The sequence below is a fragment of the Mauremys mutica genome, chromosome 13 (assembly GCF_020497125.1).
Source record: "Mauremys mutica isolate MM-2020 ecotype Southern chromosome 13, ASM2049712v1, whole genome shotgun sequence".
Taxonomy (NCBI): Eukaryota; Metazoa; Chordata; order Testudines; family Geoemydidae; genus Mauremys; species Mauremys mutica.
The window spans coordinates 53,005,313-53,077,401 of record NC_059084.1 but is presented as its reverse complement, the minus strand read 5'-3'; the positions used below and the strand labels follow the sequence as shown (position 1 = coordinate 53,077,401).

Sequence of the window (72,089 nt, the reverse complement as noted above, 5' to 3'; positions counted from 1 at the left end):
GACTGGCTATGGCAGAGTTACAACCACTAACACTCCTCATAATTTACACTAAGCACGTTTTCAATGGGGAACTCTAGTGAGAATATCTTTTTTTCTTAAGGAGAAATGAAACACTTTCCCTAAAGTCCTGTAACTAAGGAATGGCTTCTAGGAATAAGCCAATATTTGAAATAAACTCTTCTGGAGATAAGGAAATACAGATATTAACAGATTTTTAAGGTCAATGGGAAGAATTATGCCCATTCATTTTTACCTCCTGCATAACAAGAGCCAGAGAATTTCTCCCAATGACTCCTGCACCAGACCCATAATTTATGATTGTCCTAGAGAAACGTGAGATATAAACTCATGTGAAAATAAACGTTCCCCCTCCAGAGAAATATCTGAATGGCTCATGGAGGATAGGTCCATCAATGGCTAGTAGCCAGGATGGTCAGGGATGCAAACCCATACTCTGGGCGTCCCCAAGCCTCTAACTGCCAGATGCTGGGACCGGATGACAGGGGATGGATCACTGGGTGATCGCCCTGTTTTGTTCAGTCCCCGTGAAGAACCTGGCATTGGACACTGTTAGAGAATAGAACGCTGGGCTTTATGAACCATTGGTCTGACCCAGTATGGCCGTTTTGTTTTCTTGCTCGTTCTTCAAATTTGCCTGTAGGATTTACTATGTCCAAGAGGGGGCGCCTGACTTTCTGGAAATTACATTTCACATTGTCTGTTATATATTTAAGGTGTAATTGAACCAGACACTCCCTGGATAGCATTTCTTTTGTGACTCTCATGTCACGAAGAGGAGAAGGAAGGAATGGGGGAATTCAAAGAGAGGGGACTTTTACAGCAGACACATTCTTTTAATACACACACCAGAAGGAAGAATTATTTAATAATTCCATAAAGAGCTTAGCAAAAAAATAGGAGAATTTGAAGCTGCAAAATGGTCTTTTGCCTTGCTCTATAGATCTGCCTTCTACTTGTGAAGTCAGGTCAAAGACATGTTAATTTGTATTGAATTTGTTGCATTTCTTAAGAGCTACAGAAGGCCTGTTATAACAAGCTAGGATTTTCAAAGAAGTCTAGGGGAATTAGGCATCCAATTTCCTAACAATCTTTTGAATAGCCCACACAAGTTTTAAAAAAATATAGATTCTCTGAACTAGAGAACTTTATGGTTTTATGCTTTCCTTTCGAGGTACTTTGCTTTAAAATGGAAACCAGTTTCTACATAAGATCACTGAAGACTTTTGTGTAAAACTATGAACGCATACATATAGTTTCATTACTGTTTATTTTTCTTTTGACAAGACGTTCAAAGTAATTCTGTGTTTCAGTCTTCTGCAGAAATGCAAATCTCAGAGGGGCAACCCACTACTTTGCAGTGTAATTTCACATCCGCTTTCAGCAGCTCAAATCTCTTCTGGTTTCATCAGTATCCGAACCAACCATCCCAGCATATATTGACAGCATAGCAGTCTCCACCTGAGAAGAACATCTTCATTTCTGGAAACTTTTCAGGAGTTTTTTTCGACACTAATAAGGCAGTTCCCTTGAAGATCGAGGCTGTGTCTCTGCAAGACAGAGCCATGTATCAGTGTGCTCTGAGACCCACCCTGGGGCAGAGCGGCATCTCCGGCGGTCCAGGAAGTGATCGAGGTGCTCACACACACCCAGGGTGGCAGAGGCTGTTTTTCTACCTGACCCTTTTTTATGGCCCGTTTCTGCCAAGTTCAGTTCCTTCTGTTCGTCCCATCTCTGGGAGGATCTTTCCGTTTCTACCCCTGTGTAGTGTTATACCCACCATGCTGTGCAAACCAAGCCCGATGCGTTATTATCTCCGTTATATTTATAAAAGCAGCAAAGAGTCCTGTGGCACCTTATAGACTAACAGGAGTTTTGGAGCATGAGCTTTCGTGGGTGAATACCCACTTCATCGGATGCGAATTAATATATGCATGACTTTGTAAACTTTATATAAAATATTTCTTCTCTGTAAAATAAACCAGCTAACAAGCAAAATTTGGAAAATTGTACCAGGATTTCCTGCAGCTGGCAAGGTGCTGGAAAAGACACCGGGCGAGGTTCTGATCTCTGTCTCATCACCTCAACTCTGGTCTAACTCTGTCGGGTCAGGTTCTTAGCTGCTGTGAAGCGTTTTAGCTCCGCTGAAATCAGCATCCATCCCTCCAGTTCTCTCATTTTGTCTTTCTGTTTCCCCAGCTTCTTATTCAAGCACATGCCTCATCGGGGAATCACAGAGCCCAATAAGTCCATTTCAATGTTTAAGCATTTTATCTGTTGCATAGAGATAGTCACAGCTACAACCAAACCTTCTTGAAAGCTGGGGTGGGTAGAAGAGCCAGGAAACAGACTCTTTCACAGAGAAATCAGAAGCAAACACCACTCCCCTTCCCTCATTTACTCGGGGCTTGGGCATTGGGTTCAGATCCGCCCCCCTCGACTTTTCAGGGAGAAATCTTGGTCGGTTTAGAACATTCAGCCAACGATCCTGTTGCTTCCTTGTTGTGTTTTACCTGCCTCTTTCTGACTCTAAAAGCAGAGTCTGCTAAACAATGACTATGTGTTTTGTTCTAAACCTTTTTATATTCATTCTTTATCCAGGTAATTGAGCTGTTAGCTTTGTTCATGCAGCCTGGCTCGCTGCTAATTAAACCCTCTCTCTCTCCTCCCAAACCCAGAACCAATCCACCAGCTTTATCCACTTCTCTGCAGCACTTTCTCCTTTTCAGTCTATCCGCTGTTTTATATATGTCCCTCACTGTCTGCCTGTTTGCAGTCCCCTTTTCCCCTTCCACGCTCCCTCTCTCGGTTCCGCACTCCGCTTGTCTGGAACTGGTACATCGTATTCATTTATTTCTTGTCTCAGGTGCTGCGCTGGGTGATTCGGTCCAGTCAGAGGAACCCCAAGTGTCTGGAGTAGAAGGAGGCTCGGTGACACTCAGCTGTTCCTACAATACCACCGATTCTACCGGCGTCTATCTCTACTGGTACCGATAGTCTCCTACCCGAGCCCCGCAGCACATTCTGCGGAGAGGGACGAAGCTGTACTCTGCTAATAGAGATACTGCGGATTTCGCCCAGCAGAGGTTTTCTTCCCAGGCTGATGAGAGCTCCACAGGTCTGAACATCACAGCCCTGGAGCTGGCGGACACAGGGGTGTATCCCTGCGCCCTGCAGCAGGCACAGTGACGGAGCCACGGAGCAGAGCTGTACAAAAACCCTCCCTTCCTTCCCATTCACCGGCCCTGCACTGGAGAGAGACCAGAGACAGGCGTCCCCAAAGCCCCGCGGTCTCCCCACAGTCAGAGGTACACATACAGCTCTGCTCTGGGTGACAGGCAGTTACAGGCAGGGGCTGTCCCAGCCCCCAATTCTTCCTCACTGACAGGAAGGCTTCAGGCTGAGGAATACGGTTAAATTGTTTCACCCATAGAGACCTGGGCAAATGATTAGAGGTAAGATTGTAAAGGTATTTAAGTGACTCCTGTGATTTGCAAACATACCTAGGTGCCTAACACCCATTGAAATCAACGAGACTGAGACACCTATTTGCTTTTGAAAATCCCACAAGGTGCCTAAATATCTTTAAGATCTTCCCCCTAGTGGAGTGGCTTCCAATCTTTCTAGACTACTGCAACCCTTTCAGGAGTCTCATTCGTCCTATGTAGCCCCAAGTTTCAATTCACTTAAAAAAAACTTGCTTACCGAAATAAATAAATAAATAAATAAATAAAACCTAAAAACACAAAGGTGCCACAGCCACACTATTACTGAAAATTGCTTCACTTTCTCTTTTTGTCTGTACAAAGTTTTAGTTTGTACTGACTTCGCTAGTGCTTTTGATGTAAACTGTTGTAAAACTAGGCAAATGTCTAGATGAGTTGATGTACCCCTTGAAGATCTCTGCACCTCTGGTTGAGACCCACTGCCCTAGTGGGATTTTTAAAAGCACCTAGGGCAGATTTTTTAAAAGTATGTAAGCACGTTAAGAAACAGACACTTGCTATCTACGTCTTCAGGCATGCAAAATGCCACTACAAATCTGCTCTTAGTTTAGTGGGATTTTGAAGAGTACCTAACTACCTTAGGTGTCTAACTCCCCTTGGCTTTCATTGGAGTGCCTAAGTGCTATAGTGATCCATAACAATATCTTATTTATCAACACCCATCTCAAAGGGTCTCTCTCTGCTTGAGCTAAACACCGCACATCTACACATACAGATTTTAAGGGCGGAAGCAGGGCCGGCTCTAGACCCCAGTGCAGCAAGCGCGTGGGGCGGCCCTTTCCCGGGGGGGCGGCAGGCTGGGCGGCGGACCTGCCGCAGTCATGCCTGCGGGAGGTCCAGCCGAGCCGCGCGACCAGCGGACCCTCTGCAGTCATGCCCACGGGAGGTCCGCTGCTCCCGCGGCTCCGGGGCGCCTCCCGGGCATGACTGCTTGGGGCGGCCAAAAACGTAGAGCCGCCCCTGGGCGGAAGGGAGCACTGTGACCATGTAGTCTGGTCTCTTGTAAAACACAGGCGAGAGAATGTCACCAACATTCCTACCTGAAGCCCATGCTTTGCGGTTGATCTAGTGAAACATGAGAAATTCCATTTAAAAATAAGACTTTGTGGTCTCAAAAAGATCTCTGAAATGGTTTTCTTGCTGGCTTTGGGTATTTTCTTGCATGGTGTCTTACATCCACTAGTGGGCGCCCCTGACTCACACATGGTGACATTTCACGTGTTTAGATATTTCTTTCTGTAACAATATCTGAGTCAGAACCTGATTGACAGAAATTATCTTGTGACTTCAGCGTCATACAACGAATAGGGAATAGAGGAGGTGGCCTCAGAAAGAGCAGATCTAACGTTTAAAGCCGGAATTAACATTTAATAAAAACGAAGAGGCTGAATTTTATAATTAACCAAAGACTCCTGGGGATGGAGGTGGGGATAAATATATACTACAAAAATGCTTTACTGCTGGGCTCTACGGCTCTATCTTCTGCTTGTTTACTCAGATGAGAAATGTTTACTTGGACTGAATTTAGTATATATGTTACTTAAAAGCTACAGAATTCCTATTATTACAGTATAGGATTTCAAAAGACCTTAAAAGTGTTGGGGCCCCAGCTTCCTTATGGTTACACAATACTTATTAACAACACAGAATATTTTAACCTGAACAACAAACTTCATGCAATTTTTCTGGAGGAAAACTTTATCTTCGTGGAAAACAAAGTTTGGTTTCATAATAGAAGCCAGTTCGTATATAAACTAGTACTGAAATTACAGACATTAGAAATAAAAAGGAAAAGGAAAGTTGTTTAATGACCGTTTATTCCCTTTACAGGTTTTGTTGAAGGTGATTCTGTGTTTCAGTCTCCTCTGGAGGTGACAGTCTCAGAGGGTCACGATGTATTATTACAGTGCAATTTCACCACAGATTTCACCAGACCGAATCTCTTCTGGTACTGCCAATATCCGAAGCAATCACCCCAGCATATACTGACAGCCTATAAATCAGCTGTTGAGAAGAACACGTTCACCTCTGGAAAATTCTCAACCGTTTTGTTAGACCATAATAAGACGGTTCCCTTGAAGATCGAGGCGGTGTCCTTTCAAGACAGAGCCCTGTATCACTGTGCTCTGGAGCAGAGCTGCGTCTTCGAAGATACAAGAAGTAATCGAGGTGATCACACACAGTGATGGCGGTAGAGAGTCTTCTTTCTATCTGACCGTTTTTTATAACACATCTCTGCTAAAGTTAGTTCCTTCTGCTCCTCCCAGTTCTGGGATGAAGTTTCTATTCCCGTGTAAAAACAAGGAGTCTGGTGGCACCTTATTAGGCTGTGGCTACACTTAGCACTTCAAAGCACTGCCGCGGCAGCGCTTTGAAGCGCTAAGTGTAGTCAAAGCGCCAGCGCTGGGAGAGAGCTCTCCCAGCACGGTCCCGTACTCCACCTCCCTGTGGGGAATAACGGACAGCGCTGGGAGCCGCGCTCCCAGCGCTGGGGCTTTGACCACACTGGTGCTTTGCAGCGCCGCAATTTGCAGCGCTGGAGAGGGTGTGTTTTCACACCCTGCTGCAGCACTGCAAATTTGTAAGTGTGGCCACTTGGCTGCACTTGAGAGTTACAGCACTGTTGGTGGCTTTATAGCACTGTAACTCACTCCGCGTCCACACTGGCAAGGCACATACAGCGCTGTATCTCCATGGCTACAGCGCAGCTTGTACTCCACCTCCCAGAGAGGAATAAAGATTATAGCGCTGCTGCTGCAATGCTGGGGTGCCAGTGTAAACAGGGAATAATCTTAGTACGCTCTGTCTGATCTCGGGAAGCTTCCCATAATCCTTTTAAGTGAAGGTTCCACTCTTTGTTTTGTTGTGAACTCGGGGCTCCCGGAGCTGCTTATCCAAAAAAAAAATCACAGCTCTTGTTTGCTGTGAATGAGCAGAGGCGGGGGGCTCCCTTTGGAATCCCCACAGCTAGTGTTTGCTTGAGGAGAGAAGCAACGCAGGGGGCGGGAGGGAGAGGGGGGTTCCCTTTCTTCGAGGCTGCTTATCTGGTCTGTGAGGAAAAAAACAGCTGCTGTTTGCTTTCAGTGAATGACAGAGGTGGGGGAGGGTGTTGGAACTTGCAAGGCAGGGAGCTGACAGTGTCATATCCAAAAATCCACTCTCTCTCTCCCCCACGCTCCCTGTCACACTCCATCCCACCCCCTTTTGAAAAGCATGTTGCAGCCACTTGAATGCTGGGATAGCTGCCCATAATGCACCGCTCCCAATGCCGCTGCAGATGCTGCAAATATGGCCAGGACAGTGCGCTGGTAGCTGTCAGTGTGGACAGACTGCAGCACTTTCCCTACTCAGCTCTAGGAAGACAGGTTTAACTCCCAGCGCTGTACAGCTGCAAGTGTAGCCAAGGGCTTGTCTACACTGGCACTTTACAGCACTGCAACTTTCTTGCTCAGGGGTGTGAAAAAAACACAGGGCCATCCAGAGGATTCAGGGGGTCTGGGGTCTTTGGCTGCCAAATTGCCACAGAAGACCGGGCACTTTGGCTGCGGGTACCGGGGCAAAAGGACCCCCTGCCGTGGGTCTTCGGGGCACTTTGATGTCAGGTCCCATAGCGGAAGGACCCCCCACCACCGAATTGCCGCCAAAGACCTGGAGCCGAAGAAGCTCCAGGGGCACGTGCCCCATGAGAGTTTTCCGGAGCCCCCGGAGTGAGCAAATTGCCCCACTTTCCCCGCCTTTGGGCGGCCCTGAAAACATCCCAATAATTGCTGCAAAGTGGCAGTGTAGATAACGCAGAAGCGCTGGTAGCTATTCCACTTGCGGAGGTATTTTTTTTATATTGCTGGGAGAGCTCTCTCCCAGCGCTATGCCGAGACTACACAGCTAGTGAAGACGTGCCCTTAGATGTCTAGTTCTCCTCCTTGCTCCTTGGAAAAAAATCTCAGATTTCATTCTACTGAAAAAAATACTATCTAGTTACAGGTCCCCCTCCCCAGTAACTGCTGAGCACCGCAAGATATTTATCCTCATAATCCCCCTGGGAGGTGGAAAAATATTACAATCCGTATTTTACATGCAGGAAAACTGAGGCACAGAACTCGCTTGTCCCAGGGCAAACAGGGAGTCGGTGGCAGCGGTGGGAACTGAAGCCAGGTGTCCTCAGTCTACAACAGAAACTGTTTTACAAACCCTCCTTCTTCCCTGACGCGCCCGGTGATTTCAACTGCAGCCTAACCTGAACACAGCTTGATTCCCGTGTTTGTTACCACCAGCCAGCCAAACTCCTCCCTCTTCCACTCGGCGGGTTTCTGATTAACCTTCCCCCTCGGAGCTGCCCTCACGGGACGTGAAGGTTAGATTGATTTTGTCCCAGCAGCTGTACCTGGGAAGTAGAAATTCGGTGGCTGTACAGAAGGAGACACCATGGAGACGCGCGTTATTCTCTGTTTTTGGATAGTGAATCTCCTAGGTACCCGGACTCGAATTTTCAGAGAATTCTACAGGAATTACACACTCATTGCACAGTAAATTGGAAGCATAACCCTAACCCGTGCAGCATAGATTTCCTTAACCTTAGCACTTACCCTAAACGTTCAGGTTTTTCTCCATGGTCGCCCCTAACTCTTTAATTCCTTTGGCATTGTTTGGCGCATAACGCCCTTACCTTCCTTCGAAATTCCCCACCCTCAAACTGCCGCGCACCTAGAACCGCTTCCATGGGGCAAGTGCAATTGAAGGGTGTCCCTGAGCTTGATTGTCTTGTTGCAGGTGCTGCGCTGGGCGACTCGGTCCGATCCAAGGAACCCGCAGTGTCTGGGGCAGTAGGAGAGACTGTGACACTCAGCTGTTCCTACAATAGCAGTGACGTTGTCGGCGTCTCTCTCTTTTGGTACCGCCGGTTTCCCTACCAAGCCCCTCAGTACATTCTCCGGAGAGGAACAAAAGCATACAGCGCTTACAGCGATACTGCAGATTTCGCCCAGGAGAGGTTTTCCTTTAAGGCTGATGACAACTCCACCGTTCTGAACATCACAGCCCTGGAGCTGGCGGACACCGCGGTGTATCTCTGCGCCTTGCAGCGCGCACAGTGACAGAGCCACGGAGCAGAGATGTACAAAAACCCTCCGAGCTCTGCTGCAGTGGCTGTTACAGACATTAAACGTACAGCAACGGCTTGGAAGCGAGGACTGACGCTGCTTAAAAATACAACTGCCCGTAAAAGTTAAATGTGTATTTAAAGAGCTAATTTAGACATCGCTCTTGGATAATATAATGGGCATGATCGTTATTTAGGGAACTATTAACACCTCTTTGCCTAGTTTAGGAGATGATTTGTATCGGTGTCGTGTGTGTGCGTCTGTGGGGGGAGGGGGAATAATTTGCAATAAAAGAAGGGTTACAATTATGGGTAAAATAGAGACAACATGAACTACTGTTGGGAAAACAAACTGAGATAAAATGTGAATGAAAATTTCATTGAAAAACGAACAATAGACTTTTAAAATACTCGTTATCTTAACTGTATATTCTCCCTATGGTGAAATGGGAGTAAAATATGCAAGTTGAAATACAGGGAAATAGTTAGAAATACCCATTTTTGAGTGATGGAGTCCAGCTGCAGTTACCAACTCACCAGTGTTCCAATCAATACTCCTATTTTATAGACATTTACATTTGGGGCGGATTTGTTGGGGAAAACTATTTAATTGCCACAAACCTTTGATAAGAATATATGATGAGAGCCCTGAACTGTAAGGTTGTTCTACCTGCTAAAATTATGACAAAGCATCGCCACCTGCCGGTGGAATATATACACACAGTTTGTCATTTGAAACCCTTCCAAGCTGATCTTCGGTTTAATCTTCAGGATGCCAGCAAAAAAAAAATATTTCAAGAGTTATAGCTGGGCATTTCAAAGGAGGCTAGCAGAGAGGGGCGTCTCATCCCGTTACATTTTCTGGTGATAACCCCAGACATTATTACTGGCAAACATATTAATGCCCCATACCAAAGATATCTGAATGCGTCAAAAGATCTGAAAATTCCCTAAAGAAACTGGAAACCCGCACCCCCATTTTACAGCAAGGGAAACTGAGGAATAAATTATCCATCGTCACACACTCAGCGTATGTGGCAGAGCAGGTTTCTGAGTCCCAGAGCAGACCCTTGTTCACAAGTCCATCCCCCTCCCTTTAACAGCATTAATATCTCAGTATGTTCTGGTCAGCCTGCAACTGTGTTTCCTGGATCTGTGATAAGTTCCCCGAACTCCTCCCTCTTCCTCTCCGTTGGTTACACAGTTGTAGCTGCCCTCACAGAAGTGAAATTTATATTCCTCTCAGGCAGCAGTATCTGAGAGTTTGAAACTTGGTGGATAGAGAAGATATTATGGAGACGTGTTTTACTCTCAGCATTTGGATATTCAACCTCCTAGGTAACTGGGATGGGATTTCAAAGGAAACTAGACAATCAGTTCCCATTTTACCCTAAACCTAACCCTCTACTTAACCCTTACCCTGAATTATAACCGAAACGCGAATGCTACAACCTGACAGTTCACCCTCACCACAACCCTAAACCCTTGTTCATACCCTCGCCTTAATCCTAACGATAAACCTCAACCCTTCCCCTTCTCATAACATTAATGCCTGTTGCGTTTGGCGCCTAAATCCCTTGGACTGCTTTCAAATTCCCTAAAGTGCAATACAGGGGGAATAATTTCCACGTCTCAACTACAGGTGAAACGTCCATGAATCTGTTTGTCTTTTTTTGCAGGTGCTGCGCTGGGAGACTCGGTTCAGTCCAATGAACCCGAAGTGTCTGGATCAGTTGGAGGTTCTGTGTCACTCAGCTGTTCTTACACCACCAGCGCTGCCTATGCCTATCTTTTCTGGTACCGCCAGTATCCTAACCAAGCCCCGCAGTACATTCTCTGGAAGGGAGCGAAGTCCGCCAGCGGTAGCAGCCACACTGAAGATTTCGCCCAGCAGAGGTTTTCGTCCCAGGCCGAGGACAGCTCCACAGTTCTGAGCATCACCTCCCTGGAGCCGGCAGACACAGCGGTGTATCTCTGCGCCCTGCAGAGAGCACCGTGACAGAGCCACATAGCAGAGCCGTACAAAAACCCTCCAGTCCCAGCTGCAGATGATGTTATTGTGAACATTGAGGTTGGAAGCGGAGCCCTGGCTCGGATGTGGTGCTGTCAGATGACTCCTTCCTAATCTCTCCAAAGCGCCAAATTCTTATTCAAACAGCTGCATTAAAACAGTGGCTTCCATGTGAGGAGAGACTAATAAGACCGGGCTTTTTCCGCTTGGGAAAAAAAAAAGATTAAGGTGATGTGATAGAGGTGTATAAAATCTCGACGGGTGCGGATAAAGTCAACAGGGAAGTGTTATTTATTCTTCCCTTAACACAAGAACCAGGGGTCACCCAATGAAATCAATAGGCAGCAGATGTAAAACCAACAAAAGGAAATATTTCGCCCTGCAGTTAGCATGTGGAACTCTTAATGTCAGATGATGTTGTGAAGGTCACCACTATAGCGGGGTTCAAAAAGGCACTAGATAAATTCATGGAGGACAGGTCCATCAATGGCTATTAGCCAGGATGGGCAGGGGTGGTGTCCCTAGCCTGTTTGCTAAACGTTGGGAATGAGAGACAGGGAATGGATCACTTCGTGATTACCTGTTCTGTTCATTCCAACTGGGGCACATGGCATTTGCCACTGTCAGAAGACAGGATACTGGGCTAGATGGATCTTTGGTCTGACGACATTGTGGCCATCCCTATGTTCTTATGGTTCTCAACCTTTCCAAACTATTCTTACTCCTTTCAGGAGCCTGATTTGTCTTGCGTACTCCAAGTTATACCTCACTTAAAAACTTCTTTCTAACAAAATCAGACTTAAAAACAGAAGTTTTACAGTCCACTGTTACTGAAAATTTTCTTTTTATTTTTACCATTAATTATAAAATCAATCAGCTGGAAATATGGCACTTACATGTCAGTGTATAGAATACAGAGCAGAATAAACAAGTAATTGTCTATATGAAATTTTAGTTTGTACTGACTTCCCTAGTTCTTTTTACTGTAGCCTGCTGTAAAACGAAGCCAATATCTAGATGAGATGATGTACACCCAGGAAGACCTCTGCATATTCACAGGGGTACTCCTACCCCTGGTTGAGAACCACTGCACTGAAATATCACCACTGGAGAATATAAATGGCAGCGGTCTAGTCAAAAAACTTATTTAAAGTATTTTCTCACCCTCTATTGCGGTTCTTAGTAATACCATACATCATGTAAAAACGCGAACTTGTTGCAAAATGGAGGTTAAAAGTGATGGGTAAAATAGCTCTTTGTAAATGAGAGTAATGTAAAGAAATCATTGGCTCCCAGTGTTCCAGAACTAAATCACTGTTCAAGCATCAGGTAAGGTTCTGCTTTGACGTAATTTGTTAGAAAAACCTTATTCCCTCGCATATCTTTTCAATAATTCATATTAAAACAATGCCTTCCAGGTATACTGTGAAAGCAGCTGAATGGTCAGTTGAAAAGTGTGAATACTTATTGTCGTTCGAAATGCCTTTATGCTTAATTTCATAATTTCTATCGAGTGGAGCAACAAAGGCTGAAGACGAAAAAGCCAAATAAATAAATAATTATTTCAAGAATGATGTCCGAAACTTTCAAAGAAGACAGAGAGTTAGATGTCTAGTTTCACTGCTCCTTGAACAATCTCAGATTTCATTCAACCGAAAAAAATACTATATAATAATATGATCCTCTCCCAGTAACCGCTAATCACCCCAAGATATTTATCCTCATAGTCACCTTGGGAGGTGGAGAAATATAACAATATATATATTACATGTAGGGAAACTGAGGCACAGAGACATTAACTGGCTTGCTCCAGGGCAAACAGGCAGTCGGTGGCAGAGAGGAGAACTGAAGCCGGGTGTAATCAGACTAACTGACTCACAAACCCTCCTTCTTCCCTGAACCGCCCCGCGATTTCCGCTGCAGACTAACCTGGACACAGCTTGTTTCCTTTGTCTGTTAGTAGCCCGCCAAACTCCTCCCTCTTCCACTCGGCGGGTTTCTGATTAACCTTCCCCAGTCGGAGCTGCCTTCAGGGAACGTGAAGTTAAGATTTATTTTGCCGCGGCAGCAATATCCGGGACTTGGTAGAAAATTGGTGGTTGCAGGAGACAGCATGGAGACGCCGGTTATTCTTGGTTTTTGGATAGTGAATCTCCTAGGTAACGGGGCTCGAATTTTCAGAGAATTCTACGGGATTAAACATTCTTTGCGCATTAAAACCGAAGCACGATCCTAATCTGTCCAGCACAGATTCCCCTAACCTTCGCCCTTGTCCTAAATGCTAAGCCTTTCCTCCTTTGTCACCCCTACCCTTAATTCCTTCGGCGTTGTTGGGCGCATAACGCCCTTACCTTCCTTCGAAATTCCCCACCCTCAAACTGCCGCGCACCTGGAACCGCTTCCATGGGGCAAGTGCAATTGAAGGGTGTCCCTGAGCTTGATTGTCTTGTTTCAGGTGCTGCCCTGGGCGACTCGGTCTGATCCAAGGAACCCGACGTGTCTGGGGCAGTAGGAGAGACTGTGGCACTCAGCTGTTCCTACAATACCGACAGTGACACTGCCGGCGTCTCTCTCTTTTGGTGCGGCCGGTTTCCTAACCGAGCCCCTCAGTACATTCCCCGGAGAGGAACAAACACACAGCGCTTACAGGGATACCGCTGATTTCCCCCAGGAGAGGTTTCCTCTCAGGCCGCCGAGAGTGCTACAGAATTGAACCTCACAGCCCTGGAGCTGGCAGACACCTCGGTGTATCTCTGCGCCCTGCAGCGCGCACAGGGCGAGAATCTCTTAGCAGAGCTGTCCAAAAACCCTCCCAGCTTTGCTGCAGGGGCTGTTACAGACATTAAAACGGTCAGCAGCGCCTCGAAAGAGAGTATTTGTATTGCAAAGATACAACTCCCCTTAACAGTTGTACGTTTATTTTAAGAGCTAATTTAAACATCGCCCTTGGATAATATAATAGGCCTGACCTTTAACTAGGAAATTATTAACGCGCCTTTGCCTAGTTTAGGAGATGGTTTATATGGTTCTCTGCTTGTTGGGGGGAGAGATAGCTCGGTGGTTTGTGTGGTGTCCCCCCCTAACCCCAGGGTTGTGAGCTCAATCCTTTGAGGGAGCCACTTTGAGGAGTGGCCCGGCTTTGAGCAGGGCTTTGGGCTAGATGACCTCCTGAGGCCCCTTCCAACCCCGATATTCTATAGCAGTGTCTGTGGGGAAATTATCTGCAGTGAAATAAGGGATAACAATTGTTGTGTATTTGGTTGTCATGGGTTTTGTTACTATGGCAACTGAGTTAGACTATTAAGGGATAGCTCAGCCAGTTTCAACCGGCTGAGTGAGCGCTCTGTTTCTGTAAATAAAATGGAGGTTTTGGTTAGCTGTCTGCTCTCTGGCCTCAAGTGATTGCTTCCTACACCGGCTGCCCCTAGGACATAACACTGGCGACGAGGATGGGATCCTGGTGCTGCTCCAGTAACAGAAGGAAGATGAAACAGTTGTACAATTTGTAGCCATTTTTAAAAAGCTAGCAGAACACTGTGAATTTAAAGAGATGTTAAATGATGCCCTGCGTGACAGGTTAGTGTGTGGCCTCTGCAGTGAAGCTATACGGAAGCGCCTACTGACAGAGGCTCAGCTTACATTACAGAAGGCCTCCTCATCGTCTGGATCTTTAGTTAGGGCGAACCCACGGTTATGGGGCAAAATAATCCCCAGGGTTTAGCCGGGAATGGAGGCAGTCTACCCTCCTTCTCTAGTTTAGTGTGTGTTTTATTTAGGGGATGTTCTTATTAGGGGGGGAGGAATATGTTGTGTATTTGGTTGTCATGGGTTTTGTTACTATGGCAACTGAGTTAGACTATTAAGGGATAGCTCAGCCGGTTTCAACCGGCTGAGTGAGCTCTCTGTTTCTGTAAATAAAATGGAGGTTTTGGTTAGCTGTCTGCTCTCTGGCCTCAAGTGATTGCTTCCTACACCGGCTGCCCCTAGGACATAACAACAATTTCCATAAAATAAAGACAAAATGAACTACTGTTGGAAATACAAATAAAGAGATAAAAAGTGAATTAAACATTTCATTGAAAGGGGACAATAGACTGTTAAAAAACTCGTTATGTTAACGTATACCGGCTGTTGGCTGAAATGGGGGTAACATATGCAAGTTGAAATATGGGGTAATAGAAATACCCATTTTGGGGGTAGCAGGATACAGCTGCAGTTATCAGCTCCCCAGGGGTCACACCAAGACCCCGCTTGTATAGACATTTACATTTTGGGCGGATTTGTCTGGAAACTATTTAATTGCAATACAATTTTCCCAAGGATATATATTGAGAGCCCTGAACTCTAAGCTTGCTGTAGGTGATACAATCATGACAAAGCATCGCTATCTGCTGATGGAAAATATAAATACAGTTTGTCATAAGAAACCTTTCCGTGCTAGACTACAGATGTTCACTTAAATTCAGGTTGTGGGCAAAGGCAGCAAAGGAAAGACGAAAATAATTTAAATAATTATTTTAAGAGTTCTGGCTGGGCAATTCAAAGGATGAAAGGACGTTAACAGAGTGGGGGGGCGCCTCATCCGATTACATTTTTTTTGTGATAACTCCGGACATTACTGCTGGTGAACACATTCATCCCCTATCCCAATGATACCTGAGTGTGTCATGAAATACCAACAGTCCCTATATGAGTTAGAATAAACCCCTCTCTTTTTAACAGCTAGGGAAACTGAGTCATGGAGGATTTCCCATCGTCATACACAGGGTCTGCGGTAGAGCAGCTCTCTGAATCCCAGAGCAGACCCTTGTCCACAAGGCCACCCCCTCCCCTTAACAGCACGAATATGTCAGCTGCAGGCTGACCTCAACCCACTGCATCTGCGGTGAGTTCCCCGAACTCCTCCCTCTTCCTCTCCGTTGGTTTCTAATGGATTTCCGCAGTTGTAGCTGCCTTCACACAGACGTGAAGTTTATGTTCCTCTGAGGCAGTGGCAGTAGCTGGGAGTCTGAAACTTGATCGGTATAGATAGAAGATACTATGGAGACGTGTTTTATTCTCAGCATTTGGATATTCAGTCTCCTAGGTAACTGGGCTGGGATTTCAAAGAAGCCTAAGGGAACTGGATACTCAATTCCCATTGAACCATGAACCGATCCCTACACTTAAGCGTTACCCTAGACTGTAACCAACACGCGAATGCTACACCCTGACCCTCACCATAACCCTGAACCCTTATTCTTACCCGCTCCTTAATCCTAACGGTAAACGCGAATCCTGCCTCTGCTCATAACAGTCATTCCTATGGAGGCAGGCGCCTAAGACCTCTCTGAAATTCTCTTAAACTGCAGTACAGGGGGAATCATTTCCACATCTCAATTACAGGTGAAACGTCCATGAATCGGTTTGTCTCTTTTGCAGGCTCTGCGCTGGGAGACTCGGTTCAGTCCAACGAACCCGAAGTGTCTGGATCAGTTGGAGGCGCTGTGACACTCAGGTGTTCTTACACCACCAGCAATACCTATGTCTATCTCTATTGGTACCGTCAGTATCCGAACCAAGCCCCGCAGTACATTCTCAATATAGGAGCGAAATCCTACAGCGGTAGCAGCCACACTGCAGATTTCGCCCAGAAGAGGTTTTCGTCCCAGGCTACTGACACCTCCACAGTTCTGAGCATCACAGCCCTGGAGCTGGCAGACAGCGCGGTGTATCTCTGCGCCCTGCGTCTGGCACAGTGACAGAGCCCCATAGCAGAGCCGTACAAAAACCCTCCCTTCCCAGCTGCAGATAATGTTGTGCACATTGAGGTTATAAGCGGAGCCCCTCAGGAGTTCTGCTGCACTGTTAAAAACACATATTCTGGCTCGGATGTGGTGCTGTCAGATGACTTCCTCTTCAAAGCGCCAAATTCTTATTCAAAACAGCTGCATTAAAACGGGGGCTTCCATGTGAGGAGAGATAAATAAAACTGGGACTTTTCAACTTGGAAAATAGACGACTACGGGGGGATATGATAGAAGTCTATACAATCAGACTGGTGTGGATAAAGTAAATAGAGAAGTGTAATTTATTCTTCTCCTAACACAAGAACTAGGCATCACCGAATGAAATAAATAGGCAGCAGGTTTAAAACAAACAAAAGGAAATATTTCTTCACACAATGCACAGTCAAAACCTGTGGAACTGTTTGTCAGAGGATGTGGTGAAAGCCAAGACTTGCATCCGACGAAGTGGGGATTCACCCACGAAAGCTCATGCTCCAAAACGTCTGTTAGTCTATAAGGTGCCACAAGACTCTTTTCTGCTTACAATAAATAATGTAAATATGCTAATTCGTTGCAAAATGGAGATTAAAATGCTCGGTAAAATAATTGTAATAAAATAGCTCTTTGTAAATGCCTGTAAGGGAAATAAATTATTGGCTGCTAATGTTCTAGAACTAAGTCACTGTTCAAGCATCAGGCAAGGTTCTGTTTTTATGTCATTTGTTAGAAAATCCTTATTCCCTCGCATTTCTTTTCAATAATGCATATCATTAAAATAATGCCTTCCAGGTATATTGTGTAAGCAGCTGCATGCTCTGTTGAAAAGTGTGACTACTTATTCTTTTGAAATCGCTCTGTGTACCCTTCATTTTAATTTCTGGCGAGGGGGAAATAAAATATAATTATTTCAAATTGTTTGTCTGAAAACTGAAAGGAGACTAAGAGAGTTAGATGTCTAGCTCTCCTTCCTCCGTGGACAAGGTCAAATTTCATTGAATTGCAAAAAAATCGAGGTGGTTATATGAGCCAGGAACTACTGAACATCGCAAGATATTGATCTTCATAATCCCCCTCGGAGGTGGAGGAATATTACAATCTCCATTTTACAGATAGGAAAATTGAGGCATAGAGCGATTAACTGCCTCCTCTAAGGGCAAACAGGGAGGCAGGGCGGAGTTGGGAAGCGAACTCAGATGTCCTCAGTCCCTAGCTAGAAACTGACTCACAAACCCAACTTCTTCCTTGAACCACCCCGCGATTTCAGCTGTAGACTAACCTGTACACAGCTTGTTTCCCGTGTCTGTTACAGGGCCGGCTCCAGACCCCAGCGCGCCAAGCAGGCGCGCCGGCCTGCGGCGGCAACGCTGGTCCGGCGGCTCGGACGGAGTTCCCGCAGGCATGCCTGCGGATGCTCCACCGGAGCCGCGGGACCAGCTCACCCGCCGCAGACACTTCTGCCCCGGCCGCGGGACCGGGGAAGGGCGGCGAGCGCACCGCCCTGCTTGGGGCGGTGTAATTTCTAGAGCCGCCCCTGGTCTGTTACGAGCCCCCCAGCCTCCTCCCTCTTCCACTCGGCGAGTTTCAGATTAACCTTCCCCAGTAGGAGCTGCCTTCAGGGATGTGAAGGTTAGATTGTGTCGCAGCAGCAATACGAGAATAGAAGTTTGGTGGCTGTACAGAAGGAGACACCATGGAGAGGCGGGTTATTTTCGGGTTTTGGATAGTGAATCTCCTAGGTAACAGTTTGCGAATTTTCCGAGGATTCTACGGGAATTAGACACTCATTGCGCATTAAACCAGCAGCATAATCTTAAACCGCGCATCATAGATTAGATTACCCTAACATTAACCCTTACCTTAAACCTTTTCTCCATTGTCACCCGTAACCCCACCCTTAATTCCTCTGTAGTTAGGTGCATAATTCCCTTAAATTTATTTGAATTCGCTCCTTAAACTGCCCTGCACTTGTAACCGTTTCTATGGGTCAAGTGCAATTGAAAGTGTGTCCCTGAGCTTGATGGTCTTGTTGCAGGTGCTGCGCTGGGCGACTGGGTCGGTCCGGTCCAAGGTACTCGAAGTGTCTGGGTCAGTAGGGGAGACTGTAACATCCCTACAATACCAGTGACACTGCTGGCGTCTCTCTCTTTTGGTACCGCCGGTTTCCTAACCGAGCCCCTCAGTACGTTCCCCGGAGAGGGACAAGACACACAGCGTTTACAGCGGTACCGCTGATTTCGCCCACGAGAGGTTTTCCTCCCAGGCTGAGGAGCGCTCCACACTTGTGAACATCACAGCGCTGGAGCTGGCGGACACCGTGGTGTATTACTGCGCCCTGCAGCGCGCACAGTGACAGAGCCACGGAGCAGAGCTGCACAAAACCCTCCCTTCCCTTCCTCACAGCGGAAAGTGTTGCAGACATGACAGAGGGGGGCAGTGCTCTGAAGGAGACTGTTTACGCTGTTTTAAAATGCGCCTTATTGGTCTTAAAAGTCGTTTCTTCAGATACGGCAGGGGCACAGATTGCCCAGATGTGGTACAAATGTGGGTTAAAAGTCTGACACTTATAATACTGTTAATATTACCCCAAAGAGGTAAAAACAAGAGTAAAAATGTGAACCATGGGGAACATGAATAGACCTGCTGGGGGGGAGAGGGGGAGGACTTCGTTGAGTGAATTCAGTATTGAAATCTAAGACAAACATGCATTTTTTGCTGATTTCCTGGGAGTCTCTCTTTCCGGTGCATCGTTTTTTAGAAGGCCCGCACGATTAAAGCAATGCTCTGTACGGTGAGTGGTGAACTCATGGAAAAGCAGCGTCACACACTGGTAAAAATTATAAACACAAGTTGATTTTTGAAAACTCTTCCCTGTTGTGTTCTATTTTAGGTTTTAAATCAGTGACAGCAAAGAGAGCGGACGAAAGAAAAAAAATACAGTAATTCTGCCAAGAATTTCAGCTGGGATTTCCAAGGCCCAGGTACCTCTGAATTCATCCTGTTCAAATCCCACTCTATCTGTTTAATGATTTTTTCTATGGAATTTTCTGTGGAATTTTCTACAGTTGCATATAAGCTCCTGAAAACTGATTATCTTCAGAAATCACATGTGATTTAGTGATATTATTTCCCCTTCTCCCCGGGTCAATGTAAGTGAGGAGTTAAAATTACTTGTCAAGGGTTAGCAAGATAATCTAGTTAGGGAATCTGAAGTGAACCCAGGTGTCCCGAGTTTAAATCCAGGGACATTCACATCTAGGTTAATTTTTCCGTCAAGGTAGGTTGCCATTCCCACACCTGCTTCAACAGGAGGTTCACCGACACTGGGAACACGCTGAGTTCAGGTCGGGAGTTCCCCAAACTCCTCCTATTTCCTCTAAAGTCTGGTGTTTTACTACAGTTTCCCAAATGTAGCTGCCTTCGGAGACGTTCAGTTCAGATTTCTCAGACTTCAGAGGCGGTCAAAAAAGCAAACAGGATGTTAGGAATAATTAAAAAGGGGATAGATAATAAGACTAAGAATATATTATTGCCCTTATATAAATCCATGGTACGCCCACATCTCAAATACTGTGTACAGATGTGGTCTCCTCACCTTAAAAAAAGATATACTGGCACTAGAAAAGGTTCAGAAAAGAGCAACTAAAATGATTAGGGGGTTGGAGAAGGTCCCATATGAGGAAAGATTAAAAGAGGCTAGGACTCTTCAGCTTGGAGACAAGGAGACTAAGGGGGGGGATATGATAGAGGTCTATAAAATCATGAGCGACGCAGAGAAAGTGGATAAGGAAAAGTTATTTACTTATTCCCATAATACAAGAACTAAGGGTCACCAAATGAAATTAATAGGCAGCGGGTTTAAAACAAATAAAAGGAAGTTCTTCTTCACACAGCGCACAGTCAACCTGTGGAACTCCTTACCTGAGGAGGTTGTGAAGGCTAGGACTATAACAGCGTTTAAAAGAGAACTGGATAAATTCATGAAGGTTAAGTCCATAAATGGCTATTAGCCAGGATGGGTAAGAATGGTGTCCCTAGCCTCTGTTTGTCAGAGGATGGAGATGGAAGGCAGGAGAGAGATCACTTGATCATTGCCTGTTGGGTTCACTCCCTCTGGGGCACCTGGCATTGGTCACTGTCGGTAGACAGATACTGGGCTAGATGGACCTTTGGTCTGACCCAGTACGGCCGTTCTTATGTTCTCTTCTCAGCAACATCGGAGAGCCTCAAACTTGGTGGCTGTGGGAGACATGATGGGGACATGTTTTATCCTTAGCATTTGGCTAATTAGCCACCTAGGTGAATAGACAGAGATTTTCAAAGGAGTGTGGGGAAGTTAGACGCCCATTGAAACACAACTTTTACATTTTCCTTTCTCAGAGACCTATAAACCCTACCCCATTCCATGAATCCCAACCCTAAGGTTTAACTTAAGCCATAACATTATCCTTATGCTCAACTGAACCCTGAAACATAACCGAACCGTATCCTGTATTCCATTGGGTTTGGGTGCCTAGCTCCGTTAGAATTCCCCACCTCCAACTGCAATGCATCCAGGAAGGTCTCTATGTCCAGGGCCGGCTCCAGGGTTTTAGCCACCCCAAGCAGCCCCGCCCCACCCCCCAAAAGCATCAATCGCGATCTGTGGCACATCGGCGGGAGGTCCTTCGCTCGGAGCTGGAGTGAGGGACCCCCGCCGAATTTCCGCCAAAGATCCTGAGGAGCAGCCCCTCTCCGGTGTGGCCACCCCAAGCACTTGCTTGCTAAGCTGGTGCCTGGAACCGGCCCTGTCTATGTCTCAAGTGCAGTTGAAATTAGACCCTTCAATGTGATGGTCTTGTTGCAGCTGCAGGTGCTGAGTGACTCAGTCCAGTCCAAGGAAACCCAGGTGTCTGGAGCTGTTCTTACACTACTAGCTGTACTGGGTCTGTCTATCTCCACTGGTACCACCAGTATCCAAATAAAGGCCTGTAGTACATTCTCTGGAGAGGAGCCACGGATGCCAGATCTGTCAGTGACACCGTAGATTTCGCCCAGGAGAGGTTTTCTTCCCAGGTTGATGACAGCTTCACAGCCCTGGAGGTGGCAGACGGAGTGGTATATTATTGCGCCCTGGGTCTGGCACAGTGACAGAGCCACATAGTGGAGACGTGCAAAAACTCTCCTGTCCTTGCTGCAGCTGAGGTTAGGAGCCCCCTGAAGCGGAAAGCAGCTTCCCTCTCAGAACATGTCACAACATCACAGCAGAGGCTTTTGGGAAGGGATTGTATTGGTTTGGTGTGACTCCAAAAAACAACAACAACCAAACCCTCAAACTGAAACCCTTAATCCTAGATTATAAAGCCAATAAGGGACCACACTGATCACCTAGATCCACTTCTCTCCCCCACTCCTGATCAGGTGCTTCAGTTCACTGCCTACACTGGGATACCCCCAGCAAGCCAGACTGCCCAAGAGGCCAGCTTCCTGTGCCTTGCTTTCTCTCCAGAGGAATGAACAGTGTCATTGACATCGTTACAAGTTACCAGACAGCTGTTTCTAAGACAGCACATGTATTTTTAGGGTGAAACCATTACAGGAAAAAGCCCATTAGAACAACCAAATAACCCACCCACATGCTAAAAGGCTTTTCAGGAGTCACCCCTGATTCCAACCTAGGTATCAGAACTGGGTTTTCCCACGTGGGGCATAACTGCCTCTGAACTCTGATCCAGAACTAGAACAAGTCTTTCCTTTATATAATTTGGGCCTTTAGTCTTACCCACATGTAATAGCTGATAAGAACGGCCATCCTGGCTCAGAGCAAAGGTCCATCTAGCCCAGTGTTCTGTCTTCTGGCAGCGGCCAGTGCCAGGTGCCCCAGAGAGAATGAACAGGACAGGTAATCATCCAGTGATCCCTCCCCAGCTGCCCATTCCCAGTTTATGACAGACAGAAGCTCGGAACAACATCCCTGCCCATCCTTCCTGGCTAATAGCTCACCAGAGACAGGCCTACTCCTCAGGCTATAGCTTCAAACGGCTGGGTTTCTGCTGAAGAATTTGCATTCACCTCTCCCTAGATGTTGCCCAGGAAAACACTCAACATATTTTTTGTTCCCAAAGTCCTTTTTGCTCCTGCACTTTTTTCAATATAGACCTTTGAATGCCAAGGTCACACATCACATCTCTCCCCTAGAGAGGTTACATACAATACTGGCCCACAATAAAGCATAAAATTTGCATTTAATACAATGGACCCCCCCACAGATACTTAAACTTAATGCACCACGGTTTTCAAGGATATTGAAGGAATTTGCCATATCTGTCACAACACATACCATGTGACTTCCCTGAATTAATTCCTGTTTGTGCAACAACACAGCTTTTCAGGGGAGAAAAATCCCACCTTGATTTAAAAGTTGCAACACTTCCTAAATCGCTCCAGTGGCTAATTGACCTCAATATTGAAAAATATAATTTAGGCAACCTTCTGTCTCTGCGCCATCTGGTGGTAAGAAGTGTAAATACGCATTGTAATTTGAAATCCTTCCATACACCCTTATTTTCAGTTTTTATTCGGCAGCCAAAAAAAGCAATTTAAAACAATTCTTCCAAGAATTTTTGCTGTGAATCTCAAAAGAGGCTAAGGGGGTTAGACTCGAAAATCCCATTAAATTTCTCCTTTGAAAATCCCAGACTGCATTCCTACTAAAGCTGTGTGAGTACTAATGGGATCCCAATTACAATATAATTGGAGTGACTGGAGATATTTATACTCACAAATCCAAAATGAGTTAGAGAAGTATGAGGATGACCACCCAGAGAAACTGAGGCACAGAGCTATTAAGTGACTTGTTTAAGATCACACAGGGAATCTGTGGCACAGCCAGGAACCAAGTCTCCCACCAGCGTTAACCACAAACCCAACCTTCCCTCGCTAGCTCGTCGTCAGCTACAGACCAACCTGAACCCAGCGTGTTTCAAGTCCCGAACCCCTCCCTCTTCCTTTGGGCTGGTTTCTGATGAACCTTCCCCACCTGCAGCCGCTTTCAGAGGCGTGAAGTTAATTTTCCTGTGAGCAGCAGCAACTGCTGAGAACGTCAGATTCGGTCGCTAGAAAAAAACCCATGGAGTCGCGTTTCATTATCAGCATTGGGCTGTTGATTCACCTAGGTAAGCAGCCTGGGGGTCTTCAGAGCATCCTAAGGACACCAGGCACCCAACTCTCACTATAATTCTAAAACTTTTCCTAACCCAAACACTAGCTCTAAACCGCTACCCTACCACTGAACTGTATCCCTCACACTATCCTTAATTCACCTGGTGCTAGGCGCCTAAACCCCTTAGTCGCCTCTGAACTGCCCGCCTAAAGTGCAGCACACCTGAAACCCTTTCCCTGGCTCAAGTGCAATTAACTTGCTGTACTTGGGTTTAAATCTTGTGTTGCAGGTGCAGCGCTGGATGACTCGGTCCACTCCAAGGACCCCCAAGTGTCCGGAATAGAAGGAGGCTCTGTGACCCTCAGCTGCTCTTACACTACCAGCTATACCGGTTCCCTCTCTCTCTACTGGTACCTCCAGTATCCCAGCCAAGCCCCGCAGTACATTCTCCAGAAAGGCGCTAAGGGAAGCAGGTACCAACATACCGCAGGTTTCGCCCGGCAGAGGTTTTCTTCCCAGGCTGATGACAGCTCCACAGTTCTGGACATCACAGCCCTGGAGCTGGCAGACACCGCGGTGTATCTCTGCGCCCTGCAGCGGGCACAGTGACAGAGCCACATGGCAGAGCTGTACAAAAACCCTCCCAGCCTTGCTGCAGCTGAGGTGAGGCACACACACACTGAGGCTGGAAATAGGGGCCCTTGGCAGATTTGTTATCCTGTTAAGAAACTCATAATTAGGAATAGTTTTGGTGGTGTCAAGGTATTCCTTCCGATTCCTCCCAAAAGCAATTTACTGTGCAAACATACGTACATAAGAATGGCCATCCTGGGTAAGAGAAAAGGTCCATCTAGCCCAGTATCCTGCCTTCCAACAGTGGCCAATGCAATGAACCAGGCCGGCTCCAGGCACCAGCTAAGGAAGCAGGTACTTTGGGCGGCCAATACAAAGGGGCGGCACTCTGGCCACTATTGGGGCTGCCCATACGGGCCTTCCGCGGGAATTGTGCGGCAGGTCACTCAGTCCCTCTCTTCCTCTTCGAGCTGCCGCCAAAGTGTCGCTGAAGAGGAAGAGTGGGAGTGAAGGACCCGCTGCCTAAGAATGGAGCAGTGCAACTGAGCTGCCGCCGTAGTGCCGTGGATCCACTTTTTTTTCCTGCTTGGGGCAGGAGAAAACCTCGAGCCAGCCCTGGAATGAAGAGAATAGGGAATCGTCCAGTGATCAATTCCCTGTCACCCATTCCCAGCTGCTGGCAAGCAGACGCTAGGGACACCATCACTGTCCAGTCTGGATATTTGCCATTGATGGACCTGTCCTCCATGAATTTATCTAGTTCATTTTTGAACCCTGTTATAGTCTTTGCCTTCACAATATCCTTTGGCAAGGAGTTCCACAGGTTGACTGCGGGTTGTGTGAATAAATACTTCATTTTTTTTTAAATCTGCTACCTATTGATTTCATTTCTTGACCCCCTAGTTCGTGTGTTATGAGGAGTAGATAACACTTCTTTATTTACTTTCTCAACTCCAGTCATGATTTTATAGACTTCTGCCAGTTTTACAGAGCTATAAATAGTTGCATTATAATATCGCCCTTAGAGAATATAAACGGGATGAAAATAGCCAGGGAATTTGTTTCTGTGTTTACACTAGTCTAGTTATAAAAAAAACAGGCAATGTAAAAAAATTCCAGTTGTCACAAACTATGTGTTAAAATTTGGGTGGGATATTTTAATAAAATATTCTCAGTTTTGAATGGGTATAGTGCGGTTAAGTTACATGTCCCAACTGTCACAGAGTCAGATCACTATTAAAACATAAAACAAATCTTGTATGCTGGAGTGGTTTCTTAGAGTTCTATTGTTCCTTTGTTTTACTTTTAAATAATGTGCAGGATTAAAGCAATTATCTCTATGTATATTTGGGGAAAACAGAGATTTGATCATTGAGAACTATTTGGCAAAATGTATTTTAACAAGGAGGAGAGAGGAAGGGAGGGAGAGAGAGAGAGAGACCTGCTCACAGTTATAGAAAAAGACAAACTAATATTAAAATAATTGTTGTAAAAATGTGGCAGGAATCTAAGTGAGTTAGGCATCCAACTCTCATTGAACTTATGTTTTGAAAATTCCAGATTTCATTGTTAAAAATCTACTTACTTGTATGGTTCTTCTTCAGAATGATACCAGAGCGCTTCAAGATATCTATCCTCACAATGCCCCAGTGAGGGGGAGAAACATGTCCATCTCTCTTGTACGGGTAGGGAAGGGGAGTCACAGAGATATTAACTGGCTTGCCCAAGGTCAGAGACGGGGGTCTGTAGCAGACCTGGGAACCGGTGCCAGGTCGCCTGAGTCCCAGCCCAGAGCCGTAACCACCAATGTCACCATGTTGACAGCTGCAGACTGAGCAGAACTCACCACATTTCCTGTGTCTGTTACGAGTTTCCCAACCCCCGTCCCGGCTCCACTAGGTCGGATGCTGATGAACCTTCCTCAGCTGTAGCTGACTGCAGAGCCCTGAAGTTTAAGATTCTTCTTAGCAGCGATATCTGGAGTGTCTCATTTAGTCACAACAGGGAAAAAATCATGGAGACGTATTATATATTCAGCATTTGGCTAATTAATCACCTAGGTAAACAGGCTGGGGTTTCTGAGGGTCTAAGGAAGTTAAAATTCCCACTACCATTCAACCTTATCTGGAACCCTGACTCTCCACATGACCCTAAACTCCAAAGCTAACCCTAAACCGAATGGCAATGCCAAACCCTTACCTCTAGTCCAGCCCTAGATCTAATGTAATGGCCCTCGGGTGCCTAAACCTTTAACGCTCTTTGAAATTGCCAGTCTCACACGGCAATGCCCCTGAAGCCGCCTCTGTGGGTCAGGTACAGGTCAAATTATGTCCTCCAACTGGATTGTTTTGTTGCAGGTGCTGCGCTGGGGGACTCAGTCCAGTCCAGGGAACCCCACCTCTCTGGAAGAGAAGGAGACGCTGTGACCCTCACTTGTTCCTATGATACCAGCTCTACCGGCTACGTCTATCTCTACTGGTACCATCAATTTCCCAACCAAGCCCCGCAGTACATTCTCCGGAGAGGAGTGAAGCAAGCCAGAGGTCAGAGCCATACTGCAGATTTTGCCCAGGAGAGGTTTTCTTCCCAGGCTACTGAGAGCTCCACAGTTCTGAGCATCACCTCCCTGGAGCTTGCAGACACCGCCGTGTATCTCTGCGCCCTGCGTCTGGCACAGTGACAGAGCCACATAGGACAGCTGTACAAAAACCCTCCTCTCCCTGATGCATTCGATTTTCAGAGATTAATGCTGACTACAAGAATATACGTTGAGAGTCCCAAGCTGATGAGCTCCACAGTTCTGAACATCACAGCCCTGGAGCTGGCAGACACAGCGGTGTATCACTGCATCCTGCAGAAAGCACAGTGACAGAGCCACGGAGCAGAGCTGTACAAAAGCCTCCTTTCCTTGCTGCAAACAGAAGTGAAAAACACTGAGGTGGGAATCAGCGCCCCTCGGGGGACTTGATACGCTGTTAGGCCTGGTCTACACTACGCTTTTATACCGAATTTAGCAGCGTTAAACCGAATTAACCCTGCACCCATCCACACAACGAAGCCCTTTATTTCGATATAGAGGGCTCTTAAAACTGATTTCTGTACTCCTCCCCGATGAGGGAAGTAGCACTGAAATTGGTATTGCCATTTCGAATTAGGGTTAGTGTGGCCACAATTCAATGGTATTGGCCTCTGGGAGCTATCCCACAGTGCACCATTGTGACTGCTCTGGACAGCAATCTGAACTCAGACGCACTGGCCAGGTAGACAGGAAAAGCCCTGCAAACTTTTGAATTTCATTTCCTGTTTGGCCAGCGTGGAGAGCTGATCAGCACAGGTGACCACACAGAGCTCATCAGGTAACAATGCAGTCTCCTGAGAATCGAAAAAGAGCTCCAGCATGGACTGCACAGGAGGTACTGATCACTGTATGGGGAGAGGATTCCGTGCTAACAGGACTCCGTTCCAAAAGACGAAATGAAAAAAAATTTGAAAAAATTTCCAAGGCCATGATGGAGAGAGGCCACACCAGGGACTCAGTACAGTGCTGTGTGAAAGTTAAGGAGCTCAGACAAGCCTACCAGAAAACCAAAGAAGCAAACAGAAGGTCCGGGGTAGGGCCAAAAACGTGCTGCTTCTACGCTGAGCTGCATGCAGTTCTCGGGGGGTCCACCACCACTACCCCACCCCTGTCCGTGGATTCCGAGGTGGGGGTGGTAATCGCAGCCATGGGTGAGGATTCTGCGGACGGGGAAGATGAGGAGGAGGAAGAGGAGGAGGAGCTTGCAGTGAGCACACAGCACTCAGTTCTCCCCAACAGCCAGGAGCTTTTTCTCACCCAGACGGAATTACCCTCCCAGCCCTCCCAAGGCAGTATCCCAGACAATGAATCCATGGAAGGGACCTCTGGTGAGTGTACCTTCGTAAATATAAAACATGGTTTAAAAGCAAGCGTTTTTTAATGATTCATTTGCCCTGAGGACTTGGGATGCATTCACGGCCAGTACAGTTACTGGAAAAGTCTGTTAACATGTCTGGGGATGGAGCAGAAATCCTCCAGGGACATCTCCATGAAGCTCTCCTGGAGGTACTCCAAAAGCCTTTGCAGAAGGTTTCTGGGCAGGGCAGCCTTATTCCATCCTCCATGGTAGGACACTTGACCACGCCATGCATGTAGCAAGTAATCGGGTAACATTGCATGACAAAGCCTAGCTGTGTATGGTCCCGGTGTTTGCTGGCATTCAAGCAACATCCGTTCTTTATCTCGCTGTGTTATCCTCAGGAGAGTGATATCGTTCATGGTAACCTGGTTGAAATTCAGGAATTTAATTCAGGGGACAGAGATGGCGATTCCTACTGGGCTGTTTGTCTGTGGCTTAAAATAAATCCTTCCCTGCAGGTAGCCAAGCAGGGGGAACGGGGTGGGGGGGGGTGATTGGCGCTGAGCTTTTTCGCGTTTGGCTAGCAGGGATCTTCCTTGCTACCAGCCACACGGTGGGGTGGGGGGAAAGGGGGTGTTTAGCAGTGATCTTCCATGACACCAGCCACGCGGTGGGGAGAGGGGTAAAGCGATCATCCCAGATAATTGGTTGGGGAGGGGTGGTTTCTGCTGCTGCACGTTAACAGGAAAGAAGCAGCACTCAACGGGCTTTGCTTGCTATTTGGGAAAGGAGGTCAATGGGTATAACCATTGTTCTGTAAAACGTATCTTTTTAAATACTTCTCTCCCTTTTTTCCCTCCCTCATGCAGCTGCAAATTTTTCAAGCCTCCCTACTCCATCCCGAAAGCTAGGTCAGATAAGGTGGTGGAAAAAAAAGACGCAAGACGAAATGTTCTTGGAAATCATGGAAGTGACCCGCAATTAAAGAGCTCATCTGAATGAGTGGAAGGACGTGGTATCAAAGTACAGGAAAGATGCCAGTGACCGTGAGGACAGGAGGGACCAATGTGAGGACAGAAGGGATGAACGTGAGGAGAGGAGAGATGCTCGAGATGAGAGGTGGTGGCAGGAAGATCAGCGGTGGCGGGATGCAACTCTGGGGCTGCTGCGTGATCAAACTGAAATGCTCCAGCGTATGGTGGAGCTTCAAGAATGGCAGCAAGATCTTAGAGTGCCGCTGCAGCCCCTGTATAACCACTCTCTCCCCTCACCATGTTCCTTAGCCTCCTCACCCACCAGACGAGTAAGAACGCGTGGGGGGAGGATCCGTGCACCCGCCCACTCCACCCCAGTGGACAGCCCAACCAAAAGGCTGTCATTACTTTGAATTTTTTTTAGTGGGCTTTTCCTTCCCTCCTATCCTCCTCCCAAACCCCACCCGGGCTACTTTGTCAGTTCTCTCCCTCTTTTTATAATGAATTAATAAAGAATACATGATTTTTAAATGAGAGTGACTTTATTTCCTTAGAAAGTAAGCTGTGTTCGAAGGGGGTGGGTGGCTTACAGGGAATGAGTCAATCAAGGGGGGGTGGGTTTCATCAAGGAGAAAGAAACACAACAGTCACACTGTACCCTGGCCAGTGATGAAAATGGTTTTCAAAGCTTCTCTGATGAGCACTGCTACCTGGTGTGCTCTTCTAATTGCCCTGGTGTCTGGCTGTGCGTAATCAGTGGCCAGGTGTTTTGCCTCAGTCTCCCACCCCGCCATAAAGGTTTCCCCCTTACTCTCACAGAGATTGTTGAGCACACAGCAAGCAGCAATAACAATGGGGACATTGGTTTGGCTGAGGTCTGAGTGAGTCAGTAATGTGCGCCAGCGTCCCTTTAAATGGCCAAAGGCACATTCTACCACCATTCTGCACTTGCTCAGCCTGTAGTTGAACAGCTCCTGACTACTGTCCAGGCTGCCTGTGTACGGCTTCATGAGCCATGGCATTAAGGGGTAGGCTGGGTCCCCGAGGATTACTACAAGCATTTCAACATCCCCAACTGTTATTTTCTGGTCTGGGAAGTAATTCCCTTGCTGCAGCCGTTTAAACAGAGTAGTGTTCCGGAAGACGCGAGCATCATGAACCCTTCCTGGCCATCCCACATGGATGTTAGTGAAACGTCCCTTGTGATCTACCAGTGCTTGCAGCACCATGGAAAAGTACCCCTTGCGGTTTATGTATTGGGTGCCCTGGTGCTCCGGTGCCAAGACAGGGATATGGGTTCCATCTACCGCCCCACCATAGTTAGGGAATCCCATTGCAGCAAAGCCATCCACTATGACCTGCACATTTCCCAGAGTCATAACCTTTCATAGCAGCAGCTTAATGATTGCTTTGGCTACTTGCATCACAGCAGCCCCCACAGTAGATTTGCCCACTCCAAATTGATTCCCGACTGACCGGTAGCTGTCTGGCGTTGCAAGCTTCCAGAGGGCTATTGCCACTCGCTTCTCAGCTGTGAGGGCTGCTCTCCTCTTGGTATTCTGGCGTTTCAGGGCAGGGGAAAGCAAGTCACAAAGTTCCATGAAAGTGCCCTTATGCATGCGAAAGTTTCGCAGCCACTGGGAATCGTCCCACACCGGCAAAACTGTGCGGTCCCACCAGTCTGTGCTTGTTTCCCAGGCCCAAAATTGGCGTTCAATGGCTAGAACCTGCCCCATTACCAGCAGGATCTCCAAAGCGCAGGGGCCCGCAGTTTGAGAGAATTCTGTGTCCATGTCCTCATCACTCTCGTCGCCGCTCTGCTGTAGCTGCCTCCTCCTCACCTGGTTTTGCAGGTCCCGGTTCAGCATAGACTGCACGACAATGCGCGAGGTGTTTACAATGTCCATGATTGCTGTCTTGAGCTGAGCAGGGTCCATGCCTGCCGTGGAATGCCGTCTGCACAGTTCACCCAGGAAAAAAGGCACGAAACAGTTGTCTGCTGCTGCTTTCATGGAGGGAGGAGGGAGGCTGTACCCAGAAGCACCAACGACAATGTTTTTTGCCCCATCAGGCACTGAGATCTCAACCCAGCATTCCAATGGGCGGGGGAGACTGTGGGAACTATGGGATAGCTACGGGATAGCTATCCACAGTGCAACACTCTGGAAATCAACGCTAGCCTTAGTACATGGATGCACACTGCCGAATTAATGTGCTTAGTGTGGCTGCATGCACTCGACTTTATACAATCTGTTTTAAAAAAACGGTTTCTGTAAAATCAGAATAATCCCATAGTGTAGACATACCCTTAGAGAGCTGAATGTTCATTTCAAGTTACTCCTCCCAGACCTCAAATCCTTATTCAAACAGCTCCATTAAAATATCACCCTTGTAGAATACACAGTGCATTGTCTATGTCATGAAACATCGTAGGAATATTTTCTCAATATATACTAGGGCAGTTTATAAGAAATCCTATAGGTGAAAACCTCAAATTATTGACATATGTGGAAGAAAACTATGGCAGTAAAAATATACCTTTTTGTGGTTGGGGAAAGAGTGATTTAACTATGGGTTTCAAATGGACCAGAGTCTAATTTCTATTCAAACATCAAATTAAATTATATTTATGTGTGATTAGTTAGATAACTTCCAGAATCTTTGGTCTCTGGAAGAGAGTCATGGAGACGTGTTTTCTTCCCTTTGTTTGGCTGTTTAAGCAGCTAGGTAAAAAAGCTGAATGTTCAATATTTTTCTGAGAAATTTAGGAGCCCAACTCCCATTGCTCCCGAACCCTAAAAAAACCCTACCTCCTAACCCTCAGTCATCACCCCAAACCGCACTGCAGCCCTAACCTTAGCCCTGAAATTGAGCCTTACTCAATTAGGCACGTAAATGGCTTACGCATGTTTGAAATTCTGCGTCTTAGACCTCAATGCATTTAGAACCGGTTCAGTGAGTCAAGGGCAGTTGAAATGAGTTCTGGGATTTGAATATCTTTTGGCAGGTGCTGGTTTGGCTGACTCAGTCCGGTCCAAGGATCTCGGATGCCAGGAGAAGAAGGAGACACTGTGACACTCGTATGCTTGTGCAATACCAGCTATACTGACTTCTGTCTTTACTGGCACCATCGGTATCTGAACCACACCCGGCAGTGCATGCTCCGGAGAGGTGCGAAGTGGTGTGGGTTAAATCAGCTATCCATGGGGACAACTGGGATTTAAAATGGAGGTCAATGGATTTAGGAATTTAAAAAATTCTATTTGAAAATTTTAGTAATTATGGCTAATAAATTTATATGAATGTATGAGCCTCTCTAGCAATCATATCTTAGCTCCATCATTAAAAGCAGGTGAGGCAGAAATGCCATATTATTATCCAGATGGGGAGAGAAGCACAAACATATTGGCTGACTTGCCTGAGGTCACCCAGGGTGTAGCTGGGACTGGGACCATGGAATCCTGATCCTATATTAACCCCATCACTCCCACGAGCCTCACGACTCCAGCTGCAGCCCAGCCCCTGAACCACAGCGTGTGACTCGGGTCAGGAACCAGTTGCTCAAACTCCTCCCTCTCAGCTGGTTTGTGACTGTCCTTCAGCGAAGTGAAATTTTCCTCTTTGCAGCAGCAGCAGCGGAGGGGGTCAGACTGGGTCGCTCTAGGTCTAGGACAAGCCGTGGAGATGTGTTTTCTACTCACCCCTTCGGTGTTGACTCGTCTAGGTAATTGGGTGGTGATTTTCCAAGAAGTTTGAGAGCGTTTAAGACTCTTAAATTTCATTCAACATTATCCCTACCGGTAACCCCAGACCAAATGGTAGCCCTAAATCAAACCCTGACATTGATCACACATATAACACTCACCCTAATTCAATTCCTGTTGAGCACCTAAATCTTTGTATGTCTACACTACGAAAATAGGTCGATTTAATATGTTGATTTTTTAGAAATCGATTTGATACAGTCGATTGTGTGTGTCCCCACTTAAGACCTTTAAGACCATTAAGTCAGTTGAGTGCATGCACAGTACCGAGGCTAGCGTCGACTTTTGGAGCGTTGCACTGTGGGTAGCTATCCCACAGTTCCCGCAGTCTCTGCCGCCCATTGGAATTCTGGGTTGCGCTCCCAGTGCCTGATGGGGCAAAAACGTTGTCGCAGGTGGTTCTGGGTACATGTTGTCAGGCCTCCCCTGCTCCCTCCCTCCATGAAAGCAACGGGAAACATTTCTTGCCTTTTTTCCTCAGTTACTAGTGCAGAAGACAACATATCACGGCAAGCATGGAGCCTGCTCAGCTCACTGTCACCGTACGTCTCCTGGGTGCTGCTGACAGACCCAGTACTGCAGTGCAAAGGCAGCAGCTCCTTGCCTTTGCAAGTTAGCAAAGATGGTTAGTAGCCATATTGTACCATCTGCTGTTGTCTCCTGATTCCTCCTGGCCAGCCTTGGTAAGACATGGTTGCTCCTAGCTGGTCTCAGTGAGGTCAGTCAGGGGCACCTGGACATAAATGGGAGTGACTCCAGGTCATTCTCTTCTTTAAGTTTTGTCTAATGAAGATTCAGTCCTGCCTGGAATATCAGGAAAGCCTATCAAAGAACCAGAGAGGAAAACAACCACTCCGGGTGAGAGCCCCAGACATCCCGCTTCTATGATGAGCTGCGTGCCATTCTAGGGTGTTCCCCTACAACTACCCCACCCCTGTGCTTCCCTCCTCTCCCACCCATCCCAGGCTACCTTGGCAGTTATCCCCCCATTTGTGTGATGAAGCAATAAAGAATGCATGAATTTGAAACAACACTGACTTTATTGCCTCTGCAAGCGGAGATCACAGGGAGGAGGGGAGGGCAGTTGGCTTACAGGGAAGTAGAGTGAACCATTCTGCATTTGCTCAGCCTATAGTTGGACTGCTCCTTACTACTGTCCAGGCTTCATGAGCCATGGGAGCAAGGGATAGGCTGGGGTAGGTGCGACCGTGTGGTGCTGCCGACTGGGAGAGCAGCCTGAGGCAGAAGCCTCCAGCTGGCATCATATTCCAGGCAGGACTGAATCTCCATGAGATGAAACTTAAAGAAGAGTATGACCTGGAGTCATTCCCATTTTTGTCCAGGCGCCCCCGACCGAGCTCATCAAGGCTAGTCAGGAGCACCCATGTCTCCACAAGCACCCCCGACAGACCTCACCAAAGTCGGCCAGGAGCACCCATGGGACGATGATGATGCTTAGCAGTCATATTGTACCATCTGCCATCCACAGGGAAAGGCAAGGAGATGCTGCTGTGTAGCACTGCAGTACCACGTCTGCCAGCAGCAACCAGGAGACATACAGTGACAGTGAACTGAGCGGGCTCCGTGTTGCCATGGTATATCATCTGCACTGATAACCCAGGAAAAAAGGCGAGAAATGTCTTTTTCCCGTTGCTTTCATGAGGGGGGGGCTGATTACATGTACCCAGAACCACCCACGACAATGTTTTTGCCCCATCAGGCACTGGGAGCACATCCCAGAATTGCAATGGGCAGCAGAGACTGCGGGAACAGTACAGTAAGCCAACCCTGTAAGCCATGTCATCAGTCGCCCCCTCCCGCCCCCCGTCCCTGCACCTCAGTGAAAGCAATGGCTGAGAATCGTTTTGCACCTTTTTTTCCACACAGACACCATAGCAAGCATGGAGCTGGCTCAGATCGCCGCAGCAGTGATGGGCACTGTAAACACCATGTGCATTATCCTGCAGTGTATGCAGCACCAGAACCTGCAAAAGCAGGGCGAGGAGACGACGGCAGTGTGGTGACGTGAGTAATGAGGACATGGACACAGACTTCTCTCAAAGCATGGCCCCCGACAATTTGGCTATCCTGGTGGCAATGGGGCAGACTCATGCCATTGAACGCCGATTCTGGGATTCGTGAAACAAGCACAGACTGGTGGAACCACATAGTGTTGCAGGTTTGGGACGATTCCCAGTGGCTGCTCAGCTTTTGCATGCATAAGAGCACTTTCATGGAACTTTGTGACTTGCTTTCCCCTGCCCCGAAGCTCAAGACTACCAAGATGAGAGCAGCCCTCACAACTCACAAGCGAGTGGTGATAACCCTCTGGAAGCCTGCAACACCGGACAGATACCGGTCAGTCGGGAATCAATTCGGAGTGGGCAAATCTACTGTAGGGGCTGCTGTGATCCAAGTAGCCAACTGTCATAAACAGATAGTTAAGGGTTAATGCCTCTTTTACCTGTAAAAGGTTAAGAAGTTCACCTAGCCTAGCTGACACCTGACCAGAGGAACCAATGGGGGAACAAGATGTTTCAAAAGGAAGGAGGGAAGTTTTCCTTTGTTTAGAGTCTCAGTTTCAGCCGGAGTGAAAAAGATCAAGGAACCAGCCTCTTATCAGAATAGTAAGTTTTAGAAAGGGATAAATAGGTTTATGTTTATTTTCTTTGTAACTTGTCTTGGTAACATTAAGGGAATTATCAAAGTTTGGGTATTCTTGTGTGTTTTAAGTTTTTGCCCAGGGGAACATCCTCTGTGTTTTGAATCTGTTGTCTATGAGAGTAGCTGATATGCTAATCTCTCCCAGAGGGTTTTCTTTTACCTTTCTTTTCTTTAATTAAAAGACTTTTTTCTTAATACCTGATTGATTTTTTCCTTGTTTTTAGATCCAAGGGGTTTGGATCTGTGTTCACCAGGGAATTGGTGAAGAGTCTCTCAAGGCTATTCAGGGAAGGGAATTAGTGCTTGGTAGTGGTGGCAGCGATACCAGATCTAAGCTGGTAATTAAGCTTAGAAGTGTCCATGCAGGTCCCCACATCTGTACTCTAAAGTTCAGAGTGGGGAAGGAACCTTGACACCAACGCGATCACTGAACTACTGCTATCAAGGGTAATGTGCAGGTCATAGTGGATGGCTTTGCTGCAATGGGATTCCCTAACTCTGGTGGGGTGATAGACGGAATGCATATCCCTATTTTGGGACTGGAGCACCAGGGCAGCCAGTACATAAACCGAAAGGGGTACTTGTGATGAAGTGGGGGATTTTCTTGTTTTTCTGAGGTTTTCCAATGGTTTGCATGCAGAGGGGGCGAGACTCAGTGTCCCTGGGTGTTACTGGTTTAACGAGGTGAGGGGAGAGGGAGTTTGTTGTTACAGAGGACTGGAGAGGGGACTTGGGACCCAGCCATTGACCTGGAGAATGAATACCCCAGCGACTGGTGACCTGATAACCCGGAGACCCAGCTCAGGAGTCGCAGCTGGTTCTGGCCAGTGGGAGGACAATGGGCTGTGAAGAGAGGACCCCAGTGACCTAACCAGCCGGTTCCAGCCAGAAGGGGCCAGAGGACAGAAGCAAGGAGAGGAGGTCCAGGTGACCGGTTTACGACCCTGTTTGCCTGGAGAGAAGACAATGGACAGAGGGGGCTTGGGGCCAGTGATATCAGATGCCCAGCTGGGAAGCAAGGGGGCTCTGGGTTGGCAAGGGGAAGCAGGCAGAGCCCCCCTGGCTGTGGGAGGCCAGGCCTGAGGCTGGAGAATTTCCTGTGCTGTGTTCAATTCTCAATAAACCCTCCTATTTTACACTGGTTGAGAGTCACTCCAGTCTAGAGAACAGGGTTGCATCATTCCCTTCGGGGGGTGGAGGCCCAGGGGATCCAGAACAAGTGGACTCCCTGAGGGGGCCCATGGCAGAGACAGACGTGCTGAGGTTCAGAGAGGTGCGGCTCCAGGAAGTGGAGGGGCCATCCCCAAGAGAGAGTGGACCCCCGGGAAAAGGGCTGTCTCACTGAAAGGGGCACCCCTCCCATGGACCACATGGGGCCCAGAGTGAGAACGATCTGTGAGTCTGTGAGAGTACTTTTCAATGGTGCTGCAAGCACTGGTGGATCACAAGGGATGTTTCACCAACATCAACGTGGGATGGCCGGGAAAGGTACATGATGCTTGCATCTTCAGGAATTCTGGTCTGTTTGAACAGCTGGAGAAAGGGACTTACTTTCCAGACCAGAAAATAACCATTGGGGTTGTTGAAATGCCTATAGTTATCCTTGGGGACCCAGCCTACCCATTAATGCCATGGCTCATGAAGCCATACACAGGCAGCCTGGACAGTAGTCAGGAGCTGTTCAACTATAGGCTGAGCAAGTGCAGAATGGTGGTAGAATGTGCCTTTGGATGTTTAAAAGCTCTTGCATCCGACGAAGTGGGTATTCACCCACGAAAGCTCATGCTGCAAAACGTCTGTTAGTCTAGAAGGTGCCACAGGATTCTTTGCTGCTTTTACAGATCCAGATTAACACGGCTACCCCTCTGATAAAAGCTCACTGGTGCTGTTTACTGACTCGCTTAGACCTCAGTGAAACTAATATTCCCATTGTTATTACTGCTTGCTGTGTGCTCCACAATATCTGTGAGAGAGGGAGACATTTATGGTGGGGTGGGAGGTTGAAGCAAATCGCCTGGCTGCTGATTACATGCAGCCAGACACCAGTGCCGTTAGAAGAGTGCAGCAGGGCGTGCTGCGCATCAGAGAAACTCTGAAAACCAGTTTCATGACTGGCCAGGCTACCGTGTGAAAGTTCTGTTTGTTTCTCCTTGATGAAACACCCTCCTCCCCCTTGGTTCACTCTACTCCCCTGTAAGCCAAACACCCTCCCGCCTTTGATCACCGCTTGCAGATGCAATAAATTCATTGCTGTTTCAAATTCATGCATTCTTTATTAATTCATCACACAAACTGGGGGATAACTGCCAAGGTAGCCTGGGATGGGTGGGGGAGGAGGGAAGCACAGGGGTGGAGTGGTGGAGGAGGGGAGGAGGGAAGGACAAGGCCGCACTGCACTTCAAAACTTATTTATTGAATGCCAGCTTTCTGTTGCTTGGTCAGTCCTCCGGGGTGGAGTGGTTGGGTGCCCTGAGGCGCCCCCACCGGGTTCTTGGGCATCTGGGTTAGGAGGCTATGAAACTTGGGGAGGAGGGCGGTTCCTTACACAGGGGCTGCAGCGGTGGTCTGTGCTCCTGCTGCCCATCCTGCACCTCAGCAATACACCCGATAATATCAGTGAGCTCAGAGAATATTTCATCGCGAGTGCATTTTTTTCACCTTCTAACCTTTGCTAGCCTCTGGGATGGAGATGATACGGGGAGCATTGAAACATTTGCAGCTGTGGGAGGGAAAAAAAGGGAGAGTAGTGTTTAAAAAGACACATTTTAGAGAACAATGGGTAGACTCTTTCACAGTAAACCAAGCTGTTAACATTACATAGCACATGTGCTTTCTTTAAGGTCACATTTTGCCTCTTATTGAGGGCCTGCTGGTTTGGTGTGAGAGATCATAGATGCAGGGCCAGCGGGCAACAGAATTTGGCTTGCAGGAAGACATGATAAGCCACAGTATTTTGGCTTCTTTAACCTTCATAACATGTGGGAATTGTTTCAAACAGCAGCGCCCTTACGTTCCATACCAAGCACCCGTTGGGTTGGCCATTTAAAAGGAGGGGTTGCAGTTTTCGGGTTAATGTGCAGCACAAACCCAACTAAACCCATCCACCCCACCCTATTCTCTGGGATGATCGCTTCATCCTCCCCCCCCCACCATGTGGTGCACAGCGGGGGTGATTTCTGTTCAGCCACAGGCAAACAGTCCAGCAGGAACGGCCACCTCTGAATGTCCCCTTAATAAAATCCCCCTATTTCAACCAGGTGACCATGAATGACATCATTCTCCTGAGGATAACACAGAGAGATAAAGAACAGATGTTTCTTGAATGCCAGCAAACACCGGGACCATATGCTGCCATGCTTTGTTATGCAATGATTCCAGACTATGTGCTACTGGTCTGGCATGGTAATGGAGGATGGAATAAGGCTGCCCTCCCCAGAAACCTTTTGGGAAGGCTTTGGGAGTACATCCAGGAGAGCTTCATTGAGATGTCCCTGGAGGATTTATACTCCATCCCCATACACGTTAACAGACTTTTCCAGTTGCTGTACTGGCCGTGAGTGCATCCCAAGTCTTCAGGGCAAATTAATCATTAAACAAGCTTGCTTTTAAACCATGTTTTATATTTACAAAGGTACACTCACCAGAGGTCCCTTCTCTGCCTTCTAGGTCCATGAGCCCGCTTTGGGTGGGCTGGGAGGGTACTAGATCCAAGGTGAAAAACAGTTCCTGGCTGTCAGGGAAAATGGTTTCTCTGCTTGCTTGCTGTGAGCTATCTTCAATCTCCTCCTCATGACCATCTTCCTCGTCCCCAAAATCTGCATCCCTGTTGAATGAGAATCGATTGACAGAGTCCACACATAGGACTGGGATACTTGTAGGGGCACCCCCTAGAATGGCATGCAGCTCATCATAGAAGCGGCATGTCTGGTGCTCTGACCCAGAGCGACCATTTGCTTCTCTGGTTCTTTAGTAGGCTTGCCTCAGCTCCTTAAGTTTCACGCAGCACTGCTGTGGGTCCCTGTTATAGCCTCTGTCCTTCATGCCCTTGGAGATTTTTTCAAATATTTGGGCATTCCATCTTTTGGAACGGGAGTTCGGATAGTACGGATTTGTCTCCCCATACAGCGATCAGATGCGATACCTCCCATTTGGTCCATGCTGGAGCTCTTTTACGATTCTGGGACTCCATGGTCATCTGTGTTGTGAGCTCTGCATGGTCACCTGTGCTGATCACCTCGCCACAGTGGCCAAACAGGAAATGAAATTCAAAAGTTCGCTGGGGTTTTCCTTTCTACCTGGCCATTGCATCTGAGTTGAGAGTGCTGTCCAGAACAGTCACAATGGAGCACTCCGGGACAGCTCCCGGAGGCCAATATCATTGAATTGCATCCACACTACTCCAAATTCGACCCAGCAGGGTTGATTTCAGCGCTAATCCCCTTGTCAGGGAGGAGTACAGAAATCGATTTTAAGAGCCCTTTAAGTCGACAAAAATGGCTTCGTCATGTGGATGGGTGCAGGGTTAAATCGATCTAATGCTGCTAAATTCGACCTAAACTCATAGTGTTGACCAGGGCTTAGAGTCCTTTGAAACCCCCAGGCGTGAGCTGCATCCATGGGTCAAGCCCAGCTAGAAGGATGTCCTGCAATGTGATGGTCTTGTTGCAGGTGCTGTGCTGGGTGACTCAGTCCTGTCTAAGGAACCCGGAGAGTATGGAATAAAAGGAGACTCTGTGACCTTCCACTGTTCTTACCATACCAACTGTACTGCTTCAGTGTAATTGAACTGGTGCCGTCAATATCCGAATCAAGCCCTACAGTGCGTTCTCTCAAGGTTTCATCCATACTGCGGATTTCGCCCAGGAGAGGTTTTCTTTCCAGGCTGATGACAGCTCCACAGTTCTGAACATCACAGCCCTGGAGCTGACAAACACAGCAGTGTATTACTGCATCCTGGCAAGGGCACAGTGACAGAGCCTCACAGCAGAGCTGTACAAAAACCCTGTTTTCCCTACATCTCTGGAGGTTGCAGACATGAAATCTGCCCAGCAGCTCTCCTGAGGAGACTGAGCACTCATTTAAAAACACAGATATTAGCTTCATTAAGTATTAAGTATTAAGTATTAGCTTGCATCCGAAGAAGTGGGTATTCACCCATGAAAGCTCATGCTGCAAAACGTCTGTTAGTCTATAAGGTGCCACAGGATTCTTTTTAGCTTCATTAAGTTGTTTAAGCAGCTCCATTAAAATGACACCACTGGAGAATCAGAATGGTCGGCTGGAATTGACTTCCAGTCCAGTTCCCTGACTCATGGCAGGACTAAGTATTATCTCCTAGACAATCCCTGACAGGTGTTTGTCCAACCTGCCTTAAAAACCTCCAATGAGGGAGATTTCACAACCTCCCCAGGCAATTTATTCCGGTGCTTAACACCCCTGAGAGGGAGTTTTTCCTTAATGTTCAACCTAGACTATAATCTTGCTGCAATTTAATCTCCTACCTTCTTGACCCAGCCTCAGAGATTAATGGGAACAATTTTTCACCTTCCTCCTTATAACATCATTTCTTGTACTTGAAAACTGTTATCATGTCCCCTCTCAGACTTCTCTTCTCCAGACTAAAGAAACCCATTTTTAAATCTTGCCTCATAAATCATCTTTTCTAGACCTTTAATCATTTTTGTTGTTCTTCTCTGGACTTTCTTCAATTTCTCCACATCATTCGTGAAATGTGATGTCCAGAAACTGGAGACAATACTCCAGTTGAGGCCTTCCAGTAGAACAGAATAATTACTTCTGGTGTCTTGCTTACAACACTCCTGCGAATACATCCCAGAATGATGTTTGCTTTGTTTTTTTTTTATTTTTTTTATTTTTTTTGGAACAGTGTTACACTGTTGACTCATGTTTAGCTTGTGATGCACTATGATTCGCAGATAACGTTCTGCAATATTCCTTCCTAGGCAGTCATTTCTCATTTTGTTTATGTGCAATTGAATGTTCCTTCCTAAGTGGAGTAATTTGCATTTGTCCTAACTGAATTTCATCCTATTTACTTCAGACCATTTCTCCAGTTTGTCCAGATCATTTTGAATTTAGTCAAGATATACCACATCTACGCTTTCCCCCATCCACAGGGTTTGTTATTCTGTCAAAAAAGGCTATTAGGCTGTAAAAGTCATCAGTTTAAATCAGCTTCCCAAGGGTCACATACGTGTTTGATGAGTTAAAATAAACAAACAACATTTGTACTAAAATGAGTAAAATATCACATCAGTTTATACAGCTTAAAATATTACAAATCACCAATTTATGGCAACTTGTGGAAAGAAAGAAAGAAAGAAAGAAAGAAAGAAAGAAAGAAAGAAAGAAAGAAAGAAAGAAAGAAAGAAAGAAAGAAAGAAAATATCCATTAAGAACATAAGAACATAAGAAAGGCCGTACCGGGTCAGACCAGAGGTCCATCTAGCCCAGTATCTGTCTACCGACAGTGGCCAATGCCAGGTGCCCCTGAGGGAGTGAACCTAACAGGCAATGATCAAGTGATCTCTCTCCTGCCATCCATCTCCATCCTCTGACGAACAGAGGCTAGGGACACCATTCTTACCCATCCTGGCTAATAGCCATTTATGGACTTAGCCACCATGAATTTATCCAGTCCCCTTTTAAACATTGTTATAGTCCTAGCCTTCACAACCTCCTCAGGTAAGGAGTTCCACAAGTTGACTGTGCGCTGCGTGAAGAAGAACTTCCTTTTATTTGTTTTAAACCTGCTGCCTATTAATTTCATTTGGTGACCCCTAGTTCTTGTATTATGGGAATAAGTAAATAACTTTTCCTTATCCACTTTCTCAACATCACTCATGATTTTATATACCTCTATCATGTCCCCCCTTAGTCTTCTCTTTTCCAAACTGAAGAGTCCTAGCCTCTTTAATCTTTCCTCATATGGGACCCTCTCTAAACCCCTAATCATTTTAGTTGCTCTTTTCTGAACCTTTTCTAGTGCTAGAATATCTTTTTTGAGGTGAGGAGACCACATCTGTACACAGTATTCGAGATGTGGGCGTACCATGGATTTATATAAGGGCAATAATATATTCTCAGTCTTATTCTCTATCCCCTTTTTAATGATTCCTAACATCCTGTTTGCTTTTTTGACCGCCTCTGCACACTGCGTGGACATCTTCAGAGAACTATCCACGATAACTCCAAGATATTTTTCCTGACTCGTTGTAGCTAAATTAGCCCCCATCATGTTGTATGTATAGTTGGGGTTATTTTTTCCAATGTGCATTACTTTACATTTATCCACATTAAATTTCATTTGCCATTTTGTTGCCCAATCACTTAGTTTTGTGAGATCTTTTTTAAGTTCTTCACAATCTGCTTTTGTCTTAACTATCTTGAGCAGTTTAGTATCATCTGCAAACTTTGCCACCTCACTGTTTACCCCTTTCTCCAGATCATTTATGAATAAATTGAATAGGATTGGTCCTAGGACTGACCCTTGGGGAACACCACTAGTTACCCCTCTCCATTCTGAGAATTTACCATTAATTCCTACCCTTTGTTCCCTGTCCTTTAACCAGTTCTCAATCCATGAAAGGACCTTTCCTTTTATCCCATGACAGCTTAATTTACGTAAGAGCCTTTGGTGAGGGACCTTGTCAAAGGCTTTCTGGAAATCTAAGTACACTATGTCCACCGGATCCCCCTTGTCTACATGTTTGTTGACCCCTTCAAAGAACTCTAATAGATTAGTAAGACACGATTTCCCTTTACATTATGGTACAGTAGAGATAAAACAATGCAAATTAAAAGATATAGATAAATAATACTATTAAATACTCATTTGTGGCAGAAAATGACTTAAAATATGGGGAAAATATACTGTTAAAATACGCAGATGTAGGTGCGTGTTGATGGGAATAGCTACGGTTTGGGGCTCCCCCTAGAGACATATCACTGTTCAAATTTAAGATAAAATTACATTTCTGGCTGATGTTTTATGAAACTGTTAGTTCTTTGTAACTATGCACGATTATACATGTGCATAGTAATGCATTCTTTTGCAGGTAATGGTAAATTAATGATAAAGCAGCGTCACCTTCTGGTGAAAAATGTAAATACACCCTGTCCTTTAAAACACTTGTATGTTTTTTATATTTTGAGGTTTTAATCATGATCACAGCAAAGGCCATAGAAGAAAGACATTAACAATTATTTCAAGAAATTGGACTGAGAATTAAAAAAAATATGCTATTAAACTTTTCTTTTGAAACGCTCCAACCTAATTCCTGATAAATGTATCCATTTCCTTAAAAGGACACCACAATAATTTCGGAGGGCCTCAACATATTTATCTTCACAATCCACATTTGGGGCAGAGAAACATTATTTTTATAGGTAGGGAAACCCAGGAAAGAGATTGGGTCATTGCCTTGATCAAGGTCACAAGGGAGCCGGAGGGAGAGGTGGGAACTGAAGCCAGCTCTCCCTGCACCCAGAGACGAGCCTTACCCACAAGCCTATTCTTCTTCCTGCAAACTCAGCACAATGCCATCTGCACACTAATCTGAACGCAGCGTGCACCCAACCCCCTCCCGCTTCGTCCAGCCCGGGTTCTCTTGAACTTAACTTAGTTGTCGCTACCTGCAGAGACGGGAAGTTTAGTTGCCTATTTCCCTCTTCGCAGCAACATCTGAGCGCGCAGACTTGGTAGCTGTGGATACACCATGGAGACGTGTGGTGTTCTGATTATCTGGATATTTAACCTCCTGGGTAAAGGATGCCCTGGGATTTTCCAAGTATTTGGAGGAAGTTAGGCGTCCAACTACAATGGAACCCTGAGGCTAATTCTTTACCGAGCCCTAATCTTTACTCTGCCCCTAACCCCTAACTGAACCCCGATCCTAATCCTAGCGGTGAGCGCTGCTTTTTACCTCTACACTAAACCCTAACACTGTCCTCATCCTTAACGCTAATACTAACCTCTCAGCCCAAACCTGACCTCCACACCTAACCTTCATCTGTTAGGAGCGGGGATACGTTCTGATCCCCAGCCGTGCGCCTAGAGCCAGCCCCACGGGCCAAGTGTACTTGGAAAGGTGTCCTTACATGAGGTTCTCTTCTTGCAGGGGCTGCGCTGGGCGATTCGGTCGAGCCCAGCGAACCCGCAGTGTCTGGAGGAGAAGGAGACGCGGTGACACTCACATGCTCTTACAATACGGACTATTCTGGTGGCATCTATCTCTACTGGTACCGTCAGTATCCGAACCGAGCCCCGCAGTACATTCTCTGGAGAGGAGCGAAGTCCTACAGCAAACTCAGTGATACGGCAGAGTTCGCCGAGAAGAGGTTTTCTTCTCAGACTGGCGACAACTCCACTGTTTTAACCATCAAATCCCTGGAGCTGGCAGACACAGCGGTGTATTACTGCGCCCTGCAGCGGGCACAGTGACAGAGCCACAGGGCAGAGCAGGACAAAAACCCTCCTTTCCTTGCAGCAGCTGAGGTTATTGAAGCTGGAAGGAGAGTCCCTCAGAAGACTTGTTACGTTGTTAAAAGGACTCATTTCAGGGTGATTGTGAGAGTGTCAAGTTATTCCTTACATGCTCCCACCCCAATGTAAAATGCTCACTGAACAATTTACACTAAAAAGTACAAAAGGCAGGAACTTAAATCAGGAAACCTGTTAGACACCTTCCGGCAGCATATTCTGGGGGCATTTTGTAAAAATAAATTGTAAAAATACCAATTTGTTACATGTGATTAAAATTGTGATGCAAAATTGTAACATTTGTTGATAGATAGAGTGAGGTTATATTTACAGTTCCAAGTCTACAGGAGTTAAATCACAATTAAACCAGAAGACAACAAGCTTCTACTTTGGGGCGAAATGTTAGAAAACTCCTTATTAGTAGATGCCCAGATTCCATGGCCTGAAGGGACCAGTGTGATCATCTTGTCTGACCTCCTGTGTAATACAGGCCCAACACAATTCCTGGAGCAGCTGTTTTAGAAAAACTTCCCGTTTGGGTTTTAAAATTGCCAGGCATGGAGAATCCACCACAACCCCCTTGGTAAATTGTTCCAGTTGTTAATTACCCTCACTGACAAAAATCAGCACCTTATTTATGGTCCGAATTTGTGTAACTTCCACTTCCAACCATTGGCACCTGTTGTATCTTTGCTTGCTAGGTTGTAGGGCCCATTATTAAATATATGTTTGTAATAGACTACAATCAAGTCAGCCCTTCACCATCTCTTTGTAAATAGCTTGAGTTTTTTGAGTCTATCACTATAAACATGTTTTCTAATCTTATAATCATTCTCACAACTCTTCTCTGAACACTCCCCAATTTATCAACCTCCTTCTTGAGTTCTGGACACCTGAACTGGACAAAGTATTCCGGCAGCGGCCCCAACACTGCCAAATACAGAATTAAAATAACTTCTCTCCGCTCCTATTTGGCGCCCTCTCTCTCTCTTCTGGTACTTCAGTACCGTAACCATGGCCTGCAGTGCACTTTCCAGAGACCAGCTAAAAGAGCCAGTGATGCTGCAGGTTTCGCCCAGGAGAGGTTTTCGTCCCAGGCTGATGACAGCTCCACAGTTCTGAGGATCACAGCCCTGGAGCTGGCACTGGCAGACACAGCGGTGTATTACTGCGTCCCGCAGCGCTCAGAGTGACAGAGCCACATGGCAAAACTGGGCAAAAACCGCTCCCATCCTTGATGCAGCGGAAATTAGGCTCCCTGAGACTGGAAACAGCTGCCTTAGGAGAATTGTTACGCTGCCAAGAAATACATATTTTATGGCAGTGGTTCTCAAACTATTGTACTGGTGACCCCTTTCACACAGCAAACCTCCGAGTGCGACCCCCCCTTATACATTAAAAACAATTTTAAACATATTTAACACCATTATAAAGGCAAAGTGAGGTTTGGGGTGGAGGCTGACAGCTCACGACCCCCCCCCCATGAAATAACCTCGCGACCCTCTGAGGGGTCCCGACCCCCAGTTTGATAACTGGTGTCAAACTGGTGTTTCCTATCCCCTGCAAACCAAATCTTTATTCAAATCTTAATACTAATATATCAACCTTGGATCATAGAATGGACATGAGGTTATTCTGTTAACATCTTGGGAATTTTTTTCTCCTCATAGACTATTGTATTTTTCAAATAACGTGTAGTAGAACTACCGTTTTTTAAAAACGTGTGTTAAAATCGTGTAGTTAAATGATTTAAATGAAGATAACCTATTTATGAGTGTGCGTGGGAGATTTAAAGGACTAATTGCAAGTCTGAGACTGTCACAACCTATAAAGCACCTTCTGTTTTGGTGCGATTAGTTAGAAATTTCGTATTGCCAATGCTTTGTATGACATTTTAATAATGCATGTGACTAAAGTAACGCTGTCCAGGCAGATTTGGAGGAAATAACAAGGTAGCGCAACCTACTGGTAAAAAGTATAATACACATGTGATTTTAATCTTTCCATGTTCTGTTTATTTTAGATTTTAACCGTGGAGGAAAAAGAGACTTTTAAAACATATTGCAAGAATTCTGTCTGGGACTTTTTAAGGAGCCTCTGTGAATGAAACACCCACATTTCATTAAAATCATCCTTTGCAAGTCTCTACCTTCATTACTGGTAAAGCTATCTGAGTATCTATCTACTTATATCACCCCATCACAAAAAACATGAGTGCTTCCAAATATGTGTCCTCACAATCTAGGTGTGGTAGAGAAATATTAGGATCTCTGTTTTACATATGGGGGAAATTTAGGCAGAGAGATTAACTGCCTTGACCAAGTTCTCAAAGGGGTTCTTTGGTGGAGCTGGCAACTGAAACCAGCTCTCTTGAGTCTCAAATCAGAGCCTCAGCCACAACTCCGTCCTTTCCCCCGCAATCTCAGGAGGATGTCAGCTGCTCATCATTGGTACCGACTATTCTCGCACCAAACCCTAATAGACCATCTAATCAGTGGGCACCAAAAAAACACCCCCAGTAAAATAGTGCACAGACTGGACATCCCGGCGGGCAGGAAGTACTTGCAACCTGGGATTTAAATTATGGTATTAACAATGAAGATGCTGCCACCTGTTAGTGCGCTGTTGCACACAGGTAAACGCTGACTCTTTCTGTGCAAAAATGCACCCAGGAGCTCAGATTGGGAGCTCTTCCGGGCTAGGAGCAGCTTTCCTCTCTGTGTCTGTACAGCACCCAACACTATGGGGTCCTGGCTCATCACTGTGACTTACTGGTGCTGCCATCACTACCAGCACCGTAATCATCATCATCATAATCAAGTCTGACAAGAGAAGTGTGAGGCAACCCAGAATAAACAGGGCTCTCACTATATGATGTTTTATGGCTGAAATGTTCAAATCAGGTAGTGTCTGCAAGCCTCCCAGTCTTTAACGTATGCATCCTGACAGCACCCTGTGAGAGGGGAAAGTGCTGTTACCCACATACAGTAGGGGCACTGTGGCACAAAAGTCTTTTCAAAAGCATCTCAGTGCTTTAGGAGGGTAAGTCCCATTGCAAATTACAAGCAAGGCACAGTTTTTAACAGAGAAGGTGATTCACTCTTGGAATAAACTCCCTAGGGAAGTGATGGACCCTCTATCTCTTGGGGTTTTCTGATCCAGACTGGAAGAGTTTCTGGAGGATACGGGTTAGATAAACACAGATTACTCAAGAGAGGGGTAACAGCATGACATTTTATGGTCTCTGAAATGTAGGGGATCAGACTAGAATCCTACATGATCTATTGGTTCCTTTTGGCTGTAAAATACATTTTAGAAAGTGGTTTAGGAAACCAAAAAACGATTTACCTACAGTAATTATCTGCCCCCCATTACCAGGACCATCACAATATTTTATCCCCCCAAAATCCCTGTGAGATAGGGAAGTCCCATTTTACAGATGGGGAAACAAAGAACAGAAGGACTAAAATACTCTCTCAGGATCACGAAGGGAATCTATGGCAGGTCTATAAACTGAAGCTGAGTTCCCCAAGTCCCTCCCTGGCCTGTACCTTAGCCAGAAAGACCATCCTTTGTTATTCCAAGGAGAATAAGATTTCACCCTTTTCTGGAAACAGTTGTGAGATTAAACAAGAATTGCTGGTTTGTTGCCTGAGTTGGAAAGTTTGCTAACTCCACTAACCATCAGAGGGTAATGCTATAGTTTAATAGGTACTTAAGTGTAGGTTAATAGATTTAAAGGCCAGAAGACCACTAGATCATGACCCCCTGTATAACACAGATCACAGAATTTCATCATGTTTCTCCTGTATTGAGCCCAATATTTTGTGCTTGACTAAAGCGTATCTTCCTCAAGTATCACTGCTGGGGCATCCCACCAATTGGACGTGGAGACCAATTATAATTATTATTGGTGTGTCTCAGAGATTGCATTATTATAGCGCCTAGCAGCCAAATTTGAAAATGTATTTCGGTGCCTAATTCACATTGATTTCAGCGGAACGTATTGACCTTTAAAATCTGACCCTTAGTCCCCCTGAGCCTCAATTCCTCACCTGTAAAATGGGGATAGAAGTCCTTCCTTAGACTATTTAGACAGTAAATTCTGCCAGAAAATGTTTTGGGGTTTTTTTATTGTGTGTCTGTGCAGCGCCCTGCACAAGGAGGTCTTTATGTGGTACTGCTATATAGAGAAAGGTAATAATGCTATAATGATAATAAAAGTAAAGCCGAACACCCGCACGCCTTCAGCCAGCAAGCCGTTCTCCATCTGTTGAGGATGAAAGTTTAAAGAGACCTTTGATGAGCAACATCTTGTGATATGTTCGAAAAAACACCCTCCTTAATCCCCTATTTCCTTTACTGCCACAGCAACCAAACTGCCATGCAATCTTTGCAGATAAGGCAGAAGTGGTGATAGGTTGAATGCACTCGGAATCTAGTTCTGTCGTAACAGGCGGTGTTATCTCTCTACCGCCAGCGACAGCAGCAAGCTTCGATCTACGAACAGAACAAAATACCCTGCGGAGTGCCATGAATGGGCGCAGCTGTCTCTCCTTGTCCCTGTTCTGTGAGTAACGCCGCTTATTGTCTATTTTAAATGCATTATTGTTATAGTAACACCCACTGCCTCCAACTGAAATCAGACCCCATTGTATTGTGTTGAGCTTTGTATAGATACGTACTGAGAGTCAGTCGAACCCCAGAGAGAATACAACTGAGAGTTACAAAGATGCCTAAGGTATTTAGAGGCCAAATCTCCGCTACTCTTAAAGGTAACCGAGTGTCCAAATCTTTTAGGTGTCTGATGTTCTCAGCCCAGATGAGTTGCTGAGAGTCACCCAGAGAATGGGTACCAGGGCTTGAAATTAAATCCAGTGTCCTGAGCCCCAGTTCAGTGCCCTCCATACCAGACACCTTCCTCTGCCATCACCATTGCAAGCTAACCGAGTCCAGTTCATGTTCCTCTTGTGCTGTGCATCGCTAGCCCACGTTTGTTGTTAAGTATTTTATTTAACTCTCTTTCATTCCCTCCCCCGAGGTTGTATCTGCCTGTCTGAAGTAACCCAGTCCCCCGACCAGAGCCGCGCTGAGTTGACTGATGCAAAGATTCAATGCACCCATGACATTCCGGCTGGGAATTACGATTCCATTTACTGGTATTACCGGAAGGCCAGCACTGAACTGACTTACATCGCTCACAGCTACAGTGGCGAGAGAAATTCAGGGCGTTTCCGAGTCTATGTTGACCGTGCCAACAGCTCCAGCGTTTTAACGATCGGGACTTTACAGCCGGGAGATGGTGCTGTATATTATTGTGCCTTGCAGCGCACAATGCTTCGCCTGCTGTAACACCCTGAACAATAACTTGCCACGGAAGGAGAGCTGGATCCAAAGACCATTGAAGACAATGGAAAGACTCCTGTTGAATTCAGTGGTGCAGCTCAGGTGATTAAAGAGAACCGTGGGCATAAATTCCCGCAGAAAGCGAATTCTCATGCCTAGCAATGTCTGGGGTTAGAGATGGACTGGATTCCTCAGGAAGGTTGGTCAAAAGTTAGAAAATAAATAGACAAGGCGGCTCAGCTTTCACAGAGCTCTATGGAGAAGGAGTTCGGCCAATAAAAGATATTACCTCTCCCACCTTTTCTCTTTCTTACCCGGGACCAGCACAGCTACCACAACAGTGCAAACAAAACAGAACCACAGATAACGACAAGACACTGACCAAACGCAAATGAGTCCTTTCAAGACAGGACATGCAGGTTATGAATGAGATTTGTTAACCCATGTATGGAAAGTTCATCTACGTTAATAATGATAAAATCAAGTGGTTAATTAAAATAATTCCTTGTCAAGTTCTGGTCACCCATGTTCAAGAAAGATTAATTCAAAGTGGAAGGGGTGCAGAGGAGAGCTACTCAGATGTTCCGGGAAACTGAGAGCTGATTTTAGAAGAGGCGATTGATTATTTAGCCTAGCAAAACAAAGGCTGACAGAGGATGCCCGGGATGGTATCCCTGGCCTCTGTTTGCCAGAAGCTGGAAATGGGCGACAGGGGATGGATCACTTGGTGATGACCTTCTCTGTTCATTCCCTCTGGGGCACCTGGCACTGGCCACTGTCGGAAGACAGGATACTGGGTTAGAAGGACCTTTGGTCCGACCCAGTCTGGCCGTTCATATGTTCTTATGAGGATCTGACTGCTCTTTATAAATGCACCAGTAAGATAAACACGAGAGAGAGAGAGAAGAACTATTTAAGCTACTGGACAATGTTTGTAGAAGCCAGGACAACTGCTTATAAACTGGCCGTGAATAAATTTAGGCTGGAAATTAGAAGATGTCTAATCATTAGAGGAGTGACTGTGAGGTTACAGAACAGGTGATAGGAGGAGTGGGCTTGAACAACCTAACTAGTTTTAAGATGGAGCTTGATAAATTTATGAATCAATTTGTAAAAAGAGGTCACCTGAAAAGCTCTATGACCCAGGATGGAGGTCCCTTCCAGTCCTATTCCTAGGTTCCTATGGATATTAATTGTTTAACTATATTCTCTTTTTATTAAAATATTGGGAAAATTAATTGTTTTTTGCAAATAAAACCAATATTTTAAATATTTCCGCATATAATATAAATGTTATGAAATAACTGTTTATTTTAACTGTATTTTTGCATGTATGAATCAAAAGAAGTTGTCTTCATTAAAAAGCCCCACCTCCCAAAAATTGATTAAAACAGTATTTAAAAATAAGTGGCTATAACTTAGAAGAATGTGAATTTTATTAAATTATTATTCTTTTTAAAATTGTATGTTTTGATTAAAAGATGTCTTCGTTTAGCAGTACTGAAAAATGGATTTCACAAGAATTGTCAAGAAGAACTTTGTGTGTCTTTTATTGGGAAATTCATTTTTAGTTAATATTTATAATAACAATTCAGCAACAAAGAATCCTGTGGCACCTTATAGACTAACAGACGTTTTGCAGCATGAGCTTTCGTGGGTGAATACTTCAGACTTGCATCTGAAGAAGTGGGTATTCACCCACGAAAGCTCATGCTGCAAAACGTCTGTTAGTCTATAAGGTGCCACAGGATTCTTTGTTGCTTTTACAGATCCAGACTAACACGGCTACCCCTCTGATAAATAACAATTCAGAATGTATTAGAATACAGGAAATGAAAGTACAATAAAGGACATGGGAACAATACAATACAATACAATACAAGAAATGAGACTAGACTAGAGTAGACTACAATGTCCTTTAATGACTATTAGTATATTTAAATCATTGGATGGAATATGGACTGGAAAAGAGATTTGGATTCCATGGTGGATGGTACCTGATAACAGATGCTCTATCTATCTATCTATCTATCTATCTATCTATCTTAACTCTTACTCTTCCCTTCTTGAGAAAAGATATGGGGCATTTCCTTTTTGTTGTCCCTGGGTATAGTGCAATGTAGTACAGTTTTCATAAGCTTTATTCTTGTCCACATTCATGGTGCAATATATTTCTATAACGGTCCTGATCCAATAACTCTTAAAGTGGATGGGAAGAGCCTGTTGACTTCAAAGGACTTTGGATCAGGCCCGGATGAGTCACCTTAAGCTGAACAAGGCATGCGCCTAAAAAATAAAAGCACCTATTTCCGGTGAGATGAGAGAGCAGGTCATGAAGCTCACACCAAAGGGACCTGTCTCACAGCAGCGACAAACACCCTTGAGGTCTCAACATGCCTGCGCTTCGCTTGGGATTTATCCTAATCCTGAACTGGTCTGGTGAGCTTATGAGCACAATAGTGTTTAATTCCAGCTTCTATTTCTGTTCTTGGCTGATCTTTGCTTAAAAGACTGAGATGAAATCTGTGTGTCCTAGTGGTTTTGTAATAACTCCGGTGTTACTTTGATGTGTTTAAAGGGCTCACCCAAGGTCAGACAGTCATCCAACCCGTGGGAGAAAGAAAGGTGAGGGAAGGGGAATTTGTTACCCTGGACTGTAGCTATAATTCTGGCTTCCCAACGCTGCTCTGGTACAGGCAGGAATCCGGAGGATCGCCACAGTTCATCCTTCATGAGGGCTCCAGGCATGAAGATTTGGAAGAGAGGTTCAGGAACCGTTTCAATGCCAAAATGAATAAAACCAGCAGGGTTTTCCCTTTGGATATATCATCGGTTCAGCTGTCTGACTCCGCCACCTATTACTGTGCTATAGAGACACAATGAGAAAAAGGATAGACCTTCCTTTACAAAATCCCTCCGCCCAACAAAGCACAAAGACACAGCACTCACAAGGAGTGGCAAACTGGGGCTTGTCTACACTTGAAAATTAATGTGGATCACGGTAGGGTACGAATTTAAAGTGCAATAGAAATTCCTTGAAATATCCACCTGTTGACACTCTTATTCCAGAATAAGAATGCCTTGTTCCTTTTTATCTCAACCCACCTTCAAAGTGGGTTAGAGCAAAGGTATTTTTGTCCTGAAACACACTCTTTGAGCCTATAAAACACTGGGCACTTTAGAAATAAATGTAAAGACTAGAGAGTGTTTTAGAGCAAGAGGGAAACATTAGTCATTGAGAATGTAAAATGAAAAGCAAAGAACAAAACCAAAGAATGAATAAAAAAGGGAAGAAACACAGAAAACATAGACAGCGATAGAGAAAAGCAAAAAGCCGCCCCAAAACCAGAAAATTTAATGCAAAAAACTCAAACACTCAAACAAGCAAAAAATCCAAAAACAGACACAGCAACAACATACAGCACAAACCACAAGACCGCAGCCACAGAATACAAAAGATAAACACAAACAGAATAAATACACACATATGCACAAAAGTCTAAACGTCAACATAAACAAGGAAATAGAAAGAAGCCCCTCCTGTGTTCACAAAAACACAGAAAAGAAAGAAAGAAAGAAAGAAAGAAAGACTCTTACCTCTTTAAAAATGTACCATAGGATATATATATTAAAAAAAATCCAGCCGATTAAAACAACAACAACAATAGCATAAACTTTAGGCTGAACTTCAGTGCAATGTAGGTACCTAATTCATTTAGATTTATTTGAAAATTGCAGCCGAAATGCTTTGCTGAGTGCCTTTTGCAGAGCCCAGGTCTGTGTGAACAGTTGTGCGGCATTTCTTTTTCTCATCACTCCTAAGGATGTTAAAGCGTCATCTGGTGTTTGGAAGGATAGTCGCTGTTTGATGTCTGGCTGCTCCATGTCCGATTGGAGGGGTTTGAGCTGAGCCGCGGTGTGTTACCCCGAGTGCTAAAGACGACAAAGGCTGGAGAGCTCCGTCTTGTTACTTTTGACGCCAGGCTTACCCAGAAATCGAAGTGCTGCCAATCTCCTTCCTCTGCCAGCGTCTGCAGAGGAAGGGGCACGTGACAGGAACTTTTGTGTTACACGGGGGATGACTGAGAAACTCTTGTTGTTTTCTTGCAGAGATGATAAGAGGCTGCTGCCTTCTGCTGCTTCTCAGCAACTTATGCCGAAGTAAATACAACACAATAGCACAGACCCCAATTCTGCATTTGCTTTCTGTGCTTGGGTTTCTTCTGTTCTTTTTTTCTTTTGGTTTTCGGGTTTTTGTGTATGAATTTACTGTGTCTGAGTTTCTTATGTTTTCTGTGTTAATGCAGCTTTCCTGGTGTTTGTGTTCTTGTTTTCTGTGTTTGACTTTCTCAGTTTGTATATTTTTCACTTTTTATTTTGTTTTTCAGGTTTTCATATTCGTGTTTTTGTGTTCCTATGTTACTATATTTGTGTGTGTTTTCAGTGTTAATTTTGGACTTAGGGTGTTCCTGTCTTTGTGTTTTTTCTTTTCCTCTTTATGTGTGTGTGTCTTTAATGTTGGCTTTCAGGTTTTTCTGTTTAAGTTGTGTGTGTGTGTGTTCTGTGTTTAGCATGGTTTCCAGGTATTTGTGTTTGAGGTTTTGTGTGTTTTCTGTATTAAGTCTGGTTTTCAGGGTTTTGTTTTTCTTTTCTTGTTTTCGTCATCTTTAACTGGTTGTGAAGCTGTTAAATTCTCTCCAGATTTACAATTACACAGAATAATTCTTGCCTTGCCAGATCCTGTCATTTCACTGATCAGCCATCTCTGCTGACCTTTATCCTTCTCCCTTATTGACCCTTGGCGGGCAGTTAATCTCTTGGCCTTCTTAACACGTTTTATTGTCTCGCCAGCAGCCGGGAGTGAGGTGGTGCTGGAACAAGGTGCCCAGGCCTTGGCAGTCCGGGAGGGCGAAGAAGTGACCTTCCAGTGCCGTGTGACGGGAGGGAGGATGAGCAGCTACTGGATGTATTGGTACAGAAAGGGGCAGCGGGGCCCCCTGACCTGGATTTACCGAGAAGGGGACCACTATGGAGAAGGCTTCCAGGGCCGCTTCGTAGGGAAAGTTGATAGATCCGACAACAGGTTCACCCTCAGGATCCTGAGCGCAGAGTTGCGAGACAGGGCGGTGTATTACTGCGCTTCCAGTCCCCACGGTGCCACAGCTGTGCTGGGGAGCAGAGCCAAAACTGACAGGGCGGCGGGGGAGGGGGGCACCGCTTGCAAACCACGGACTATGGCCAGCTCTGGGGCACAAGTGGCTAGGGTCTCTCTCTCTCTCTCTCTCTCTCTGTGTGCACGTGTTTCTCTGTGTGCGTCTGAACCTGTCAGGGAAGCCATCGGACAGAACAGGAAGAAGTGCATCTATCAGACAGTATTACTATAGAATTTAGTTCTGTTTATACCAAGTCTAGGTTGGGATGTTTCAACGGAGAATAATTAATTAAAAGCAATTTGAGATCTGCGGGTTTGTAGTATAGTATAGTATAGTATAGTATAGTATAGTATAGTATAGTATAGTATAGTATAGACGGGGGTGGATGGGGATAGATAGATAGATAGATTGTGCTTGTCCTGCGCAGAGACGGAATTTAAGCCTCATTTTGTAACTCAAAGAAATGGCCATAAGGTGCTGCTATTCACCCATAATCCATTTTCGGAGACCAGCTAGACGATACGAGCTGTCCAAGGTGGACACCCTCCATGGAGAGTTTGCGCCCTCTTCCCTGGATTGCCCGGGCAGATGCCATAGCACGGCAGCCATTGAGCCCATTCAGCCTGTTTTCACTGTCACCGTATGTCTACTGGATGCTGTTGACATACGTGGTGCTGCAGCGCTACACAGCAGCATCCCCTTGCCTTTGCAAGGTAGCAAAGACGGTTACCAGCCCTACTGTACCATCTGCTGCTTTGCAAGTTGACAATGAAGGTGTGAAAGTAAAATAAATTATATAATAAAATAGATAGGATTAAAGAAATGCTGTCTGTACCTTTAAGCAAAATTGCTAGAATGCTGCAGTCCAGGTGTCAGGAATACAGACATTAACATAGAACAATTGCACCATTTAAGGGCAATTGGTGAAGCATTAGCCTTAAATCGATAAAAGTTAGTAAGGAAGTAGGATATGCATGCTGTGCCCCAGATTAATTTTACTGTTTTGTTCTCTTTGTCCCTTTGTTTAATTCCCGCTCTTTTATCTGTATAAATAAGACTGTTTGGGTCTTGCATGGCCACTCACATTGTCTGGGTGTTATTGGCAGAGCGCTGTGCTAATAAAACAGAGTGGTCTGACAAACTGTGAGTCTTCATTCTAACTTTGACAACGGTTACCAGTCACTCTGTGACGTCTGCTGCTGTCATGGGTGCTCCTGGCTGGCCTCGGCGAGGTCAGTCGGGGGCGCCTGGACAAAATGGGAATGACTCCCCAGGTCATTCTCTTCTTTCAGTTTTGTCTAATGGAGAGTCAGTCCTGCCTAGAATATCAGGCAAGCCTACTAAAGAACCAGAGAGGCAAACAGCCACTTGGGATCAGAGCCCCAGACATCCCGCATAAATGATGAGCTGCATGCCATTCTAGGGGGTGCCCGTGCAGCAACCCCACCACTTGCTTCCCTCCTCCCCCACTCCTCCTGGGCTACCATGGCAGTTATCCCCCCATTTGTGTGATGAAGTAATAACGAATGCATGAACAAGAAACAGCACTGACTTTATTGCCTCTGCAAGCAGAGATCAAAGGGGGGAAGGGGGGTGGTTGGCTTACAGCAAAGTAGAGTGAACCACCATTCTGCACTTGCTCAGCCTATAGCTGAAAATGGGAATCTGTGACAAGCACTAGGATAGACGCACAGGCTGGACTGAATCTCCATTTGTATGTGGGCCTTTGGTTGACACTGGTAAAATACAAAATGTCCCAGGATATGTATATTGGGGGACAGTTCTAAATGGCAGCTTAATTTTTTTATTTGAAGCAAATGTAGAGGTCTAAGTATCTGATTGTGATCCCTGGTAGGCATGACCACGCAGTGCTACTAACTGGGAGAGCAGCCTGAGGCAGAAGCCTCCAACTGGCATGATATTCCAGGCAGGACTGAATCTCCATTAGACAAAACTTAAAAAAGAGAATGACCTGGAGTCATTCCCATTTTTGCCCATGTGCCCCTGGCCAACCTCACCGAGGCCAGCCAGGAGCACCCTTGGGATGACAATGACGGATATCAGTCATACTGTACTGTCTGCCATCTGCAAGGCAAGGCAAGGCAAGGGGATGCTGCTGTGTAGCGCTGCAGCACCGCGTCTGCCAGCAGCATCCAGTAGACATACAGTGCTATTGAAAAAAGGCGTCGGGAGTGGGCTGACGACATAAAACTGAACCACCCGCAGCAATGTTTTTGACCCTTCAGGCTTTGGGAGCTCAGCCAAAAAATCAAATGGTTTTTGAAGAGTGCAGGAACTGTGGGATAGTTGAAGTTGTCAGTCACCCCTCCCTCTGTGAGCATCCATTTGATTATTTGGGTTTCTGGTACGCTTGTCTCAGCTCCCTAAGTTTCACGCAGCACTGTGTTGAGTCCCTGTTGTGGCCTCTGTCCACCATGGCCTTGGAGATTTTTTCAAATGTTTTCGCATTTCGTCTTTTGGAACGGAGTTCTGATAGAACAGATTTATCTCCCCATACAGAGATCAGATTCAGTATCTCTCGTACAGTCCATGCTGGAGCTCTTTTTTGATTCTGGGACTGCATGGTCACCTCTGCTGATCAGCGCTCCACGCTGAGCAAACAGGAAATAAAATTTAAAAGTTCACGGGGCTTTTCCTGCCTATCTGGCCAGTGCATCTGAGTTCAGATTTCTGTCCAGAGTGGTCACAATGGTGCACTGTGGGATAGATCCCGGAGGCCGCACTAACCCTAATGTGAAATGGCAGTGTTGGATTTCCGTGCTACTCCCCTAGTCGGGGAGGAGTACAGAAATCAATTTTAAGAGACGTTTATATCAAAATAAAGGGCTTCATTGTGTGGATGGGTGCAGGGTTAATTTGATTTCACGCTGCTAAATTTGAGATAAACTCAGAGTGTAGATCAGGCCTGTGTGTGACAGCAGTAGAGACGAGATGTGGATCGCCGCCTGCCTCTTTCTCATCAGTAAGTGGTTTCACTTTACTGGCAATAAGAATGTGGTTTTCCAACTCACAGGTCTTACTGTGCCTCCATTGCTCTCCTGCCAGGTCCCGTGGCTGGGAACTCTGTGACGCAGATTTGAGCATCCACAGGTCGATTCCATGATTTCAGAGAACATTTTGTCTCACATCCTTTTTTTCAGCCACCTTATCTGAGATAGCCTTTGGGATGGAGGAGGGAGGCTTGAAAAATTTGCAGCTGCTGGAGGGAGGGAAAAAAGGGAGAGAAGTATTTTAAAAGATACATGTTATAGAACAAATGCTTACACTCTTTCATGGTGAGCAACAGTATTCACATTACATAGCACATGTGATTTCAGTACAAGGTTGCATTTTGCATCTTAATATTGAGTGCCTGTGGCTTTGGTGTTACAGATCACAGCCGCAGGTCCGGGTAGCAGAATTCGGCTTGCATGCGGCCATGGTAAGCCATTGTCTTTCAGCTTCTGCAGCCTTCATAAAACCAGCGCCCTCCTTTCCCACATACCAAGCAAAGCCCGTTGAGTGCTGTGGTTTTCCTGTTAATGTGCAGCAGCATAAACCAAACTAACCCCGCCCAATCCAATTCTCTGGGATGATAGCTTTATCCCTCCCCCAACTGCGTGGCTGGTATCAGGGAAGATCCCTGCTAGCCAAACCAAAAAGCTCAGCACCAATTCCCCCCACCCCCCGGTTTGGCTAACTGCAGGGAAGGATTTCTTTTCAGCCACAGGCAAACAAGCAAGTAGGAACGGCCACCCCTGTCCCCTTAATTAAATTCCATATTTCAACCAGGTTACCATGAACAATATCACTTTCCTGAGGCTAACATAGCGAGATAAAGAACGGATGTTGCTTGAATGCCAGCAAACACCGGGACCATCCGCTGCCAGGCTTTGTCATGCAATGATACCAGATTACTTGCTACTAGCATGGCGTGGTCAAGCATCCTACCATGGAGGACGGAATAAGGCTGCCCTGCCCATAAACCTTCTGCAAAGACTTTTGGAGTACCTCCAGGAGAGCTTCATGGAGATGTCCCTGGAGGATTTCTGCTCCATCCACAGACAACTTAACAGACTTTTCCAGTAGCAGTACTGAATGCATCCCAAGTCCTCAGGGCAAATTAATCATTAAAAACACTTGCTTTTAAACCATGTTTTATATTTACAAAGGTACACTCACCAGATGTCCCTTCCATGGCTTCATGGTCTGAGATACTGCCTTGGTAGGGTTGGGAGGGTACTTCATTCAGGCTAAGAAAAAGATCCTGGCTGTTGGGGAGAACAGAGTGCTGTGAGCTCTGTGCAAACTCATCGTCCTCCTCCTCATATTCCCCGTCCACAGAATCCTCAGCCATGGCTGAGATTACCTCCTCCTCGGAATCCATGGTCAGGGGTGGGGCAGTGGTGGCGGACCCCCCCTAGAATTGCATGCAGCTCAGTGTAGAAGTGGCATGTCTGTGGCTCTGCCCCAGACCTTCCGTTTGCTTCTTTGGTTTTCTGGTAGGCTTGTCTGAGCTCCTTAACTTTCACACGGCACTGTACTGAGTTCATGGTGTGGCCTCTCTCCATCATGCCCTTTGAGATTTTTTCAAATGTTTTGGCATTTCATCTTTTGGAATGTAGTTCTGCTAGCACAGAATCCTCTCTCCATACAGCGATCAGACCCAGTACCTCCAGTACCTCTCAGACTGCATGGTTACCTGTGCTGATGAGCTCTGCTTGGTCACTTGTGCTGATCAGCTCTCCATGCTGGGCAAACAGGAAATGAAAGTCAAAAGTTTGCGGGGCTTTTCCTGTCTACCTGGCCAGTGCATCCGAGTTCAGATTGCTGTCCAGAGCAGCAGGGCTGCCCGGAGGGGGAGGGGGGGACAAGTGGGGTCATTTGCCCCAGGCCCCGCAAGGCCCCCCATGAGAGTTTTTTTGGGGCCCCTTGAGTGGGATCCTTCACTCCCTCCAGGAGCCCTGGAAAACTCTGTCTGGGCCAGGGCCCCCGGAGCTTCTTCCCCTCCAGGTCTTTGGCAGCGTGGGGTCCTTCTGCTCTGGAATGGAAGGACTCCCTACCGCCAAATTACCACCGAAGTGGGGCCCCCCGCCGCAGAAGACCCCAGGCCCCCTGGATCCTCTGGGCAGCCCTGCAGACAAGTCACAATGGTGCACTGTGGGATAGCTCCCAGAGACCAATACCATCGAATTGTGGCCACACTAACCCTAATCCGAGATGGCAATACTGATTTCAGCACTACTCCCCTCATCGGGCAGGAGTACAGATATCGATATTAAGAGCCCTTTATATCGAAGTAAAGGGCTTTGTGGTGTGGACAGGTGCAGGGTTAATTTGGTTTAACGTTGCTAAATTCGAGATAAACTTGTAGTGTAGACTAGGCCTGTGTCTCTGTGCGCTGCCACTGTTCTCATGTGAGCTCTGGGCGGAGGGGCTGGGGCCTGTCTATGGGACAAAGTCTCCCCCTGCTAGGTTTGGTGGTGGGGAACTCGCTGACCCAGATCCCAGCTTCCCTGACAGCCCTGGAAGGGCAGCAGGTGGAGATCAGGTGTCAATACAGCACCTCCTGCACCAGCTACGCCCTGGACTGGTACCAGAAGCTGCCAAGGAAGCAACCCCTGTTCCTGCTGCACAGATTCTCCAGTGGCTCAGAGCACAAATCCAGTTTGGTGGCACCACAGTTCTCCTCCCAGCTTAATACCAGAGCAAAGTGCCTGAGGGGGTGGCAGTGTCCAAAATGCAGGGAGACCGTCCAGTGCTGCATTTAGTTAGTGGGGCCCCGTATGCAGCTATGTTTTCAGAGCCCCCACTGGAGACTCAGGCAAGAAAAAGAACATTCTCTCTAACCTCCCCCGTGTTTCATTTTTTTCCTTCATCCTCCTCCTATATTATAAGTAATAGGAAGTAAATGAAAATAAAGTGATGTACCTTGATTGGGGCAGGGGCTTGGGGTGCAGGGGTGAGTGTGGGGGTAGGGATCTGGGAGGGAGTTTGGGTGCAGGATGTGGGCTCTGTGCTGGGGCAGGGGCTTGAGGTGTGGGACGGGGTCAGGGGGGTGGCACTTACCTTAGGTGGCACATTCCTCTGTCAGTGGATCGTTGGCAGTGGGCCAGGAGATCTCCATGCACTGCTGCTATCAGGCACCGCTCCCATTGGCCTCAGTTCCCAGACAATGGGAGCTGTGGTGGAGTCAGCATTCGGGGCAGGGGCAAGGTGTGAAGACACCACCACCCACCACCAGGGGCTGCAGGGACATGCCTGCCACTTCGGAGAGCAGCATGGCATGGAGGGAGGGAGGCAGTGTAGGCAGGGCACCGCCTTAGCCCTGCTGCGTGCCTACTGGCACATCTCTGCTTGCCCCTTTTGGGGGAAGGGAGCAGTGGGTCTCCCTGCGCTGCCGGGGGTGGGATCAGTGTGCGGAGCCACCTTAACCCCGCCAGTAATTCGCAGGGACTTCGGGGACCTGTGTGGGGCCCCCGGCCACAGTACACAGGCAGCCTGCCTGCCTGAGCCCTGGTGCGCTGCCTCCTTTTGGGGGACCCCGGTCGTTGGGGGCCATGCCACCGCGTGGTGTGGTTAATGGTGAATCCGGTCCTGCAGCCAAGCCTTTCGAACTCAGCTGGGGCAATACCAAAGCTGAGAGCCTACCAAATCCTCCGGGGAGTCAAACCTCTTCCAAGCCCTTATTTCTTTAATGGCTGGTTTTGATCCTTCTCTTGAACCCCCAGACTCAGAAATTGAGCTCACTCACGGAAGGAGTTTGTGCTTCTTATAAAGGAGCCGGATATGCAAATATGGGTCTCAGTTTCCTGTTTAAATCTGTCTGTCTGTGTCTGTCTGTCTGTCTCTCTCTCTCTCTCCCCAGGCTGTACCCAGAAACACAACCCGCAGCCCCCTGGTTCCGTCCAGTTACCAGCCAACCTCCCTAAGAACTTTCCCCTCCAAGGCCAGGGAGAATGAGATTTTGGCTCCATTTAGGTTTCCTTGTAGCAGCTTTGGAAGGTATTTTCTCCTTGTAAACACATTTCGGAGGCAGAAGATTTGTTAAAGCTCTTCTTGCGATTTCTAAGTGTATCTTTATTTGCAGGTGCCCGGTCCCAGGTGCAGCTGGTGGAGTCCGGAGGGGATGTGAAAAAGCCCGGAGACTCTCTCTGCCTCTCCTGCAAAGCCTCCGGGTTCACCTTCAGCAGCTACAATATGGACTGGGTCCGGCAGGCTCCCGGGAAAGGGCTGGAGTGGGTCTCGCTCATTTACACTGACGGAAGCAAAAGTTTTTACTCAGATGAAGTGAAAGGGCAATTCACCATCTCCAGGGACAATTCCAACAACTTGCTGTATCTGCAAATGACCGGCCTGATGAGGGCTTGGCTACACTTACAAGTTGCAGCGCTGGGAGTTACAGCGCTGGTCATGCAGCTGTGTAGGGCCAGCGCTGGAGTGTGGCCACACTGACAGCTACCAGCGCTGCAGTGTGGCCACACTTGCAGCACTTTCCAGCGCTGTATTGAGAGGTGCATTGTGGGCAGCTATCCCACAGAGCACCTCGTCCCGTTTTGGCGCTGAGTATTGTGGGAAGGGGAAGGAAGTGTGCGGGTCATTCCGCTTCCTGTGCCAACGCCCCGTGGTGCATCGCTTCACATCCCAGCATTCAGTCTTTCCGGCAATGTTTGGCGCCATTGTGAGTGTCTTTCTGTTTTACTCTCTGTGTGTGAATCGCGATTTCTGTGGCAAATGGAGCCCGAGCTGCTGAGGACTGTGCTGATGAGTGTCGCCAGCACAACACGTTTGGCAGTCGAGCTATTCCTTCAGCTCCAAAGTGACAGTGAGGAGTCTGACAATGATATCGATATCGATTCTCCTGCTGCGTGTGACACTAAAGTGCTTGTGGCATTCACAGAAATGCTCAGCACCGTTGAACGCCGCTTTTGGGCTCGGGAAACAAGCACTGACTGGTGGGATCACATCGTCATGGAAGTCTGGGATGACGAGCAGTGGCTGCAGAACTTTCGTATGAGAAAAGCCACTTTCATGGGACTGTGTGCTGAGCTCGCCCCCACTCTGCGGCGCAAGGACACAAGATTGAGAGCTGCCCTGACGGTGGAAAAGCGGGTGGCTATTGCAATCTGGAAGCTGGCAACTCCAGACAGCTACCGGTCGGTCGGGAACCAGTTTGGAGTGGGAAAGTCGACCATTGGAATCGTTTTGATGCAAGTTTGCAAGGCAATTAATCGCATCCTGCTAAGAAAGACCGTGACTCTGGGGAGCGTGCAGGACATTGTGGATGGCTTTGCACAAATGGGTTCCCCTAACTGTGGAGGGGCGATAGATGGGACGCATATTCCTATTCTGGCCCCCCCCCCACCTGGAATCAGAGTACGTTAACCGTAAGGGGTATTTCTCTATGGTTCTCCAGGCGCTTGTGGATCACCGCGGGCGTTTCATTGACATTTACACAGGCTGGCCTGGAAAGGTGCATGATGCACGCATCTTTCGGAACAGTGGCCTTTTCAGGAAGATGCAGGCAGGGACTTTTTTCCCAGACAGGAAGATCACAGTAGGGGATGTCGAAATGCCCATTGTGATCCTTGGAGACCCCGCTTACCCATTACTGCCTTGGCTCATGAAACCCTATACAGGGAAGCTTGACAGGAGCAAGGACCGGTTCAACTACAGGCTGAGCCGGTGCCGAATGACTGTGGAGTGTGCTTTTGGCCGTTTAAAGGCACGCTGGCGTTCCTTGTATGGGAAGCTAGACTTGGGGGAAAGCAGCATCTCCGCGGTTATATGCGCTTGCTGTACCCTCCATAATATTTGTGAAGGGAAGGGTGAAACATTCAGTCAGGCATGGACCACCGAGGTTCAAGTCCTGGAGGCTGAATATGCACAGCCAGAGAGCAGGGCTAATAGAGAGGCCCAGCACAGGGCTTCAAGGATTAGGGATGCCTTGAGGGAAGAATTTGAGGCTGAAAGCCAACAGTAATGTTTGCTGCCTTGCATGGGAGTGAATTGCACTGTTTACACTGTTATTCTATTATCCCTAAAATGATTTGCAGTGCCTCTTTCTTTACTGGGCTAAGGTATCTTTCACTATCTGCTATAATAAAGACTGTTTTCAAAGCCAAGAATTGTTTTATTGAAAAGAAAATAACTTCCTTGACAGACAGACAGACACACAACATTTCATGAACACAAGAGGGCAGGGGTGTGGGTTGGTGAACTGTACAGTCACAAGTTTGCATATGTCCTGTCTGGAGTGCTGTTTAATGAATCCTGCACTTCAGGGTGCATATACTGCATGGTGATGGGGGTTGAGTGCAGAGGGTAAGGGTGGTAGGTATCAGGGCTGGTTGGTGAACGTACAGGTGTTGGAGGCAGCTGGTGGTGGTAAGAACCTGGATGCTGGGGAAAGGTGGTTTGAGCTGACATTGGGGCACAAGGCAAAAAGCTTTGGGACGGGGGTGGGTGGAGTAGCATGGTAGTGCTCTGCTTGCATGGCAACGAGTGACTCTATAGAGTCCGCTTGGCGTGATAGGATGCTTAGCAGCCGCTCTGTGCTTTTCCTCTTGGCCACTGCATTTCTCTTGCGGATCCTGCTTTCCTTCTCTCTCCACTCCTTCAATTCTTTACTCTCTCTAGCAGAGTGATGAAGAACAGTTTTCAACATGTCCTCCTTGCTCTTTCGGGGATTTTTCCTCAAATTGTGCAGCCTCTGTGCTGTGGTACATCTGCTCAGTCCAGCAGTCAAGGTCACTGCAGAAAGCCAGAAATGTATACATTTAACAGGGCAGCATTGTATTCACTATCTCCAGACATTAATTGCTACACTGAGGGAGTTCTTAGTCCTCAGTTTAGCATTCTTTTACCACACACATAACACAACAGAAGCCATGAAATGGTGAGTGAGGGGTGCTTATAGAGGGAGAAGTGGGGCTTGAGTGATAAAGGGGTGCTTGCTTCGGGTAATCTGGAGTGATAGAGGGGTTGAGTGAAGATGCAGCTGCAGGGGTGATCTTCACTATCTCCCTATCTCTTCACTAAAGAGTCTCCCAACATTTTTCACAGGAGTTAATCCTGGAAGATATCTCCCTGCTGCGAGTCACTAGGGAACAGCAGGAGGCTCTTTTACAGCAATGTGGATTCCGCCCTGGACCCTATGCAGCTTCCCTGTGTTCAGAAATGGTCCCCCACCCCTCGCGGCACAGTGGCGCGGACGCGTCAGCGTGACTGGGACAAGGAACACAGTGGCTCTCCCTATAAACCTGCGCAGGCATATTGCCCACGCTCTGGCTGAAACTTTTGCTGAGATCACTGCAGCCGATTACCGCGACGTGATAGACCACATCAATGGGCTATTCCACATCTAGGCTGGCATGCATGCAGCCCTAAACCCCCTTCCTCTCCAGAAACATTTCCACCCAGAAAATAAAAGCCGCTTACCGGTAACCCGCTCCTCTGCTTGTCCTTCTGCAACTGCTGGCTGCTGCGATTGGGTACTTTCCTCCTGGCTTGAGAAGAGCTCCTGGCTGCATGCCCACTCTGGGGTATCTTCCCCCATCCCAGTAGCTTCACTCGCGTTTTCCTCCCCCCCCCCGCCGCCTCCGCATCCGCCTCCGCCTCCTCCTCCTCCTCCTGTCCCCCAGCCTGCTCAGAAGTGTCCATCGTTGTCCTGGGATTGGCAGTGGAGTCACCCCCAAGTATCGCGTCCATCTCCCTGTAAAAACGGCAGGTCGTGGGGGCAGCTCCGAATCGGCGATTCCCCTCGCGTGCTTTGTAATAGGCACTCCACAGCTCTTTAACTTTCACCCTGCATTGTACTGCGTCCCGATCATGGCCCCTATCCAGCATGGACCTTGATACCTGCTCAAAGATATCGTAATTCCTACGGCTGGAGCACAGCTGGGACTGCACAGATTCCTCCCCCCAAACACTGATGAGGTCCATCAGCTCGCCATTGCTCCATGCTGGGGCTCGTTTGCCGCGCGGAGGCATGGTCACCTGGAAAGATTAACTGATTGCACTCCACACCTGGCTGCAGCAAACAGGAAGGAGATTTTTAAAATTCCCGGGGCATTTAAAGGGCGGGTCACCTGAGGCAAGAGCAGTAGAGTGCAAACTGATGAGCAGAGTGGCTGAACAGGAATTGTGGGATAACTCCTTATTCCCTGGAGGACAATTAAAGCGCTGGTGAGTGTCCACACCTGCTGAGCATCGCTGGATCACCAGCGCTGCACTCCTTATACCCCAACCGGGATGGGTTTTCAGCCAGCGCTGCAACCAGGGAGTTGCAGCGCTGGTTGTGCCCTGCAAGTGTGGACGGGGTGTAATTGCAGCGCTGGAAAGCCTCCACCAGCGCTGCAACTTGTGAGTGTAGCCAAGAAACTCGAGGACACCGCCCGGTATTACTGCGCTAGAGGCACAGTGGAATGAGACCTATTGTTGTTAACACAAAAACCGAGGCTGCGGATTGCCCCTTCTCCCGTCCGCCGCGTGGGGGCAGCAGTTAAACGAATCTTACAGCCTGTGAAATAGGCAGGAAAGCGGATCTCAGCGTTGAAAACGAACAGAGGGGGGCGGTTACTGCTGTAGTTCCCTGGCAATGTCACCCCTTGTTGCACATAGCCGCACTGGGGTCTGCAGTGCAGAGACCATCGGAGTCCCCCAGAACCCCTGCTCAGCTGGCAGGGGCGGCTCTAGAAATCACGCTGCCCCAAGCAGCGCTGTGCGCTGCGCCGCCCTTCCCCGGTCCTGCGGCGGGTCCCCTCTTCCCGCGGCTCCGCTGGACCTCCCGCAGGCATGCCTGCGGCAGGTCGACCGGAGCCCGGGACGAGCGGGCCTGCCGCAGGCATGACTGCGGCGGGTGCCGTGGTCCCGCGGCTCCTGTTGACCTGCCGCAGTCATGCCTGCGGGAGGTCCAGCCGAGCCGCGGGACGAGCGCCCCCTCCGCAGTCATGCCTGCGGCAGGTCCACTCGTCCCGGGGCTCCGGTGGAGCTCCCGCAGGCATGACTGCGGCAGGTCCGCCGGCCCAGCCTCCCGCTCTCCCCGGCGGCAGAGGACGCCCCCTACATTTTGCCGCCCTAGGCACCAGCTTGTTTTGCTGGTGCCTAGAGCCGCCCCTGTCAGCTGGGATTCCTGTTATAAGAGCCACTCTCCCCTGGTAGACGGGGAACATTCGATTTTCTCCTGATCATTTCTATCTCCGAAACATTGGACAGGGGCTGTCACCTCAGAGAACAGAAATGGGTGGCGGGGCTGATCCAATGAGAAAACTTTCCTCTGATTTCACACAGTTTTGGTTATTGTGATCTTAAGACATACATACATACATGGTGAGAGCAGCACCGCAGCTGGAATAAATTATCACAGACCCACTAGACTCACTACAGCAGATACCCTTATTTATGCCAGCTGATGATCTGGACCTTTTATTCAAACAGTTAAAAACGCTAATAAACACATGGGTGCTATTTATCCAATGGGTTCTGGATGCCTAAATGTCTTAGGTTCCTGTGAAAAAACGAGTTTTTCTAAGAAGAGGCGCCATCTCTACATTTAGAAATAGATAATAACCCCTTCACAATAGTGTCTGTTCTTCTGGAAAGAATTAAAGGCTGGAGCCTGGGAGTTTTAAAATGTTACAAAGCAGTTAAGATTCCAGTTAATATTGGATCTCTGCCTCCCAAAGACTTTATTAACTAAGTGGAAAACGAGACAACAGATGAAATGCCACAAGAAAACTGGGATAATATGTCAGCATAACAGGCGCTGGTCTCAGCAAACCACTGATCTAACTGCGCGCTCTCTCACTCCCCCCCCCCCCACACATAGAGGCACAAACACACGGACTCGTGTCCTAACGCAGCGTGCAGAGAAGGATGCTCTGGAGTGTTTGTAGGGGGAGAGACCTGGCCTCCAAGCCCACTCGGACTGTGAGCTAGTAGCTGCAGTGAGGGACTCTGGGTTACAATATTATGTCAGTTCTCTGCCATATAAACTGTTTTCATTCTCAGCCATAAAGACTCCCGCAGCATGAGTGGCACCCATCCCCCCTAAATCTACCCCACTGCACCCACACCCATAGCGATCCAACAGCAGAGCCTGTTCCCCTCCGTTCTGTACCCACCCTCACAACGCATCTCATCCTAGAGAAATTCCCACAGCCCGGCCTGCTCCACTCTCAGCTGTGCCGAACCCCACTGCCACCCACGTCAGCTCAGCCCTTAGAGACCCCAACACCGGCGCCTGCTCCCCCTCCCCTCTATACCTAACCCCTGCTGCCCCAGTGCCACTGCCACCTCACAGAGACACGAAGTGCCAACACCTCCCCCCTCCCCTCTATACCGTAACACACGCTCCCCCTTCGCCCCAGGGCAACGGCTCTCTTGAGCTCTCTCACAGGTGGATCCCGTATTTACCCTGTGGCAGGCCCTCCTGCCAGCGGTATGGAAAGCGGAGACCTCGCTCGTCCGATTTAAAAAAACCACAACCCTCAGACTTTGCCCGCTCACAAAGTCCCGGATGTGTCTCGGGGACTCCGGTTCGGACCCATCTGTTCGTCGCTCCCGAACCGCCCCATGGCTGCGTTGCCCCTGGTGCAGCTGCTCCTTGCACTGGCCGCGCTCTCCTGTGAGTTGGGTTCGGGTTCGCTCCTTCCACCCATTACGCGTTATTTCTCTAATATTATGAATGTAACGTGCACTCTCCCTTTCTTCATTTCCCCCCAGGGGCCCGCGCGCAGGGGGCTCTGACCCAGTCGGGGACAGCAGTGAAAAAGCCCGGGGAGTCCCATAGGCTGCAGTCAGTGGGGTTAGCAGTATGCGCCACATGTTCTAATGAAGTGCGAGTCAAGCCCTAGAACTCGGTAACTCCTAACCCCTCTCTGCGGGACAAGTCTATGCAAGACCCCAGGCGCTTTGTTAGGCGCTGCGCAGACACACAAACACACAAATTCCCCTCTCAGCCCTTCGTTACAATCATTCCGATGTTTGTACCGCCCATAAAGGGGGAATATGTAAATTACGGTGACAGTTTCCTGTTAAATCTGTCCAGGCTGCACCCGGGAACACAATCCCCAGCCCCCTGTGTCCGTGCGGTTACCAGACATTCGCCCTGAGAACTCTCCTCTCCAACACCAGCGAAAATGCGATTTTTGCTCCTTTTACTGATCGCTATGGCGACTCTGGAAGGTATTTTTCCGTTGAATCATTGGCAGAGCGAAACGAATATTATATTATTCTTGGTTTTCTACCAATATTTGTAACCTGTCTGTATTCCCAGGTGTCCGGTCCCAGGTGCAGCTGGTGGAGTCCGGAGGGGATGTGAAACAGCCCGGAGACTCTCTCCGCCTCTCCTGCAAAGCCTCCGGCTTCACCTTCGGCAGCTACTACATGGAATGGTTCCGCCAGGCTCCCGGGAAGGGGCTGGAGTGGGTGGCTGAGATTAGACCCGATGCATCCAAGCAGTGGTACTCCTCGGCTGTTCAAGGGCGATTCACCATCTCCAGGGACAATCCCAACAACCTGCTGTATCTGCAACTGACCGGCCTGAAGCCCGAGGACACCGCCCGGTATCACTGTGCCAGACGCACAGTGAGAGGAAACCGAGTGGTGCTAATACCAAAACCAGAGCGGAAGAAATCCCATTTCCCGCCCTGCGCCACTTGGCGGCAGCAGTAGCGCAAATAGAGCAGCCTTGGCCACAATCGTGAGAAAGAACAAACGGAGTTCGGAAAAACATTCTCCCGTCACGTTTTCACTGCACAGCTCCAGAGGGGGACGCAGCCCCCTGCAATTCAAAGCATAGACCCTTCTCTGAGCGCTACCAGCTCGCCTCAAACCAGAAGCCTCACCGAGACGAATGGGAGACTTCCAGAGAGGAAAGAAAGCAGCACTTGGGCCCCGATCCACGTCTGAACTTCCCGCGACACATTTCCCTCTGCTCCCCGCACTTTTCAGCGGAGCCGGACATTGCTGGGAAGGGCCATGGGCGGAGAATTCAGTCCCAGCCCTCGCTCAGCCCCGGGGGAATTTTCACCCGACACAGAGTGTCTCAACCCAGCTGGATTTTGTGACCCTCCCCCGAGCCACTGACCCTGTGGCCGGCTATTCCACAGCCCCGCTGCGCACAAGGTGGGGCTGCAGAACCGAGTGTCCCACCATCACCCACCTTGGGGGCAATGGATCAGCATCCTGGTCGTGCCGCCCACCAGTACCTGACCGCAGTCAGGGGAGCTAATGATGCAGCCAGTGAGCTGAATTCTGTGAGCACCAGCTCAACCATTCCCGACACTGTCATCACCGACAACCCCAAGTGCAGCCCAGCAACCTTTTATGTCATCGGACAAGCTCTACGCATGTTACAACTCAGTGTCGAGGGTTGGTCAGTTGCCAAGCATGATTTACTTGCCATTCTTGCTCATCCACATACAACCGATATCAGCTGCTTGCAAGAGACACATGTGACAACTGCTGAAACCGGGCTTTCCTGTATCAACGGCTTCGGCCTGTTGTGGCATTTGGCACACCCGAAGCATGGCCGAGCCACATACGTTGGGTGCGACATTGCAGATGCCATTCAGCTAATATCCACCAAATTCTGTGACACCATCCAGACTGGCATTTTCCTCCTGGCAAATGTTTACAAGCCTCCGAGTGTCAGCTGGAAACAACAGGTCCTACCAAGCCTGCTACAGCCGTCTGTCTACTTCAGAGACCTCAACAGCCATCAGACAGAATGGGGAGATAAGGAAGCTGACACTGATGGTGAACAAGTTGCAGACTGGGCATCTCAAAACAATCTTGCCCTTATCCATGATCTTAAGCAATGAGACACGTTCCGTTCTTCTAGATGGGATTGTGACTACTCTCCTGACTTGTACTGGGACAGTTCAGTACATGGCCATCCTCAGCCTGTAACATGCCAAGTTTTGGATAATTTTCAACACAGCCAACACGGACAATTGCTGATCCATATCGGGCTACAGCTCCTAGTTATCAAGAGTTCAAAAAAAAAAAATTGGTGGAACTTCCAAAAGGCCAACTGGGAAAAATACAGGGAAGTGCTGGAGGAGAGTGTAGTGACAGTACCAGCCTGGCATATCTTGGTACATGAGACCTACTGTCGCTTCTGCGCTGCTATTTAAAAAGCAGCCTGCAGAACCACCCCATGCAATTGCTGCCAGGTCTACATCCCCTGCCTCGATGAGGAAAGTGCTCAAGCAGTATGAGGCATCTGGGGACCCACATGTAGCTGACCATCTGATCAAATCATTGGACACTGGTAACCCAGCCAGATGGGAGAAGATGACTGAGAGGATGAGCTTTACCTGCTCCAGCTGCAAGTGTTGGAGCCTGCTCTGACACCTTAGAGCAGCGCAGCAGCCACCTGCACTCAGCTAACCCTCAGTGACATCCATCCAAGGAGCCGGACATCTACTTAAAGTGGCCAAAGCACCTTTGGAGAAACAGGTGCGAAGACAAATGAGGAACGAATATTGTATGTTTAAACATGTACACCAGATGAGAAGCTGCCCAGGACCATTCACGGTAACAGAGCTGGAACAGACACTGGGGAACATCAAGTGTGGAACAGCTACGGACCATGAAAACATATCTCCAGAATTCCTGAAACATCTTGGCCCCTGTGCTCAGCTTTGGCTTGTGAAATTCTTCACCAGGGTCATCAGTGAAGGCAGGCTAC

At 47.3% G+C, this 72,089-nt stretch overlaps 5 gene segments (V, D, J or C); all 5 read left to right on the top strand.

The window, feature by feature from the left end:
* Positions 1-9,827: 9,827 nt before the first annotated feature.
* LOC123347735 lies at positions 9,828-10,618 on the top strand. The segment is given in 2 exon segments: positions 9,828-9,957; positions 10,299-10,618. Coding segments are annotated over 2 exon segments (366 nt in total).
* Positions 10,619-16,026: 5,408 nt separating this feature from the next.
* LOC123347734 lies at positions 16,027-16,371 on the top strand. The segment is given in 1 exon segment: positions 16,027-16,371. A coding segment is annotated over 1 exon segment (345 nt).
* A 7,132-nt stretch (positions 16,372-23,503) lies between these two features.
* On the top strand, positions 23,504-24,145 carry LOC123347733. The segment is given in 2 exon segments: positions 23,504-23,549; positions 23,826-24,145. Coding segments are annotated over 2 exon segments (366 nt in total).
* Positions 24,146-24,355: 210 nt separating this feature from the next.
* LOC123347732 lies at positions 24,356-26,789 on the top strand. The segment is given in 2 exon segments: positions 24,356-24,368; positions 26,467-26,789. Coding segments are annotated over 2 exon segments (336 nt in total).
* A 17,338-nt stretch (positions 26,790-44,127) lies between these two features.
* On the top strand, positions 44,128-44,852 carry LOC123347730. The segment is given in 2 exon segments: positions 44,128-44,173; positions 44,530-44,852. Coding segments are annotated over 2 exon segments (369 nt in total).
* The last annotated feature ends 27,237 nt before the right edge of the window (positions 44,853-72,089 follow it).